Source organism: Martes martes (assembly GCF_963455335.1).
Source record: "Martes martes genome assembly, chromosome: 5".
Lineage (NCBI taxonomy): Eukaryota > Metazoa > Chordata > Mammalia > Carnivora > Mustelidae > Martes > Martes martes.
The window spans coordinates 160,792,615-160,864,040 of NC_137892.1; the positions used below are offsets into that span (position 1 = coordinate 160,792,615).

The 71,426-nt window shown below is 52.7% G+C and overlaps 1 protein-coding gene across 2 annotated transcripts; it reads right to left on the reverse strand.

Annotated features, from left to right (window-relative positions):
* Nucleotides 1–1,409: 1,409 nt before the first annotated feature.
* Nucleotides 1,410–45,310, reverse strand: TENT4A (terminal nucleotidyltransferase 4A; the record flags this gene model as incomplete). 2 transcript variants are annotated; one of them, XM_080805119.1, is made up of 13 exons in its annotated part: nucleotides 1,410–2,521; nucleotides 4,000–4,164; nucleotides 6,111–6,269; nucleotides 6,633–6,805; nucleotides 7,656–7,756; nucleotides 8,745–8,871; nucleotides 10,869–11,082; nucleotides 13,446–13,574; nucleotides 14,717–14,824; nucleotides 16,969–17,089; nucleotides 18,034–18,080; nucleotides 19,057–19,180; nucleotides 44,586–45,310. In XM_080805119.1, the coding sequence occupies 13 exons, from the start codon at nucleotides 45,308–45,310 to the stop codon at nucleotides 2,330–2,332; spliced, it is 2,385 nt and encodes a 794-aa protein (XP_080661245.1). In that variant the 3' UTR covers nucleotides 1,410–2,329. The 2 variants fall into 2 exon arrangements, with proteins under 2 accessions (XP_080661245.1, XP_080661244.1); XM_080805118.1 differs by having other exon boundaries at nucleotides 1,410–2,524.
* Nucleotides 45,311–71,426: the final 26,116 nt, after the last annotated feature.

Below are 71,426 nucleotides of genomic sequence, written 5' to 3' on the forward strand. Positions count from 1 at the left end.
AAAGCATCATCGGTGCCACAGTATCGCACACCGGGCTGGTCGGAAACGGCCCATGGATGGTGTCACGTCAACGGTGTGAGGGACTCCCTCCCGGCCCAGAAGGTGAGCACACGCTAGGCTTCAGCTGCCGTTCCTCTGTGCGCAGCTCGGAACCACAACTCCAAAGTCCCCAAACCAAGGAGAAGGGAACTTTTCACTGCTCTGTTTAAGTTCAAGAATGTGAAATGGTAGAGCTGCCCTTTCTCTTGAGTGGAAAGCAAACACTCCAACACAAACACCACCTGGTTTCCAAAGTTTATTAAAAATCAAAGAATAGAAAAACTTTACATAAAAATATGTCAATTTTAGCTTCCACATTGTTGTCCACACACACAAAAAAAATCGAAACATGATATCGTTTTGTTCACCGTGTAGCGCGCGACCACAGGGGTGGCCAGGCCAATTCATCCGGCTCACCACGACGGGGTGGAGCATGGCGCCTGTGTCTGTGAATCGAGCTTTAAAATGCACCCCTGCGGGACCCGCGCCCCGCAGGGGTTCCTTAATGTAGGGGGACAGTCAATATTGCTAATGTGTGGAGATTAGTACAGGCCTACGTATCAGTTTTTATAAATATTTCTTTATCAATAGATTCACAATTTAAATATCTTTAAATATTTTTGATAACTTTCGATCATCAAGAACTGCAAACATGTGCTACTCTCTTCTGGAAGGCCCCCTGGAGAAGCCACAGCCGCAGCCAGGGGCCAGTCCCGAGGGAGAGGCCGAGCCTCTGGGGGTCTCGGGGGAGAGCCCGGGACCCCGCCCCCAGGCCGCACTCAAGCTCCCCGCTCCGCACATCCATCAGATGTCACGGTAGTTCAGTCTCTTTGACTTGACCTTCTCTACTAGTGGACTTCAAAGACCAACCTACCTGTAGTGTTCAGCAGGGCCGGAACCCCCCATTTTAAAAACGGGAGGTCAGGTGACCTATGAGATGCAGCTAACACCCAGGACAACTGTGGTGCTCCAAAAACTCAGGGTTCGGCCACGTGGATATATTCTTGTTCAAAAGAAGGTAACGAAGACAGCGGCTGTCACGGCAGACCACACCTGCACAGTGTACCTGTCTGCTCTCCAAGTCGTGCACCGGCTGCTCCGGGCCCCGACCCCGGGCTGTGCCCTCCTGCGACGCGTTACAAATACTCCCCCGTGCACTGAGCAGCTGAAGTACTCCTCGTAGATTTGCTCTTAACAGAACGAACGCATACTGCTACACAGATTCCTCAACGGAATCAACATAATTCCTTTCTCCACATTCCTAAAACTGGGTGCCCTTGTCCGCGCTGATGGTCACCGGACCCATCCTGGCAGGCTATGTGACTAAAACAAACCGAAGCACTTCAAAGTTCACATTTTTTTTTTTTTTTGAAGATTTTATAATGTGACAACCCTTTCTCCCCTTAGAAAGTTATACTTCTGGCACTTTAAATGCTGGATTTGTTGTCTACTTGAAAAGAACCGAAAACCGAAATGTTAAAGGTCTGCGGTCAGAGCGAGACGACAGACAGGCCGGACGGCAGGGCCGGCGGGCAGCTGGTCAGAAGGCCTGGGAGCCGAGCCCCTGCAGGGAAGCGCGGGGCTGCTCGGCTCCCCCGCCACGAACAGAGAGGCCTCGTGTCTGACCAAAAGAAAAACACAGAAAGAAACCCCGAGCCCCTCACTCACGGTGTTGGTAGCGGTGCTCCTCAGACAACCAGCCGACACGATGAACCCAACTTAGAAAATGCGACTCGGGAAAGGACCTAAGCTTGTTTAAAAAACCTCCTCCCTTAAATATAACTTATGTGAAAATATGAATTAAATAAAAATATCTGAGTTATTGCACAAATCATAAGTTTTCAATATTTACATAGAAAAACAGTTCTGAAATTTGAAAACAAAACGTGAGGGCAGTGACACAATGGCGACCTCCCAACCCTACCCACTGGGGAAGGAACGAGAACGGGGGCTGACCTCTGCTACTCTGGCGGACGTGCCCTGGAAACACCCCAACCACAACGGAGCCAGACCGGCCGCCGGTCCTGCAGGTCCCGGTCCAGACCTGCTCCGGCCCTGAAGGAGAAGCGTCCCGGGAAGGCAGACACAGCGTCCACGCTTAATAAGGCTTCACAGATGAGCACAAGGAGCTGTTCTTTAAGATGGACGTGACCACCACACGAGGGACATGCAGAGTGGTCAGCGGCGGGCGGTCCGAGGGGCCCGGGCCGACGTGCTGGATGCTGGTCTCAGTTCCCGGCTGGGCGCCGAGGCCGAGGGGAGGGGGGGCGGGAGGCGCCATCAGGGGCTATTATCTGCTCAGACTGACGGGCAGGCTGTCCCTCGTGTGCGTGTGTTTTTTCCTCCTCCAGCCGGTGCGGTTGTACTGGTGGTGTCCTCGGTTGCCCACGGGGGGCCGCACGCCTCCACTGCCCACAGAGCTGTATGTGCCGCCCTGGCTGTGGTTGTGGGAGCCTTTCAGGGACAGCTTCATGCCGCTGTGCTGCTGGAGAGACAGAGAGGTACGGCAGCGTGGGCGGCTGCCCGGAGACCCCAGACACCGCTGCTGGGGGGCTCGGTCAGGGGCAGCACGCCTCCATGTCCCCGAGCTGCGCCCTCCACCCCACCACTGGAGACCAGGCCCGCGGACGGTGAGCGCGCACAAGGGCTGCTCCCAACTGCCACGTGCAGTGTCCCGGGGACGGAGGGAGGAAGGAGCGCAGAGCCCCAAGCTTGCGGGTCACAGGGACCGCTACGCCCAGCAGACAGTACGGCGCCCACTTAGTGACCTGGCCGGCTCAGAGCACATACACACTCTCCCATCTGAAGCCATGAGCGTCACACCCCTAACTGGTCCTGTGTGTCCATAGAACGTTATCTTCCCCGCTTCAGCTCCGACGTCGTGCAGACACACGCAGGAGTTCACGTCCAGCAGGCCGCGCTCTGGCTCCCGGGGGCGGGACGCCGCACACACCAGGCGCGCGCTCAGGCTGCTGCTCTACCCACGGCCCGGCGCGAAGCCCACCAGGAGAACACGGCCGCTTTCGGGAAGGGTGCCGAGCCAACGAGCGGCAGAGCGGGGTTGCGCGGGAAAGCCAAAATGCATTAAGGAAGGTGCTTTCCCCTTCGAGGAGTTACCTCGTCCCCGTCTTTCCAGCAGGCCCGCGGGAGACACCCGGGGTGCCCCGAGAACCCTATCATGACCCGAGGGGTGAATCCAAGGAGGAAAGCTCCCTTACTGAGCTCCAAATGAACACAACAATCTGGCCTTAATGACAGCTTCAGAGAGCCAACCCCTAAACATTAAAAATTTACTGGCAAAATACAATGAGATAAGCAACAGAGAAACAGGCTACAGTCATCGAGGTGAGTGTCCCCAGTGTCGTCAGAGCCCAAGGGAACACATTCACCTTCGGACACTGCACCTGACTGCTACAGGCAGACGCTGCCACCGCTCTCAGAAACACTCCGGCCCTTCAAGGGCACAGGGAATGGGCTAACGACCTGTTTTCCTACCCCAGAACAGTTGCTCATGTGCAGCATCTGGACTTAGAGAAGCCACAAGGGCACCAAAAGATGCATTCATGGGGCCCCGCTGGAACCGAGAAAGCAGACCCCACGCAGGGCCCCCGCCCCGCGCGCCCAACACAAAGGAGCAGCCAGTGAAGCCACACAGGCCGGGCGGCACCGTGCCACACCGTGCCACACCGTGCCACGGGTTCCACCAGCATCTGTTCCTGACATATCAGCCAAGTATTTGGCATCGAAGTTAATTCAGTGGGAAAGGAAGACAGATGCTTAAACTATATTTGAAAATAACTTTTAAAGTTTCATTCACCACAAAGAAAAACAAACATGAAGCTGAATGATGAGAAAACAAATTCCGTTTTAAATCACATCTCTGTGGAGCCCCATCTCTGGCGGGGAGAGCAGGAAGCCCTGGGCTGCGGACACCGGGCCCGGGCCAGGTGGGAGGCCTACCTTGTGATACAGGTGAGGGCTTGAGAGCGGGTTGGGAGACGCGGACGGAATGGCCGGGGAAGACATGTGGTGAACAGCTTTCAATGCCGGAGTTCCTTCAACGCCGACTTGTCTGCAAGGGACGGGGGCCACCCCCAGGGTCGGTGGAGGTATCGTAAACCTGGTCTAGGAACAGAAAGACCAGAGGCATCCATGAGGCACCAGGCCGACAGAGGTCAGCGGTCCTCGTGCTGAGCCCCAGAAGGGAGGGCGCTGCTTTGGAACAGCCATTTGCAAACAGGCTCATTCGCGGAGTCTGCGTCTTCCTCTAACCTGACGGCATCTGTTTTGCATCAGAAGCATCCTACACCCCGAAACAGCACTCCAACAGAGAGCAGGTCCAGGGACGCGAGTCGTAAAGTCTCGTTAGTCACGGAAGACCAAGCCACAGCTCAACAGATCCGTCCTCAGAGTAACACCTGCCCTCTGGTCTCCGGAAAGAGCGCAAATGCAGCCCCCCACCCGCAATCCAGGACGGGAGGCCGGACGCTGGTCAAGGCGATGGCCTGTGGAGGGTTGCCGGCCCACAGAGGGGTGCCGGGGAAGGCTGTCCCCTCCCTGCCCCCTGTCCCTCTGGCCCCGGGACCGCTTGTCTTTCTGCATCACGGTGCCCGCGGGCAGGGGTGCCAGCGCAAAGCTCTCTCAGACCTCCGGGACCTGCACAGCTCACCCTGAGGAGCCCCACAAATCTGCCCTCTTGGAGACTGGCTGCGGCCCCACCCCAAGAGCAGTGGATGGAGTGGGAGCTGGGGTCTCCCGGGCAGTGCTCCAGGGGGACGACAGAGCCCACACATGGGGGGCTGGAGCCTATGCAGGCTCTCTCCTCGGCGGCGTCTTCCCTCGCCCGGGAGCCCGCGTCCCCGGGAAGAGCCCACGCCTGGTCTGCTGGACTCACGCCCCTGGCTCTCCGGGCCCATGTCATCCTGAGCAGGGCACTCTGTCGCCCGCAGACTCCCAGGGACAGAGCGCCCGTGATGTGTAGGCGGGTGTGTACTGAGCCGCTCCACTAGAAGTCAGGTTTACAGATTAGAAACAAAACGAGAAAGTGGGCCTTGAGCCTTGGCTTACAATGTAAATGATCTTAGCTTTAGCCTCACCCGCTGTTAGCAAAGTGACAAATGGGACCAGGGTGCCAGCAGCGGCCTGTGACCAGCCGGAACCACGCACACAGCATCAGGGGGACCACTGCCCGGTGGCCACACTGGCTCTCAGGGAACCGGAGCCCCTGGGGGGGGGGTGTTAGGATACCGCGGCCAAGTGCTCCAGCGTTAGGCTCTCACGCAGGACTGACACTGTCCCCAGGGCCCGGGAGCCCCGTGAGAGGGCCCTCCCAGGGCAGAGAGCCAGACGACAGACAGGAGTCTGCAGGTCTGCACGCGTCCATGTCTCCCTCTGCTCAAAGTACAACCCACACCGCAGAGATGACCTTCCTCCACAGGTGAATTAACACAAGTTTTTACACAAACATGTTCAATTGTGTTTAACTGTGGATACCACACTTAATATTTTTTAAGTTATCTTTCAGGCTTCTAATTTCATCTAAATTGAAAAAAAAGAACCACAGGGAACATATTCTATATAAATACTGTCTAATAATAACATGAGGAAGTCAAAGTTTTAGTATAAACTTCTCGACAGTATAAATGTAGATACTCTGAGAGGAAGCAGGACGGTGGTCCTTTCCCGTCAGGGGCTTGGGCCAGGTAGTCCCAGAGTCCAACTGACATGGCCCCAAGGACCACAGTCTCGGGCAGGGTATCAGTCATTTTCAGAAAGATGCTCAACCCGGACCCTGTCTGAAGCCCCTCGGTGCTCGAGAGCCAGGAGCCCCCCTTCCACAAACACCACCCAGGGTGGGCCTCGAGGACACAGTCTTCCAGAGAATGACAGGAGTTACATCTGATCTGCCCACAAAGGACAAGGATGCCCTACGAGATAGGAATGTACCTTCTGAAGATTCCCGAAGATCTGTCTCTAATTCTATGGAACCAGGCGCCCCCAGAGCACCTGCACCAGCTCAGACGTGGTCCCCGGGGGCCCGTCTCGAGGAAGGACACCGGCCCGCCGCATACCTGAGTGTTAGTTGTCATGACCAACGTTCTGGAAGTAGCAGACTGAGGTTTGCCGCTTGGCATGGGCAAGGCGGCAGGTAAGCCGGCCAGCAGAGGCGTCGGTGCTTGCAGACTGAACTGGTAAACGTTGGGTGTTGTGCAGGGCGGCGTGTCAGAGTCCTTGGAGTAGGAAACACAACAGGGACAGCCGTGGAGAGTCGTGCTGCTTCCTCGTGACGCCGCCACAGAAGGGCACAAGCACACGGTCCTACCCACCGAGACGCCCGCCCTCCCGCCAAGTTCTCTCAGGGAACACGGGACAGACCCCTCACTTAAACGTGTCACCCCCCCGCAAGCTCTAAAACGCTATCCCAGGCAGCCGCTACGGCCGTGTGAGCGGCAAGGATAGAGTCCCCGACGGCCGGCAGAGGCTCGTGGCAGAGCGGCGGCCCCGCGGTGCTGTCTGGGGATGATGGCTGCACAGACACACCCAGAGGGGAGGTTACACACCCTGCGACTGAGGCTCCCCAAGGGCACACTCACGATGTCACTCCCGGAAAGCGAAGACACTGAGGAGGCGGAAGAGCCGGACGAGAGCAGCTGGGGGCTGGGCAGAGACAAGGTCAGGCGCTGGCTGAAGGGGGACTCCGGGTCCCGGCGCTGGGGCGGATCCCCGTCGCAAGCACTTACTCGCTCTTTTATCTTAATTCTGTTGTCTGTGGGGACAACACGGCCCAGCTGAGCCACTTGCTAAGAGGACAGACGCGCACACCCCGCCAGACAGCCTCCAGCCACAGGGGCCACCGAGCCTTGACACATTGCTAACAAGACTCCCAAACTGATTTCTGATTTACCTAATTTACTTAATTTTAAAAATTGTACTTCTTTCAGTTATTAGACAACCTTGAGATATGTCTAGAACAACGTGGACGTGTAAACAGTTTTCAACTGTAAATCTTAGGGACTCTGAACGCAGGGTACACGTCTCTGGGGAGGCTGGGGCAGGGAACGCTGTGCACACTGGGTCTCACGGGCACAGCACCAGCCGGGGGGGTGGAATCGCTCCAAGACTCTTTATGCAGACTCCATGTTGAAACGTTACTATCTGGGCGCGCCTGGGTGGCTCAGTGGGTTAAAGCCTCTGCTTTCGGCTCAGGTCACAGTCTCAGGGTCCTGGGATCGAGCCCCACATGGGGCTCTCTGCTCAGTGGGGAGCCTGCTTCCTCCTCTCTGCCTACTTGTGATCTCTGTCAAATAAATAAATAAAATCTTTAAAAAAAAAAAAAAAGAAATGTTACTATTTTCAATACTACGCTGAATAAAATGCAATAGGAAAAGGAATTTCACCTGTTTCTTTTCACATTTTTAATGCACTTACTACAGGAAACTTTAAAGGTCCGTGTGTGGCAGGCACTGTATTCCCACTGCCCTAAATCTCCCAGCTGTAAACTCTTACGGAAGACGAGGCCTTTCCTTAGTGGGAACAATGAGCACCGAGGGACAGAAAGACACTCCCGCATCAAGGCATCAGAAGTTCGAGAGTAGCGTAACCAGACAAGCTCTCACCCAGCTCAGGCGCCGGGGGGGCCTTGCCGCCCCACTTCTCCTTGATCCACCGCCGGTAGTCGATCACTTCCTGGGTCACTTTGATGATTCTTCCTAGAGTACTGCAAAGGGACAGCGGGGGAACCAACGTGCTGCAGAGCGGCTGCGGAACCCACAAGCCCTTCTGACTAGCTGTTTTATATTTTCAACAACATATCACTTTGCCAAGAAAAAAGAAGAAAGCCAAAATAATTTTACGACTTGTATTCCAATTTCTGATGCTGGAGCCCAAATGCGCTCTGAGGTCACACTACAGAAAAAGTGAGCTCCCCTACACAGATGTCCTTGAACCTAGAGCCGGCTACTACAGAAGAAGGCTTCAACCCTGTGCGTGAGCAGGAGAGCACCGCCCCCCGCCCAGCACCCTCGAAGGTCTGGTACCGGCAGACGGTGCCGAGACTCCAGACACCCAGCACAGGCCCAGAGCCCTGCTGGAAAGCCCCGCTGAGTGGGCAGAGGCACAGAACCCACCGAAAGCCAGTGAGCGCGAGCGCCGGAATCCCCGTGCTGCAAGGTGCCCGCGGCCTCTCGCCACCATCTTACTCTTCCTCCTTTCCACTGCCCCCTTCCCCACCCCCCCGGCCACTCCGCAAGGATTTCTCACTGCCAGTAAAAGCGCACACTGCACAAGTGAGCTGAAACGCAGAATGAGGGGCGGGTCTGAAGGGGAGACGCAGGCTGGGGCCCACGGACCCACGTGCACTCTCCCTTTAAGCTCATCATGTGCATTTTGAGAACAACCTGAAGAAAAAGCATCACATTCCAAAGTGGGAAAAGGCCAGAAATCATTTCCCCAAAATAAAATGCCCTGAAGAAATGGTCGACAACCCCCAAATAAGAAATTTTCAGTGCTCAGCCACGGATGAACCAAACGTGGCCCCCCTCATCGATCATCGCAAGTTCTACTGGAACGTGCCGGCGAACCCATTCATAAACCTCATGGAGGCCAACAACCGAGGCCAGCAGCGCCCGCTGCACAGAGGCTGAGGCAGGGAGCTGCCAGGCCACCCAGGCTGTGAGCCCAGGACAGCGACACATGACCTGCATTACCTTTCCGAGTCTCTGTTGGGATAGGACCTCGCGAGGGGCGACACGGCATGACTGAGGACAATGTAGGCGTAGTCAAACACCTGCTTCACCTGCATGGCCCCGTATGAGCTGCGGCCGACGTCGTTTCCTGAAACAGAAAGGCAGCTGTAAGACCCTGCAGACACCGGGCCCTTTCGTGCACACCTGTGTGATCGTCCCAGTTCTTCTGCAGCGGGCCCTGGCCACAGACACACTCCCAGACCACACCAGAGCCGAGGCAGCGGCCTCAGTCCGAGGGCAGCCATGCTGACGGGGCGTGCACTGCAGCAGGCACCTGGCCCGGGCACCGTGCAGCTCAGTCAGCACCCGCCGGACCTGCAGGAAGCGAGTCCTTCGGGGCAGAACACACCAGGTCTCCCATCGCCAGTTCTAAGGACCAGATGGGTGGCAGATCAGACGAAGCCATTGTCACTGCAGTCACCAAGTGAGCCCCAGTCAAGGAACGTTTGATAACAGCACAATTTGGGATTTTAATTCACATTAACTCATTCTTCACAATTCAAGGAAGCAGAATGTTTTAGAAACCATTCTGAGTACTGGAATTTTCTCTTTTCCAGGTCTGATACTATAATCCAGTGATAATGTGGGCTTTCGTTTTTCAAGTATATTTAAACAGACACTGAAGACACTGGAATCCCTGTAATTTCACTGATCGAACACAGACAAACGGACGTGAAAATATGTTCCTCTGCTGCTGGGAAAAGCCAGACTGAAAAAAACATCCGTCAGTCCTGCCACTTGTGGACAGCAGGACCCTCGACAGTTTCCTGCCACAAGATTTTTAAGAAGTGAATTTCATACTCCAACAGCCATGAAACGAAACAAACAAAAAAACCCATTAAATTTAAGGACATTAAGAAATATATATAGAAACGGAATGACGAAAAACAGCGAATACAGATGCAAGGGACAAACGGGGGCGGAAAAAAAATGGAGCACGACGATGGAAAAGAGGCAGGATCCCACAAAGTCACTAGGAACACAGCTGGCCAGACACATGGACAAAGCACGTGAATGTGTACAACGGGAAGACAGGCGCAGCATACCTGGGGCAGAAGGTCTCCACCACTTTTTGTCACCTGTCACTGACTTCATCATCAACAGTAACAACAGTGTCTCACATACTAGATGCTCAATAAGTGTTTGTGCACTCGGTAAATAAATATTTGCTTCACCTCACTCATCATTAAAGAAATGCAAACTCGGGGCGCCTGGGTGGCTCAGTGGGTTGAGCCTCTGCCTTCAGCTCAGGTCATGATCTCAGGGTCCTGGGACTGAGCCCCGTGTCGGGCTCTCTGCTCAGCAGGGAGCCTGCTTCCCCCTCTTTCTGCCTGCCTCTCTGCCTCCTTGTGATCTCTTGTCAAATAAATAAATAAAATCTTAAAAAAAAAAAAAGCAAACTCAAGGCACATGTATGTTGCATGGATCTATCAGAGCAGCGAGGATTCTAAAGACCAACCCCAATGAAGGGGGAAGGCACGCCCTTCGTTATGCTCCTGGGAGTAAAACTAGGGAAACCGTACACCACCTTGGGATGGCCAGCGCAGCAATCCTCACGACGGAACATGCCGTACACATACAGGGAAGGGATCTAGAATTTGTTCTGAATTAAAAACACAAGTCGCAAAACTATGTATTACATGATCATTTTAACTAACAAGACTGCAATACATATTAATATTCATGTCGGAAAAAAATGGAGAAATGCACACCAGAATGGAAAGGAACTGTGGCCTACTTTGCTTTTCTCTGTGATATACTTTTTGGAAGCAAATGGTTTATGACGAAATGTAACAAATACCTTCCTAATCAGAAAAAAATAAACTTTTATTCTTTAATTTTTATTTTCTACATTTTTCTGGTAAATTGCAGAACATAAACACATTCCAACTTTATAAGAAGTGAACCAGAAGGCATTAAGATACACTTCCGAAGGTGTCCCCATAAACTGTCGGGACAGCAGGAACCCGCATCGAGGCAGAGGAGCCTTGGTTCGGGGACCGCAGATACCCGCCTCCCCTCCCTTGCGCCGGCCGCCAGCCAGGCCCCCAGGCTCATGGCCAGTGAGGAGCGAGGCACCCTTACCAGGCAGCAGAGGGTCCTCAATGCACAGCATCGACGGTCTGTACCCACTGGTCATGGCTTTCATGATCTCTTCTTTGGCGATATAGGCACCTCCTTCTTTTATTCTAATACCAGTTTTCAAGTAATTAAAATTTCTTCCATAGAGTTCAAAAAACTCTACAAGAAGCATTCCAAGGTTTTCATCGGCTCTCCGGGCATCGATTCTCGGATGCAACTAGAAAAGCAACAGATCCCACATGTGGACTCAAGTCACGTTCTGAAGACCGCATGCAGCGAGGTCCGCTGCCTCGTGGCTCAGCAAGGACACACCCCACCGACGCCTGCTCACTCACCAAGTCCTTGCGGGCGCTGCTCCGGGCGACAGCCCGAGGCACCCGCACAGCCTGGAGGCCTTAGTCAGTACACAGTGTTGGAAAGAAAGAAAACCTCTAATCTGGATTTTTTATTACACTTTAATTCTCTGAAACTCACCATCCATGGAGGGTCTTCCTACTAACACAGACCTCTGACTGACAAGTCACCAAAAATGGATCACTAAGCAGACCATATTCTCCACAATCCAGAGTCATCTTGACATCCCGTTGTAGATTCTAACCTTAATCCCATTATTCCAAAGACGACCCACAGAGGGCAGTATGAGACTGAACAGTGTCAGTGTGCCAGCCCGGAAGTGGAGAGATCAATTTCAACCGTGTACAGGTGATTCGTTTTGTGTCATAATATTTACACCGAATTTACATCCCTGCTCGTCACACTGATCGGCGCCGGCTCCGGTTCAGTGCCATGTTTTCTTCAAGCAGGTAACGGACCTGTTCTGAACATCGCCTCTGTCTGCGGACGCCCTCCTGACCCAAGAGGCCCACAGTGCCGACCTGCGTGGCCCATGAGGACAGCCACAGCCGTGGGTGGCTACTTCTACTTAAGTTAATTAAAACAAATTAATTAAACGCTTAGTTGGCTGGCCACAGGACAAGCGCTCAGTCGGCACACGTGGCTTGGGGCCCCTGCTGGCCTGTGCAGACCGAGGACGCGCCAGCTGCATGGGAAGGTCTAACGGACAGCGCAGGTCTGGATGCTGACGGTCACGTCCAGGGGAAAGCACAGCTCCTGACGGAAGCAGGAGGGCTGAGAACTTACAACTCACAACGCCCCGAGGAGAGGCACCTCCTGACGCTCACCAGTATTTCTAGGGTCCACAAGCGCTGTGGCTTCTGAGGATCTGCTCGGGCAGGACAGTGTTCTCACTTTTGCCTTCTAGTCAGAGTCAAACACCTGAGAGCTGGCCGGTGCAAGGCCGGGCCCTCTTACCTCAGTGAGTCAAGAAAGGCACTCAGATGCCCCGACAGGCACAGCTCTGAGGCAGGACGGGCAAGGCGCCAAGGGGCGTGCCAGCAGCCGTCCACGCTGCGTGTGAGCTTCCGTGGGGTCACGGGACTGCTGCCAGGACCCCATGGGGTAAGGAGACAGGAGGCACTGAGGCCAGTGCCCAGCACCATCAAAACAAGCGGCAGGCATGATAACAAGGCTACAGAAATAATTCAAATCAGGAAAAACATGAAGAACTAAGTCAAGAGCAACAGGTTGTATTTAGTTCAAAAGAAAATATCCAAAAATTAGGGAAGAATGTCTCCAAGGGCAGCATCACAGAGGAAAACATGGAGGCAAAGCAGTGTGATTAAATTGTAAGAAAACAGGTGCGGGATTCCCCTTTCACTATTCTTTCAGTATCTCTGGCAAATATGCACCACGGGAGTCAAAATAATGAGGTGGCGTGACCGCGCGACCTCCATCGGCAGCATTAACGGGAAAGAGAGCTGAATTTTGGACATAAAACCCTAAGCACAATCACAAATACAAAATTAATGACAAACGTGGAGAAACAGCTAGAATATACAGGAAAGATTGCGTGAAAAATGGAATATCCTTCATTCAAGAAAATATAAATGGGGTTAATGTTTCCATTAACTCAGGAACTATTTTATATGTTAAGTAACTAACATATAAATAAGTTTATACATTAAATAAAACTGTTTTATATGTCAAGTATCAACATCACAGCATTTAACACGTCTAGGTAGGTTTTCTATTGACAGGTTGTCCCACGGTACTCAACAAAATAAGGGCAACATAAAATTTGAGACAAAATATTTATGTCTTGTCAATCTGAGAAGAAAAGCTCCCTCTTCAGCAATTTTTTTTTTACCATATATGGTTCCTAATTTTTTTCTGAAACAAATTCTTCATAAAGCACAGTCAGTAACCAAGAAAATCAGTTTTTTATTGTCCATCAAGGCATGAAAGTCTCTCCATGGACAGGGTCCTCAAGTTCGGACCGGCGTGAGCCTGATGGATGGGACCAGGATAGCCTGCCCTCCCTCAAACTGTTCAATCAACTACGAAAATGAGCTATGAAGGAGGAGGAGGAAAGAAGTATCAGAAGTCAATTTCTCTAAACCGAAGCAGAAGCGTGCAGGGAGAGCAAGGGCAGGTGGAACCCACGAGCCAATGGCTTCACAACGCCAAGGGAGAACGTGCAACGTGCTCCTACGTAAGGCTGTCGAGAGAGCGCACACTCACCTGTAGAAAACTAATGGCCATTAAAATTAGGCTGTATGAGCTAATTCCACCTGTAAAAACTTCATTCAGGTCCCTCTGCAGGAGGAACTGTTTCAATACTAAAATCAAGTAAGGCAGCAATGAATATTTCTGTAAATTAAAAAAAAAAAAATCAGTTAATATACCTTTAAACATGTGTCACATAGCAAATTTCACATGGTAGGGAAAAAAGCTTACTCAATCCTCTCACCACCTGGAAGGCTCTAGGCCCATCATCCTCAATTTTTAGGTGCCTGGGAATTAATTATGTGGGAGACTTGCTAAGACCCCCCCCCCCGGGAGCCACATCCCAGGTCGTGGTTCAGCAGGGATGAGGCTGGAGGAGCTCGTCCCCAAAGCAGAGCTCGGGGAGAAGGCAAGGAGTGTATTCCTTCCAATTAGTTCCCATGGCCTAGCTTGCTCCGTGACAGGTGCAGGTTCGGGGCAGGAAGGAGAGGAGGGGGATGCGGCCGTGAGCCAGGAAGGCCCTGGACCCGATGGGCAAAACTCCAATGCCCAGAGGCCCCCAGGAGGGGCGGGGGGGACGGCGTGGTACAGCTCATGGGCAGGAGGCCGAGAGCAGGAGAACATGGACAGCAGGCTGACGGTAAGAGGGAAATGGAGAGAGGCTGGAGGTGAGGGCTGCGGGACCGTGGAAGCTTCTGCTGTTTCATGTTCTGCTGGGCCCAGAAGTTAAGGGAAGCAGTTAAGGCAGACAAGCCTGTTGCTGCAGAGTTAAGGGGAAAACTGAAGGAACAAGGTCCCTGAACCTGTGGGAAGAGGCAGTATCCAGATTATGATGCTGAGGATGCCTCTGTAAAGGATTTCATCCCTTTCCCTAAAATAGGAGGGAAAGATCACCTATTAAACTGGACCCCACACCTGGTCCGCTAGCCCATCATTAGGCACTGAGATGATCCAAAGTAAGCAAACTACATCACGATGCATTCCACTTCCAATAAATTAAACTCGCAGATCAGGCACACTGAGCTCTCGGGATGGACATTTTGTAATCATGAGAAGAGCATTTTCACAAACTCTCTAGAGTAACACTCAACTTCGTGGTTAGCCAGGAAAGTAAATCTACAAAACAGCTACATAATTTCGGAGTATCTCTAGAAATAATATTGCAGGATAAATAATTCAACTGTAAGTCTTTATCATTAAAGACTATCATTCAGTTTAAAGTCCCATAAGATGCCCAACATAACAGGTCCCCCGTTCTGACAGTGCTAACTCGCCGATGACAGCACCTTCATGTAATTCTTGATGAGCTCTGCTGCCCGGACCCCAGTCTCCATGTTAAAGCTGATGTCGACTTTAACTTCAGTCTCCTGGTCTGTGAGTTTTATTATCGGTACCTGCGAAGAGTTAATTGAAAAAAAAAAACTAAGCTTTAATGGCCAACATTCACTGCAGTCTGTCTGGCATCAAAATGTTTCCTATGTTGTACACAGAGGTTTTTTTTCCTAACTCACAAAAGGGCTGAGAGATCATGAAACCCAGACTTTAAAAAATGAGAAGAAATGAGAAGAAAAGACCCTTTTGCCAGGGTCAGCCTCCTTAGTCCTAGCACCGAGGCCCCTGCCCCCCGCAAACAGTTAGGGCTCACCTCTGCCCAGCCCTCCTGGACAGACTCAGAATCAGCCACTACCTGCAGGAAGACCTGGGCTCCAGGAGGAGAAGCTAAGTCCCCGGCCCCCCAGGGGTGCCTGATGATGGAGCGGGGCTCCAGGTCCCCAAATTACGTTTGCAAGAATTTCTGAAAATACTCAGAGTAAGTTTAAAGCCAGTTTTTCAACTCTGTTTTGTGCTAATGTTGTTTTTCCAAACAATTCTACACTAAGACAATTTAACTAAAAAACAAACAAACACACCCAAACCAAAAAACCACTTCCCTGTAAAACCAGAGAAGCAGCAGCTATTTTGAAAATACTCTCATCAAAAAGACTTACCACCACAAGGTGCTCAAAACCAGCCTCACCAAAGCTGCCCCAGCAGCCATAGAGGCCACACTCCTCCCGACCCCCACACTTTTAAAACTCTTCTTCCCGGAACAAAAGGCAAGACTTCGTTTCCCTCAGCCTCCAAGGAATGGAAAAGGATGTTCTCGGACCAAAACAAGTGAAGTCTAATTAAAGGGTTAGGACACCTCACAGAATCCGGGGTGGCACACTGCAAACTGCCAAGGACACACTGTGAAAGGGACGGGCAGCGGGTGGTGACAGCGACTCCTGGAGATCACCAGGACCGCCAGGCACAGTGAGCCCCAGCCAGTGTGGTCTAGGAAGGCAGAAAAACAAGAGGCTTTCCCAAACATCTTACCACCAACTATTTCAGAAGGAGCCCAAGCCTCCACAACATACTACCTCCCTCGTGAACAATTCCCGTCCCCATCACCACTGGGGACCTTCCTCTCTACACTCACTGAGTGCTTTCCCGAAACCACCCCTGGTGATCACCTGCCCCCACACACACTCTCCTACACACTCACAGGTTGAACCCCAGATCCTAGAGATTACTAACAGTGCCACAATACTTATTTTTCAGTGGGTGTTCGATATACGCAACCTTCCTTCTTAAACACAGCCATCACGCTGGGCTCCAGGGCCCCGAACCGGATGATGCGGAGGCTGCCCGGCACAGGAGGCTGCCCGGCACAGGAGGCTGCCCGGCAAGGGCTCGCAAGGAGAGAAAGGAGCAGCAGAAGACCAGTGCGGCTCAGTCGCCCTTAAGTCTCTGCTGCAGCCCTGGCGGCAGAGCAGATGGTCTGGTGTTACTGCAACACCTGCCGGACGTGGTCTGTCCTCCAGAATGCTCTGGAGCCCAGGACAAGCAGGCCTGGCCTCTTCGCCTCTCTCCGTCTAAAGCAGGATACCTGGTCAGAGACTACCATCACCTCGCTCTCTCCAAGAAGCCAACACAACGGGACAAATGGCAGAGCCCCGAGAGGACAGGGCTCCGGGCTCTAATCGTGACCACACAGAGGGCAAGTGACTTCAGTTCTGAGCCGTCTCTAATCCTGGACTCAGATAAACCTCAACGAGCGCACATCAAGGGACCCTCATCTTCCAACTTCTCCCCAAGATCAAAGGTTTTGATATGGGTAAAATTTTGAACGAAAGAATAGGCAAATTTTGTTTCTTAAATATAACTTGGCAATGGTAATCACTTTCTGGGCAGATGGCATGCTTTCACCATTCAACTACACGTGCCCGAAATGGCAGCCCCGAACGCGTCCTTTTCTCACAGTCCTAACGAAAGTTGATCAATCGTATTTTAGCGCCAAGGGCAGTGTGATGCTCTCACAGCCTGCAGTCATTTGGGGTGTCACGAAATACGTTCTCAGCTAGTGGTCCTAACGTTCTAAACAAATACAAGAACATTTATATCAGCAGGAGAGAGGTCTCCTGTCCACAGCCTAAGCCAAAGCCCCAGGCGAACCAAACTGCCGGCAGGTGTGTGAGCGCCCCCGCGGGGCTGCGGGCCGAGGCCCCACACTTACTGTAGCTTTGTCAAGGACTTTGATGGAGCACGGCTCGGCCACGTTGTGCTTCCGCAGAGCTTGCTCCAACAGCTGCAGAGGAGGGCGCTCCCACTTTCCAAAGACCACCAAGTCGATGTCACTGGACAGAAGAACGAGTGAGTGTGAAGGCTTGGCTCACGTCACTCCCCAGGAACGCACACGTCTGGGGCGGACCAGTGCCACGGCGTGCACACACCCATCTCTTTCCAGGGCCACACACACACCCCTGGGAAGCACGCCCCTCTGAGGGAGGGAAGACGCACTTCCTGAACTACTGGAAACACAGAGATGGAGAGCCAAAAGGCTGAGTTCCCCTGCATCCCCAGGGAATCGAGGAGGTGGGAATGAAAACGGCTGCCCCTCTGAGGCTCCCTGGCTCTTTCCTCCTCCTGTGCCGTCTACATGGCATCGTTCCTGCTGACCTGGGCTTCCTGGGCACCTGGAATCTGGTCAACTCCCTACTGGCCCTGCTAATGCCGACCCCAAGTCCTGAGACGACAGCCTCTGCAGTGTCCAAATCGTAACAGTGGGTGAGGGGACAGTAAGCTCTTAACAAAACAATGCACATACAGTGGATCTGGGTATCGAGACAGTTCCTGACAAGAAGACACTGCAGAACAATTTTAAGACGCAATCTTGTTGGATGTTTTTCAATTACAAAATACAAAATACTACTTAAATAGAATTTTGCTTGAATCTTCATTAAAACGGAAGATTGATTTTCAAAAACCTATCCAAAACTTGCAGGCTATCTTCCACCGAATTTTCTTCCGGTGACGCTCCCGCTGGTCTTTACGTGTCTGGCATCCCGCATTCTTGCAACGTACTTCGGTATGAAGTGCAAGAGGAAAACTACATTCAATTACCCTCACACTACATTCAATTTCACTTCCTGCAACTTTTCCTCTGTACGCCAGCCTTTTCCTTTAGCTCCCATTTCTAGCCTGAGAAACCTACTTTTAGCCCCGAGCACACACGCAGATGGGCCCACCCCAGCCAAACGCAGGGCGGCGCGGAGCCGAGGGGCCCGGGCCGGGAACCCACCTGGTCGGGAGATAGAGGCCTGTGCTGAAGCTGCCAAATATCTGGACCTGGAAGGGAAGCGTGGCCGCGTCACAACACGGACCGCCACCCGCTGAGCCCCCGGCTGCGCCCTGGCAGGCCACATGCCCACTCACGGGCCAGACAGACCTGCCCTGCGAGCTGGGGCCGGAGCGGGGGCGCAGGGTGCAGCAAAGCCCCACCAAGCAAAATCCTCTTTGCCCATCCACTGAAGACCTACCCCAAGAAGGAATGTTTAAAAACTCGGGTTAAGGGCTGAAACAATTACTGGCCTTTGCCAAAACTGCTCAAAGTGGACAGTTTTCAAACCTGGAGCTACAGGGCAGAAGTGGGGCTCTGCCCCAGGGCACCCAAGCTCACAGACAAAAATGCAGAGTGAAATCACAGGCGAGGAAGGGAGCGAAGGGGCTGCCCCTGCCCCCTGGGGGCGCACAAGCCTTCGCAGCCCAGCTCATCCGTCCGCCACCGGGCGGTCTCCAGTTACCGTCACCACCAGCAGGGCGGGCTGACTGTTCAGGGAGCCCTGGACCCTCATCAGCGTGGTCACAGGACACAGGTCACTGCCTATGCCAAGCACCCCAAGTGCTTACGACCCCCATCTCAAGGCACACACGTTCATGTACAGCAGAAGTGCGAGGTGAGGGGATTCTTCCCAGTTCTACAAAAAGGAACGTATGCTACGTTGCATAATGAGGGCAAGGGGTAGCATTTCTAACCTCAAGGCGAGTTGAAAAGAACGATGACACACTACTCCAGAAACAAACTTCCTTCAGCCCATAGTCCCCACACTCTCCCAGAGCACGTGTGAAGCACAGGTCACGCCCCCGCCCCCCAGAAGCCGCTCGGGAAGGTGCGAGGCAGGGCCTAGGAACCCGCAGTGTGCCGCCCCGCCACCCTCCCCGGGCCCTCGAGGGCCAAACCAGGGACTCAGGGCCAGGGACACCCTAGGACCCGGAGCGCTCGCCATCCCTGGTGTGACCCAAGTGCAGTAAAGAGTGAACCCACGTCAGCCGCTGGCCAGAGGTCTTTAACCACGGTTTCGATCCGCTTCACCACCTCCCGTCTCATGGCTGCTTCTTCAGGACAAGGGGACATGAAGTTATAAAAGTCAATGATTTCCTCATGAAGTCTGGTGGACAAAAGAGAAAACACACTCGAGTTACTGTTACAGCTGAGCACTTGCCGCGCGAGCAACACAACGGCTCTTCTCCCCACCACGAGCCCCGGGCTAGACGGGAGCCCCGAGGAGCCCCCGGCAGACACCCCGGAGTGCCCCCAGCAGACCCCCAGCTGGCTCACTGCGGCGGCGCAGACCCACGGGCCAGCGCTGCCAGCACCAGGACGGACACCTGCTCTGGGCACTGAAAGCTGCATTCACGATGGCCACAGCGGGGCCCGCCCTAGGAAGCCGAGGGCAGCCTGTTCCTGGAGGCCAGAGCGGGACCCTGCAGGCCACCAAGCGCCCCAGGGCTACCACTCAGCTGTCCTCTCCTGAAGGTGCCAGCCACCCAGGGAGTCCCCGAGCCAAGGTAGCTACGGCCCTCTCTTCCAAACAGAGCTCCAAAAGGAGCATTCCCAGCAGAAGAGGGAGATGAGAGCCGTCTCGCTTGCACTCAGCCTAACCCTAACCCCAGGAGCCACCACCTCTCGCACCCTCCACCCGCCCTAGGCAAAAAAGGCCATCCTGGGGCGGGCCAGGCTTGTGGAGTTCACTTTCAGGGCCAAGGATCTACAGCAAAGACTCCTCCTGGGGTTAGGAAAGACCCTCATCCCCAGTCAGTCTGAAGGATGAATTCTAGGGGGCCAAGTAATCCAATCCTGGGAATTAAGACAAATCAAATTCACCTGTTTCACTTTAAGTTTGATTAATAAAACAAAGAGAAGACAAAATAAAATTTGCTCAATAATAATACAATAATGTTAGCTCAACAGCCAGCAAAATAGTTCGCATACCAGAAGGGAATACTTCTCAATAGGACAATTAAGGTCCAGTGACAAACACAAGGGGCATCCTATCACCTCACATACTCTACCGGCCCTTCTCTGTCTCACCTGAAGTGCTGCCCGCACCCCAAAAATCCACACGGAGAGACCATTCCTAACACTCAGCAGCAGGTCTGAGGGGGCCTGGAGGTCCCTGAAAGCATTCACGGGACCCTAGGAGGAAAGCAGTCCTCAACCCCCTTGTTCTCGGTACACCTGTGATACCAATTAGGCTGTCGCTGGAACTTAAGGTCTATCACGTCTATGATGGTGGTTCGGCCAGCCATGAGGACAATGTTTAACATATTCAAAAAGGTTGTAAGTCATAGGACATTGAAATTTTCCCAAAATACCTATCAAACTCCAAGGTTTGGGGAGTAAAGCTCCTGTCACTTCAACAGTTACTAAGCACCAACGACACCACAAAGCATCAAACCACAGCCCTGCCAGCAGCTCAGATGGCCTGTGTGAGTCTGAGACGTCATCTAGACCTTGCCATCAACTGGCCACATGGTCAGCAGGACTCGGTACGTCAGGTTAGTGGGTTAGTGGCCACACCAGGAAGAGCCAAAGGCGACCCTGGCTGTCAGCAAGGACATCCTGGGGGTCTCCTGCGTCAGTCACTGTCACAACGGAGAACGGCCAGAAGGCGCTCTGCCGGCCATCACCTGGTCCCTGGAAAGCACAAGGGCACATGCTCTCCTACAACTCCCAGTACTGCTAACGGTGTAAAATTTAGAGACAGAATAACAAAAAGAGAGGCCTAATTAAACAATCGGCCCAAAGTCAAAGAAGCATATCCAAGCTAGCATGCTAAAACTCTACCCACACCCCAGAAATTCAGCAGCTAAATTAACACCTTGTAAACGGGGCAGAGCAACATGCCCACCGTGCCACCAACCTTCTCTTACCCTGCACACATCTCAAATAACAACATAAAACCGCCCCCGCCTGCCGGCTTCCAGGACTCCCGTGCTCAGTCACCCTCCACGCACCGGGAAAGGAAGGAGCACGATGGGAACGCCTGCGCCGGTCTGCAGACACGATCCCATCAGCGGGACAGTGTCAGTTTTATCTGACGTCTGCTTGTGACAGAAGAAGGGGCTGCCGAGCATTTCTCCCCTACCCGTATTTCAGGACAGATGAACAATGAGGTCGAGGCATGCCCACGTTCCCAGAGCAGGAAGCGGTGCCAAGTGGAACACACAGGTCTCCTGGTTTCAAGTGTCCCGTTCTGCCGATAAGATGCGCTAAGAACACACTCATCTGAAATGAGTATGAAATGGGGCCTAAAAGTGACCTGCGGTAACAAGTATTAGACAGGAAGAGTATTTTTGCTTTGCTTTGTGGGACCAAAAGGGGCACTCCGGCCAACTGGGGGTACAAGAAGCCCCCGCTGGCCCTTCCTCAAGGCAAGCAAGGTCCGGCGAGGCACTGCGTGACTCCTGGAGCTGCCCCAAGACCACGGCGCTCTGGGGTGTGAGGGCACCATCGGCCCAGAGAGACACAGGAAGGTCTCACCATCAAGACATCCAGGCGAACCCCAAGATCCCCTCAGCTGTCTGCGCTCCAAGTGAGGAAGCACCAAAGACCAGGGACCAGGTGAGGGGCAGGGGACTCGCGCAGGAGGGGACAGCCGACCACTCCGGGAGGAACGGTGGAATCAGAGCAGTTCAACAGACCCCACGCCAGACGGGGCAGGTGGCACCCCTGCCCCCACGCCCCTCACTCCCTCTTCCCTGGGCCCTTCCCGAGCACCGTGCGGGGCTCAAGGCTCCCCGCCTGATCCCGGCACCAGAACACCACTTGCTCGTGGACGGCATCTGACCCACGGGAACGGATGAATCAAAGCACGTTTCAGTTAAACAAATATTTCACTTATGAGCCTGTCATTTAAGATCTACGTTCCCCTTAAAATACATCCCAACTTCACATCCCACACGGTGCCAAACAGCCCGCACTATTCTACTCCATGCTACCGTTACCCGTACTTATTCCCACTTTACGAAGCTGCATGTGTCTGACAACACACTTTCACCAGCAAGCGCCGTCAGCCACGTACCGGCCGCGGGCATCAGTGCGACACAGGCCATTTTACGGGTCCATGACCCACACGTTCAACTCTCCAAAGCAGCTCCTCGTTAACGTCCATCATCATTTACGTCCACACGATCATTACTGCCCAGAAACAAACACGAGGAAGCTCACTCTTCTCAAGTATCAAACCTCAAAGGCATTTCACAGCTGACAAAAGATCTACAGAAAACCACACCCAAGCCGTCTTCTCCACAATTAGCTGCTGCCTCGTAGGGCGCAGGGTCAGCCCACCAGCGGCCAGTCTCCAAATCTCCCATGACAATTTCTACGCTGTGACCATCACAGAAGAAACTCCTCTAGGAAAGATCACAGAGGTGGCATCTCAAAACCAGCAGGAAACTACGATTATTTAATGGGAGGCTCACAGGGACACGGCCTCCTGTGGCAAAGCTGGCTGTCCACCAGGATGCTAAGGGGCCCCTCCCATAGCCTCAGGTGGCCAGCGAGCCATCACCTGGTCCCTGGAAAGCACAAGGAGCACATGCTCTCCAGCATAGGCTGGCAACACACTCTCTCAGACGGTTTCTTCAGGGCAGAGAGGCCCACGCAACCCTGAGAAAGGCCCCCAGCGTGGAGCAAGGCAGGCAGGCAACACAGGGATAGGCCCGCGACCTGGACTGGACCACCAGTGCTCCATGACTTCTGTCCTCTGTAGCCAAACCAAATCCTGACGCAGGAAACTAAAGACAACGGTGTGAGACTCCTACCTTGTTCTACACTTGAGAATATGATACAGATACAGAGTTGACATTTCCAGGTGAAAAAAAAAAAAGCCAAGAGAAGAAAAAACCCACAGGAACCACCCACTATTTGGATTTGGAGGAGGCTTTTCCAGACTCCAATATAAAACGACAATCACACCACCAAGACTGAAGAACTTTATCCAAAACCATGCTGAGTACAAACAAACTGAAAGCCAAATGACAACTGCCCATGGCAGGAACATGACAAATTTGAGTCTGCACTAGACCAGGCCCTGGCCTACCTTGGGGTAAGCGGACAACTCACCGCTTCTGAGAACCTGTGACAGGACACACGAGAATCCGCGGTGCCTGCTCACTGCGGTACCTCTGGCCGTAAGACATGGTCTCACGTGAGACACTGTCCTCTCATTAAGAACAAGGAAGATGGGGGCACCTGGGTGGCTCAGTCAGTTAAGCAGCTGCCTTCAGCTCAGGTCATGATCCCAGAGTCCTGGGATCAAGCCCAGCATCAGGCTCCCCGGGCAGCAGAGAGCCTGCTTCTCCCTCTGCCTCTGCCTGCCTCTCTGCCTACTTGTGCTCTCTGTCAAATAAATAAATAAATAAACTCTTAAAAAAAAAAAAAACAACCCCAAAGAAAAAGAACGAGGAAGATACGTGTGCACCTAAAAGGAAAGACCCCCATGACCGACGGCTGGTGCAGGTGAAGACACAGCCCCACCTCCACTCGAATGTCTGGCCCATATACGCACCACATACGTGAGAAGGTCCAGTAGGCCACATGCCAACGCCCACAGTGTCTCCCACCCAGGAGGGCAGGGGGGCCGGTGTGTGAACACTCCACTTTCTACTCCAGATACTTCTTTACTACTTAGGCCTTTTTTGTGTTTTACAAGAACATGCTCATTACATAAATTAAAAAAATAAACAGGAAAAAGTCAACTGCATTTTAGATGACAAGACTGTGATTTTTATATTGTTTTTTGCTGGCGTGCATTCTCTAATTTTAATGACGAATACAGATTTCCTTAACAAAAAAAAAAGAAGAAGATCGAGTTAGGCTTCCAAACTCCTGAAGCCTCTTCCCATCCACCTCACCCAAGACAGTGAGTTCCCAGAGCAAGGCTGGCTTGTGCGGGTCTGGGTTCACAGAGCAGGCACTGAGCACAGACAGCTGAGGGGCGCACAGGTAGCAAGCCCAGGGCAGGAGAGGGAGGGGAGGGAAAGGAGGGGGGTAGAGGGGAGGGGAGAGCAGGGGAGGGAAAGGAGGGGAGGAGAGGGGAGAGGGAGGAGAGGGGAGAGCAGGGGAGGGAAAGGAGGGGAGGAGAGGGGAGAGCAGGGGAGGAAAAGGAGGGGAGGAGAGGGGAGAGCAGGGGAGGGAAAGGAGGGGAGGGGAGGGCAGCCACGTGCTCTCCAGCAAGGTGCAGCCAACACAACTTGCCAGGGCAAGGACAGGTTCTGTGCAAGGGGCTACTGAGCACCTGCCCTGGGCTACTGCAGCTGTCATCTGACTTAATTTAAATCTGGACAGCCACCTGGGACTAGAGGTCCATCTCAGACAGGCTGCTCTGGCTGCTTCTTCCTCAGCCTCACCTGAGACAGGCCAAACCTAAGAGGGAGCAGGCAGGGGGAGCCCCATGAGAGCACGCTTCTCAAGCTTCTCCAGAACCGGACGCATGGGCTCAGTCACCTCGCCCAGGTCCTCCCTCTTCTCACCCTCGCAGGCCTGGCAGCCCACAGAAACAGAAGTGGCCCGCCACGGGTAAGGCTCACTTTGGGGGCTCCCCCACCTGCACACACACCCCCTCCCAACGGAGGCCACGTGGAGTAACAACACACTACTGCAAATAACGCTGCAGCGAACATAGGGGTGCACCTCTCTTTTCAACATACTGTTTTCATTTGCTTTGGGCAAATAACCCAGTAAAATCACTGGATGGTAGGGTAGTTCTGTATTTAATTTTCTTAGGAAACTCCACACTGGTTTCCAGTGGCCACACCAATTCACGTTCCTACCAAAAGTGCACAAAGGTTTTTCTGCACACCCCCGCCAACACCTGTTATTCTTGTCTTTCTGACACTAGCCATTCTGACAGGTGTGAGGCCCTACCTCCTCATGGCTCTGACCTACATCTCCCTGATGATGTGTGATGTCGGGCATCTGCACTAACAACACGTGGAAGCAACCAGCTGCCCACCGGCAGGTGAGCGGACAAGGACACGGCACACGGGTACAATGCAGCCCTCCTCAGCCACGGAAAAGAAGGAAATGTTGCCATGTGTAACTGCATGGATGGACCTAAAGGATATTATGTAAAGTGAATTGAGTCAGATAAAGACCTTAAAGAGCAGACGATTTCACTTACATGTAGAATCCAAAGAGTATGCAAACAACAAAAAAAGCCCAGAAATGGACTCATAAAGTCAGGGAAGAAACATGGTTGCCAGGGGGCAGGGATGGGGGGCGGAGCAAATAAGCAAAGGGGATTAAAAGATACAAACTTCCGATTAGAAAATAAGTCGCGGAGACTTAGCGGGGACTGGAATGCGGGCCACGGCTGGGCAACGGTGGTGACTACACTCATCTGTGGGGAGCACCAGGTGACAGACGGAAATGCTGCATCGGTGTCGGACGCCGGAACCAACGTGACGCGGTGTGACAACTGTACTTCCATTAAGAACAAACAAAACACCTCCTAGTAGGTCTTGGGACTCTCTTTTCCAAACTTCCTCTAAAAACAAACGTTCTAAAACCTTGGGGCTAAATGTGGACACAAACCACGTCTGTCAAAGCTAAGCGTTACGGCTCTTGATGTCACTTCAACACGTGTTCCGTGCTACAACTACGAAGCTAGGCTTTAACGGCCTGACAAGAGGTCAGTAACAACGGTGCTATTAGGGCATTTTCCAAAGAAAGTGACCTAATTACGGAGCCGGGCAGAGACTATAGTTCCATCTTCACTGGGAAGCACTCACATGTCTGAAACTGGGAGGCAAGTTTCCATGCGTGGCTGGGCACCAGATCAGTTCAAAAGTAAGTGTTTTTCTTCCTTCAACTGCACAACAGTGCATCTTTTTAGGTCAGCTGATCCCTACAGGAAGGTGCCTATATACAAAGTTTGTATTTCCGACCCACAAAAACAACAGCTTCAAATGGTTCGACTTTTTGCACGCAATGGCACCTCGAACCCAGCAGAATACAGGATTAGAAGGTGACCGCGTGGCAGGCTGGGGGAACAACAAGAGTATGTAGCCAGGACCCACGCGAACGCGACGCCCACTCAGCCACTGTCCAGCCACAGAGCTGTGAATCGACTCAGGAACCTCTGCACGGAGCCAAGAAGCCAAGTGTACCGCTGCCGCGGAGAGAGAACACACCTCGGCTCCCGGTGCAGACACTCACCTCACCCTGCAGGAGGTCACCGGCAGTGGGGAAGGAGGGCTGCTGCCCTGTGCGTGAGAGCAGGGCCGCGGGCCACGGGCGCGCACAGCATACCCGGACGGCCCGTCTGTGGAAGCAGAACGCGGCGGACACTCTGGGCAAGGCGACAGCTGGTACAGACCAGGTGCAACTCTGAGATTCGATCCGGGGGATTCTCACACGGGCACATCTCAGTGGAGCGAGCCCCGAATCATTCCTTTTCTGGGTATTTTAAGATGGACATGGTAAGACTGGCTTGCAGTAACTTTCAGCTTTAACCACGAGAGGACTGGACTTCTGAAGCATTATTTTCCAGAGTACTTTTAAGCTAAATCCTAGAATACTAGAAAATAAAGTTCCGTGATGAGTGAGAAAGACGTTTCTCATCTACAACTGCTCTCTTACATGAGTCCAACCATTCAAAAGGTAATGACTGCTCAATTTTTAGTACATTTCCCAAATTAATTTCTGCTTTTAGTACCAAATAATGAAGGTCAGCAACATTTTAGTGTCTATCTTATGAGCACCTGGTATATGGTTGCTGTAAATATTTCCATTTCCAATTCCATGGGTTATTTTAAAAGGTGAAAGATGTATTATTCAGTTACCAAGTCAAACTATCTGATTCACAGCGAATAGAGCTATTGATGAACACAGACAACCCACTGAGGGAGGGTGATTTCTGAGCTGGTGTGGTGGGGTTCCAGGGTTCTCAGAGCCTGGGGTCGGGGGTGTGGGGGGCTGGTTCGGCAGGTGCCCCAGCCAAGGGCCTCCCTCACTCGGGGGACTTGGGCAAACAGGCCCCAGGCAGAGCCAGCCCCCTACCCCTCTCCCAGCCCCAGCACAAACTGCAAGTAGCCCAAAGGAGACTTCTGTGTACTCCCCAGGGAGGACGGGCAGATGTGCTGCAGCAGGTAAAGGACACAAACAAGGGGCCCAAAGTGAAGACAATGAAATGTATTTTAAATAAAACAGCATGGGAAGAAAGGGGGCAAAGGAACGGCCCCTGACGGTGAATGATGCTGGCCTGTGAGGGGAGAAGCACAGGGGGGTTTGTCTGCTCCCACAGATTTTAAATCCCATTGTTTCTTCTAAGGAAAGCGATGGACAGGGCAGATTTTATGCATCATTTTCTTAGGGGAACAGGGAAGGCAGATGGACACGTGCACGGCCTCCAACATGGCCTCTAGCTTTCAGCATCTGAACCTCCAAACACGCTCTAAAGGGTCACGATGTTGGACTTGCCCAGCTCCCTGAGATCTTAAACCCTAAACACTGGTTCCCAGGGCCCGTCCCCATGGTCCCTGTCCATACTGTTAGCCACAGGTCCCAGTTTACCCGGAACATCCCCCGTGAACTTGGTCAATTCCAAATGCTAGGGGAAAACCACGCTTTCCATTACAACGGAAAATGCAACAGAAAATACAAGAAACTATCTTCCACTGTTAATTTATTCCATCTCCCTCCCCCTCCCACCCTGCCCAATTCTTCTTAAAATCTTTCAAAAGTCTTAAAAAGCCAACAGTTTCTCAGAAATTGGAGCTCCTTCCCTCTGGCTCCACAATGTTCATGGTCTAAATTTTTGCCCAAAATGATGTCTTAGTGAAACCATTTTGGAGGTAACCACTGGAGTGGTATGGACACTAAAGCACGTGCTGATGGACTTGCAGTGGGACAAAGGACTCGGGCCGCACCCCTCGGGCACAGACTGGGAAGAGGCAAGCGCAGGTGCAGACCCTAACTAGAAAGAATGAGCTGCTGAGGGGCGCCTGGGTGTCTCAGTGGGTTAAAGCCTCTGCCTTCGGCTCAGGTCATGATCCCAGGGTCCTGGGATGGAGTCCTGCATCGGGCTCTCTGCTCAGCAGGGAGCCTGCTTCCCCCTCTCTCACTCTGCCTGCCTCTCTGCCTACTTGTAATCTCTGTCAAATAAATAAATAAAATCTTAAAAAAAAAAAAAAAAAAGAGCTGCTGAGCCCACGGCAAGTGCAGACATCCACATGGGAATGGCTGAATATTTCCATTTTCAGGCGTGAACGATCCTCTTTAAATTACCCATATGTGGATACAGTTAATGACACAAATCCTTTTTTATTTATTTTTAATTACATTACAAGGAAATTAATGCCTGCACCGATTACTTAGAAAACCTTGAGGTAGACCTTCAAAGGTTTTTGGGGGTTTTTCATTTTTTGGCTTTTTTTAAAATAAAAGCTCAAAAATGGAAGGAAGACAACTGAAACTGCAAATTAGAGCCCAGTGTGTTTCCAGAATGTTCCCTTACTTATGTGGTTAATGTGGTAGCTGTCCCGCCAGGCTCCCATCAGCCTGCTTTAAGGGCCTGCCCGTGAGCAGCTCTCCACTCCAGAGACCTACCTGTGTACCCATCTCTCTCCAGAAAGCTTTGAACGAAGCTACCCTTACAATGCTTTTAACATGTTAATAGTAGAGCGATGCCCTTGGAAGAAGCGGCTACCAGAGGAGGAGGCTAAGAGCAACAGATAGGAAGAGGAGGGTACCTCCTAGGGGAGGGAGGGAGTGGGCAGGATGGGCTGGGAGGGCACAGTTGTTGCCGTGGGGCAGGCCAAGGCCAAGCTGGGTTGAAGAGGCTAAAGCCATCTAAGCATTCACAAAACAGCCAGGTTAGAAGGGTTCTCCAGTTTGGAATCATCACCGCTACTCTAACTCTGGTCCGTGCACACTCGGCTCCCAAGAAAAGTGAGCTCTCTGTCCCCTTCCCACCAAGGCCCCTCAGGAGATCGGTCACTTTGAACCCTGGTGCAGGTACATGTCGGACAGAGTTTCAGAACCTCAACTGAAGGCCAACAAAGGAAATGACACTCTTCTGCCTTCGCCAAGGAAACCCAAGCACACTGCAAGTGCAAGAAAAGGCCCTGGGGCCACCCAGAAGCCAGAGAACCACAGCCGTCTTCTCTTCCCCTCAGAACAGAGAGCAAGAACTCAGATACCACAAGCTTATACTTAAGCTATGACAAACATTCTTAATTTAACCATTTCTTCTCAATCTACCTGTCGCTGGTAGAAAGGACGTTCAGAAGGACGTTCAGACACGGATTCTAGAGAAACTCTAGTAAAGCACCTGAGAGCACCCTACAGACTGGACTGAAGCTAACCCAGCATTTCACAGCCTGAGTCAACAGTCCTGTGGAGGGGTCAGTACTCCTCTGAACCATTTTGCACTATAAGCCTCCAAACCACCCCATGCTGCAAGGACCAGCTGGAGAAAAACCACTTGCTTAGCATGTCCATAACCCATCATGGGGCAAAAATGACCAAAGGACTCAGTCTCCTGACTCTGGTGCCCTAGAGAGCCCACAATGCAATCCAGGGCCTTCAAGCCTCTGGAGGAGCTCACAGCCAGGAGAGCCACTTGGGGGGGCGGGGAGGGGCCAAAACGGCACTACACTGTGCTGCCTTCTCCTGCGCTGGCGCAGGCCACCTGCCCCAAGCCATGCAAGGCAGCCACAGCATGATCAGCAACTACTGCAGCCACCTGGAGGGGACTCAGACGGAACCACGTGGCTATGTCAAAAAGCCAGGGTCCCCAGCCTTGCTCGCCAGCTTAAGTAGCTGCATCGTTTTTGAAATGAAAATAGCTGTCTGTTCTGTCGTCTTTCCAGAGAGCCCTTTTCACTGGGAAAGTGAGCTTGGAAAATCCTGTGAGGAAGATTAGTAAGAGTCTGAAAACATTAGCGTTCTGGGGAATGCCAGCCAGTACCATCCACATTGGCAGCATTTTCATCAGAGCCTCCCAGTCTTCAAAGCAAATACTACTGTCTCCATTTTACAGATGAGAAAACTAAGTATCATTAGGCAGATGATAACCAGCCAGTAACATGCAGCCAAAACTTGGACCCAGAGCTGTGAAAGCTCAAGCCACACTTGGGTAACCAACACACAGAAACACGTGCAGAAACTCACTGTGGGTCCCTTTATTAAGAGTGGAAAATCGTAAATAGAACTTTATTTATAGAATCATGTACATCCATGTAATATTTTTAAATTGTTTAAAAGAGCTTTTCAATAACCAGAGGAACCACTTATCTCGAATCAGATTTAAACAAATACAAGAGGACACCTATGCACTATATTTAGAGTAGCATTAAAAACCATGGAAATATGCTCAAATGTCAGCAAGAAAATTAAGGGTAATTTCTCTTCTGTATTTTCCAAACTTCTTCGATAGGTATATTACTGTTTTTATAATCATGACCCCCCCCCCCAAAAAAAAAGCATTACTCTGGCTTTGTTAATTGACACCAACTTCACCTCCAAAGGTCACAGGGCAGAACTCTCTGTGCTTGTGTTCATTCTCTGGTCTCCTGCCTCTCCAGTAGGGGCACGCCAGCAGCGGCATTTCCTTCCCGCTCCGTCCCAGGCCACGAGTGAGCCAGGCCCGGCACTGCGGAGGCCCAGGGGACCCCACGGACTGCTAAGCGTCAAGGCCAGCAGGCTACAGGTCCCTTCAGCCCTCAAGTTCTGGCTCTAGAGCCACCCAAGCCACTGGTTCAGGAAGGGACTCCCGACTGCGGCACAGCCTCCCACCACGAGACAGATTCCTAGAAACACGGCCCCCGCGATCCCAGAAAATCCTCTGCAGATGCAGAAGAACCGGCCCGGAGGAGACCTGTCTGAGGAAGACGGTGTTGTCTCAAGCAGCGCAGCTCTCTGGCCACACCACCTCAAGCTCAGGGAACAGGCCTTCTGTGCGGGCCCGCTCAGCCCAGGCACTGCGGTCACATAGCTGAGAGAAGATTCGGAGGCTACATTTAGGCTCGCCAGGAAAAAGCCCACCACTCGTTGGTGAGTGTATCATATGAATATTCTTATTAGCTCACATCTACCACCTGCCGGCTCTGTGCAACACGTCACTGAGCACGACCCCGATAAGCACCATCACCTCCCCTTCTTCGGGAAGGCTCGGCCAGTAGAGCACCTGCCAGCGGCGCGCGTCTTGCATGAAGAGCTCAGGCCGGGCAGCACGGCTCCCGTCTGCTCCCGAGGCTCACGGCGCTCCCTGGAGACCCGGCCCCCAAGCCGCCTGGCCCTGTTGGCTTCCTGCAGACCCCCTGAACCCGCCCGCTCCGCCCCCTCCCCACACTGCTCCGTTCCCACCGGCTGCCCGCCTCGCCTTGACCGCTCAGCAGGTATCAGAGACCAGACACGAGGAGTCTCACTTCCGGTGCTGCTGCTCTAACGGGACACCTCGTCCCAGTGCCCAACAGGGGACGTGATGATCACCAAGACCGGTGAAGCACCCAGGGAGCCCGTGTCCAGTTCCGCGTGGCCTGCAGACATGCGCACAGCGGGCACTCATCACCTGCCAGATGCCAGCGCCGCCGAGAGGCAGGTCCCAACAGCAAGGATGAGCTTGGGAGGCTCCGGGAACCAGGAGAAACCCGTGTGGCCTTGGGAACAGAGGCACCCTGAGTCTGGAATGCAGCAACCCTGGGCCAACTTTGGGGCAAACAAGAATGCCAGGCTTCGGAAGAAACCCAGTGGCCAGGAAGAAGGGGACCAAAGAGGCCTGAGAAAGCCGGAGTCCTTCGGGAAGACTTGGGCCCTGACAAAGGTGCCTGCCGACTGCCCCAAGCCTGTCCCCTCTCCCCATAGGGCTGCCAGGTCCCAGAAAAGGCCAGCCTTTCAAGCCTGTAGCCTGAGCTGAAATTTCTCAGTGACGCGGAAAGTGCACGGCAGGAACACACGTACATCACATCAGCAGAAAGACAGACTATGAGGTCTGCCCTGGCAGCAACCCCATGAACAGGCCACAGCAAAGAAAAAGAAACAGGAGAGGAACCCAGTGCACGATAGAAACAACACCAGCACCCAACACCCAGCACCAAAGAAGACACACAAGCTAAGTTCGGGAAAAACCTGCTCCGGGGCCTTGTTCTCCAGAAAAGCAACCTGGGTCAGCAGGTGTCAGTCAGTAACGTCGGGGTTCCCTGGTGACAAGCAGCAGAATAAGAGCACGGGGGAGCTACCGTGCTAAGGACACACAGCGCGAGCCAGAGCAACAAGAACCTAGTTCAACAACATGAACAGAGGGAAAAAAAATGATTCAAGTCATCCAAGGGGAAAAGGTCTCCCCGGAGGGACAGAGGTGCTGCCAGCGAGCAGAAGAGGAGCCCAGAAGGCCCGGCAGAGTCACGTGGAAGAGACCGTGTACCTAAAGCAAAGGCACAGCCCGCTCTGTGGGGGGAAGGGAAGCTGTGCTCCGGGCAGGACAGATGCTGGGGGCCCACACTGAGCCAGACACGCTGCACCAAGGGCCATGCGTGAACTAGAAGGCGGCTTCCAAAAGACGACTAACAAATTAACCAACGTGGACCACCTTCACCAAAGGGGGAGTGAGTCTTGCCTCCGATTTCTGACGACACTCACAGCCAGAGACACGGAGCAATTCTGAGGCCGAGAGATGGGTACTGAGGCACACAGCAGGCCTCAGAGAACGCGGCACCCATTAGCTCTCTCTAAAGACCTGACTGAACACACACAACAGAAAGATCCTGACGCAGGCTTCCCTGTGCAGAGCTGGTGAATGAACACAAGGGCGGGAGCCGGGGCCCCAGGCGCTCAGCCGAGCTCAGGGCCAGGACCACAGGGAGCAGGGCCAGGGTCACAGCCAGAGGAGCACGGTCTGCTCCTGCGAAGCTCATTCCAGCACACGCGGGCCAGGAAGATGGCCCCGCGCCTGCAAGCTCTGCCCGCAAGGACACACCCTCCACGAAGCCCACCAGGCATGGGCACGACGCAAAGGACTCCGAAATCTGAAGGAGTCCAGGGAAGAGTGCTGGTGGGGAGCGGGACGTCTCTGTAAATACAAAACCGAGACTCACCCACTACAAACTGTGGTCTCCCGCATCCCGCAGGACTGCGGTGTCACTAGGAACCCTGACTGCCTGGGGTCAGAGGCCCTGCTGCTTTCCAGCGACCAGACCTTGCAGGATGCGGACAGTGCCTCCACACGGCCTTGTCATGAAGATTTAATGAATCCAGACAAAGTACTCAGAACAGGACCTGGCACTTCGTAAAGGCTCAATAAATGGCAGTGATTATAATTACAGAACAAAATACAAACGCCTAACTCCTGGTGACAAAATAATTCAGTGCAAATCAGGAAGTAAAGATATATGAAAGGGCTATTTTAGTTCGCTCAGGCCACTGGAACGGGACACCACGGACTGGGCAATTCCAACAACAGACATTTATTTCTCACAGTTCTGGAGGCTACAAGTCCAAGATCAGGGTCCCGGCACAGTCAGGCTCCGGGGAGAGCCCTCTTGCTGGCTTGTAGACGGCTGCCTTCTCACTCCGTCTGCAACAGGGCTGAGAGCCAGCAGGCAATCTGGCCTCTTCTTAGAAAGATACTAATCCCAGGATGAGACCCTGCCTTTGTGACCTCATCTAACCCTAATCACCGCCCAAGGGCCCCTTCCCCAAGTATCATCACACTGGGGTCTGGGGCTTCAACATACGAATTTTGGGGGACGCAACTCAGCCTGCAGCAAGGACTAACAACAGCTGTACACTACACAGCAGTAAGCAAATGGATATGATGTCATCAAAACTTTTCCTTTGATTTTTTTGCACTCAGCCACTTAAGGTTTTCATCATGTTTAAGGGGGGGAGGGGCAGAGGGAGAGAGAGAATCTCAAGCAGACTCCACACCCAGAGCAGAGCCCAGGGGCTCAATCTCGTGACCTTGAGATCATGACCTGAGCTGAAACCAAGAGTTGGTCACTTAACCAACTGAGCCACCCAGGCACCCCTCATCATTTATGCTCTTGGTCTCAGCAATACCTCCTAGAAACTAGTATTTTCATCTGAGAGGTTCCACATTATTTTCACTTTCAAGCAAAATCAAAAATTCGGTAAACCGTGTTTAAAGAGAACATGAATCGTAATGGACCTGAGAGGTCCTGTCTCTACCCAGAGACTGGGGTTCAGTGTCTTTCTTTTCTTGCTAGTACCAGACCTCTCTGAACAACCCCCTCTCTGTTCTGCACGTCTAGTGGTTAAGAAGAAATGCTGTGGCCTCAGACTGCCTGGGATCCAAAGCCGGTGCCTCAGCGACCCGCCGTGCGACTAGCCGGCCCCTGTGCTCCAAGCCGCACCCCTGCTCCGCGGCCGGGAGGGCGGCGGGGGGCGCGGCGTGAAGGGCTGTGGGCTCAACGGGGCCTCGATGATGGGTGACAGTGACACACCACACATGTGGGACAGCAGTGACAAGTGCTGAAGACCACTCGCTTGGCGGGAGCGAAGGAGAAGCAGAGGCACGACCCGCGAAGGAAGGCCGGAGCACACCGGGCCTCTTGCCCAACCACAGGCTGCTCACTTCCGATGGTCTTACCCCAAAAGCCCTCCAAAAAGGCCATTTTTACTCCTAACAATTTTGTGAGTTTCAGTTCATCCCAAACCGTAACCTGGGGCAGTGCACGCAGGGCCCCGTCCTCGGGAGTTCGGTCTCCGTCCCACGGGCTGGCTTCCGTCACGCGGGCGCGGAGGGCGGCTCAGTCTCCCGTGCGTCCGCCTCCGACGGGGCCGCGAGCGCTCCCGCCGGGTTCACCATCCGCTTCCTTCCCTGAGGGGACTCACCGCGGTACTCGAGGACCTCCGCGTGGCACCGCCGTGGAAGGCGTCCTCTTTCACACGCCGGCCGTCACTTCAGCGTTCTCCTTCGATCGTTAAAGCTCTGACTGCTTCAGTTTAGAGAAGATGCTAACAACCGAACAACTCCAGCGCACCGCCCGCAGGCCGCCACCTCTGCCGGGTCACCACGTCCCTGCCTCCTGCTCTTGATCCCAGCACACCTGTTCCCTCCTGGGGGGGCGGCGGTGACGGGCACGGGCTCCCCCGCCCCGCGCGCCCGCTGGGGGGCTGCAGCTCTCCCACTGCCTGGCTGCCACTCGGGGAGACGCTGCATCTACTGAAGTGGACTTTCTTTAAAACGAATCCTTGACGAGAAAAAATGGGAGGAGGCAGGCAACAGACGCTCACTGGTCCTACTTCTGGCTTTCAACAGTCTTCAGTTGAAACAGCAACTCACCGACTGCCCCACTCTTCCTAGACGACAACTTGGCAGAAAAATCCAGACGGGAGGAGCCCTGCCTGCCCCACGGTCCGGGACGGTCTGCAGAAAGCGGGACTTCAGGAACCACAGCAGCAGGGCTGGCTTCGGCCCCCCAGACCCTCCCCCACAAAGCTCCCCCAAGCCCACCTCCAGCATCTTCATCATCGGCCATCTGACTCCGGGTGCCCCCAGGAGGAGCTCGGTTCTCCCCCCGCCTCGATCTGCTCTCTCTCTCCAGAAAAGCAAAACAGCAAATGGCCCCTTACAGACACCCGGAGGCTGGCTTCGCCCGGCGAGCGGCCGCCCCCTCCGGCGTCCTGGAGGGGTCTCCTCCGCCCAGCAGGCCGGGGCGCCCTGCCCTGCCGTCGGCGCTGGGAGGATGTCAGCCTGGCCAGGCTTCAGCTTTCTGTCTGCTGGAGAGGGATGGCGGGACCCATCTCCCAGGCCTGCTCGGAGGACGCACGACCCTCCGGCAAGCCGGCGAGAGCCCAGACCGGCGGAGCACCCCCCCCCCCCCGCCCCGGCTCGCGAGCCCCGGGAGCCGCGGCCTCCTCACGAGCCCGAGAAGAGCGGAGGCTCCCACTAGCAGGGTGGGGGAGGGGGGCCACTAAAGGGGGGGAGGGGGGGCCTCCAGTCCTGGAAGCCCGGGCCAAGCGAGCTGTTACGCGTCGCACTCTGCCGTGACCGAGACCATGCTGTGTGCGCTACTGAAACGGTGGCCCTTTGAGAAGGAGACCCGCCGGAAACTCAGAAACGCCAGTTCTAGAGCTTTCCAGGGTGGCTCACTGAGCACCATGGCTTCCGCTGCTGTTGCAGTTTGGATTCATTTAGGCAGCAGTTCCTGAACCAAATACTGAGTTTGCAATAAAAAGAGCCTAAAGCTACTGTAGGTCGGCACTATCAGAAGTCAGAAGGCTACTTAAGTGTTCATTAAAACGAAATGCAATTAAGATTCCGTTCCACAGCCGCATCGGTCGCACAGCAAGCGCTCCAGGGCCACACGGGCCAGCAGCTACTGCTCGGGCCGCACAAAACCAGGGCCCGGCCGCCCTCACGGAGCGCACCACAGCGCCCCGTCCCACCGTTCACAGAGGCCAAGCCAGAAGCTGCAAAGCGCTCAGGGAAAGAGCACGCACTCCTACTATGTGCACAGAACCCCAAATCCTAAGCCGCCTCCCACCGGTCGCATGAAGCCACACAGCCGATACCAGAGCGGTGCCCGGAAAAGATCTGGAAAGACGCTTAATTTAAGACCTACAGAACACGTTACTCAGGCACTGTTTAAATTTTTAAAATCAGAAAAGGACGCTTTGACTCCAAGGGAGAAGCGTCTCCACGACACCGCGTGGGTCCCCGAAGACTCAGACCTTCGGGCTTTAGCAGCTTCTCTGAGAAAAGCTCAGGCCTGAGAGGGAAACTTGTATTTTCAAACCCGGAGCAAAAGGCTTTTTCTGTCCAGTTGGCAACAAGCCCCGCCTAATTTTTGGTTTCAATTTCCTCAGAGGAGAGAGGAGAAAAGGGAAGGAAAGGCGCGGCCTTCTCAGCGCTCCACGCCACACGGCGCTTCCAAGTCTCCTCTGTTTAGCACATCCTGCCGGGGGATGTGGTAGACGTAGCTTCCCGGGTGGGGAAACTGAGGCGCAGAAGTCAGGACCCAGCATGAAATCAGTCAAAACCAGGCCTGTGCATGAGGCTACAGCGGTGCAGAGCGCAGGCAAACCAAGGGAGCTCAAGGCCACGTGCAGATCGCAACCGAAGGGCTCCAAGCAAAAACGGAAGGATCTGATTTTTCTTTTCCCTTCCACTGCTGCATCCCAGCCATGGCTTCAGATCCACCGGATTCCAGAAACACGACGATCTGAAATCTCTCTCAAATACGGAAAGATAGAAACCACCTACATCCACATGTTATCACTTAGGAAGTTAACTCCAATCTTAAACCACAGGAGAACCTAAATGGTTCTACAGAGCAGCCGATCTGGGAATTAAAACGAGCACAAACCCACAATAAAAAGGCACATTGCTGACGATGAAAGACATTCCCTGCCAATGGGAACCTCGGAGACACTCCCACCGGGCCCGCCCCATCAGCCTGGAGACAGACCCCTGCGCAGAGCCCGCTATGCCAGGAGGGAGAGCCAGTGTCTCCTCCTTGCTGCTGGGGCACGGAGCACACGCCCCGGAGCTCAGCCCATGCCCAGCCTGATCCCAGGACACTCAGCAGGTGGCTGAGGGACAGGGAATGTATCTTCATACTCCCCTGAGTTTTCGGACTTTGCCATGGTTAGATAATAATTTTCTAATAACAAAGAGAAACCTGCTAAATCTAGATGGCAATGCCTTTCAAACACAGAATTTTTTGAAAGCTTTCTGCTTTTGAGTTCTACACTGTAAGGTATAAAATTGGTTTAACCACACTCTTTGGAAAGATAAAAAGAAAAACTACAATCAATTTTACTTTAATATTCTGCACTTAAGTAACTTCAGAGTTGGCAATCAAATCTTCAAAAATTCTAAGACAACAAAGTTACCTTCAGCATCTGACCTAAACCACCTAAGTGGCCAGCCCACACCTGTTCATGTAAGCGGCCAGACCCCGTCACGCATGCTCACCCATTCGTCAGAGCCTGATGCAGAGCTGGCCAGCAGCACCCACTTGGCCCTGGGGATGCAGCCAAGACACGGCCCCTCCTCCCCGAGCGGAAGCGGAAGACCAGCGGTCAATGGTCAGCTGCATACGAGCGGCGGTCACTCCACAGGAAGGGGCCGGGGAAGAACTGCGTGGGAGTGGCGCTTGCTCTGAAGCGAGGGTCACAGCCCGTGGAGGGGGAGGCGCCCACTCCCATGAACTTGGGCTGCTGTACACGCGGTGTGGGGTCTTGTGCAAAGCAAACATGGTCTACTGTGTGCTTAGACCTAAATTTCAGAGGCAACTTGAGTGAATCATGTCGCATCCCCGCCGACCCCCTACCCGCCCCCCGCCCCCTGAGAGGAATAACAGCTTTCCCAAGCTGCCCAGTGCAGGCGGCCCCGGGAACAGGACTTTTCACCTGCTGTAGTCCTCATGTATCCGTTCACACGGTGTTCACATACACTTCTCTTAGGTGACACAGGAGACAAGCACAGAAAGGCCCCGAGAGCTAGTCTCTCTGGTTGCCTGAGTTCGGTCGTGACGACCGAGCCAGAGGACGGACAACAATCCACCAGAGTCATCACAGTGGGCTGGAGTCCAGTTGAGGGAGACAAGTGCTGGAAAAGACAAGCGCACGGCTTAGTCCTCCTACAGGAGCCTTCAGGCACGGAAGGAAGCCTCCAGAAGACCCCGCGCCCCAAGCCCCAGAACCCGTGGCTGACACAAAATCCTCACCACATGCCCTTAAGAGGGACAACTACCTGAGCGGGCCTGACGCACCTGCACGGGCCCTCCGAGCAGAGGGCTTCCGCCGGCTGGCAGAGGTGTGGCCACAGAGCTCCAAAGCTCTGCCGCCAGCGTGCAGACGGAGGGGCCGCAAGTCAAGGAAGGCAGAGACGGCTTCAAGGTGCTGAGACAGTCCCCCAACTGGCCGCTAGCAAAGAGCGGGGGCCCTAAGTCCCGCAACAGCAAGGCACCGAATCCGCCGGCAGTACGCGGGGGGCCGCAGCTCCAGGCGGGATCGCAGCAGCCAGCGCCGCGCCTGCACCCTGGGGAGCGCCTGAGCGGAAGCCAACCCAGCCGTCCCAGCCTCTGACACACAGAGTCCGCGAGACGGTAAAGGGCTATCGGTTTAAGCTGCTAACTTTGTGGTCGTTTGTCACACAGCAACAAAGAACAACTGTGGCACGGAAACCCTGGAGTAAGCCATTTAATTTGCGGTGCAAATCCCACACCGTAAGAAGATGCACCCCTGACCACCTCACCTGGGACACAGATTGGCACGGCGGACAGGCATCTCGGGCAACTGTCTCAGTCACCAAGGTCACCCATCTGCCTTTACGCCCGTGCCACACTCACCCAGCAGCCTTCAGACCAAAGAGTCTCCTCCTGACCCCCGTGAGCAGGACACCGCGCCCCCTCACCCGTCAGCCTGCGCCCGGGTGCAGCAGCAACACAACTTCTCTCAACTTCAACATCACAGGCTGCTGTTTGCTCTGTCTTGGGTTTTTTGTTTGTTTGTTTTAAAGATTTTATTTATTTATTTGACAGAGATCGCAAGTAGACAGGCAGGCAGAGAGAGAGAGAGAGAGAGATGGAAGCAGGCTCCCCGCTGAGCAGAGCGCCCGATTCAGGGCTTGATCCCAGGACCCTGAGATCATGACCTGAGCCGAAGGCAGAGGCTTAACCCACTGAGCCCCTCAGGTGCCCCCCCGTCTTGCTTTTTAATAGCTTCTTTCATTCCGTAACTTAAAAAACAGGTCCTAAAGCAATGCTCAGGAATTCCTCACTTCCCAGGATAACCATGATGCCTCCTCCCATCGGATGTACACGATTCCATTTACAATGCTATACAAAATTTCTTATTAAATAGTGCCCAAAGGAAGTCTGAGGCTTTACCTTGAAAAATCCTAAAGTTATGAAAAATTGGTATTTTAAAACATTTACTTAAAAATTATTTTCCAAGGTGCTCAATCACACCCATGCTTTTGCTGAGAAGCAAACGGCATCACTGCGTTAAGCTCTTCCCTCACAAGCTCCCGGCGCCGGCAGCCCGGCAGCGACCCGGTCCGCTCCACCCCACTGTGACTTCGGCAGCACGAGCATTACCAAGGTCGTTTTCTGCGAAAAACATTCGAGGTCTCTATCTTCCCCCAGGACTCCTCCAGCCTGTTTCATACCGCAATCCTTTTCCAGGGCATCTGTCCGGCCCTTCTCCAAGGGTCGGCAGTCCTCACTGTGCGTCTTCACTTACCAGCAACCAGGCGCAACTCTCCCCAACTTCACGACAGCCCCGCACGCCGCCCTAGATTTTCGATCTCACTTTGCAGTGACAGGCCAGGGCATACCGGGCGGGAACAAGCGACACTGTTACTAAGGGGGTTGGAACCTCTGAGGAGGAGCTCATTTCACATGCTCAGCACAGCAGCAACGCGGGCACGGCTTCCACGCACGACCTCATACCCCGGGGGTCGCAGATGACGAACACCGAGAAAACGAGACCTGTGCGTGCCCCTGTCACCCTGCGGGGCAGGTCTCATTCTAACCTCTCCCATGTGTCCCATGATGCGTGCAGGCGGAGATGGGACGGAGAGGACGCAACAGGAGTTGACGATGCTGTCGTCTGCCATGGGTGCTGCTGGGCTTTCAACTGTGCCCTCCCACTGGGTCCCCACAAGGACGCACTGGGGGAGGGGGTCACCCGCACGCTCCCTCACGTAGTGCCAAGTCAGGCTGGAAGCACAGAGGGAGAGGAGGCGTCCTGAAGCCTCCTGAATGCTCCTCCGGGCTCAGCCTCTCCAGAGAGAAGGAAACACACCCGGAGTCCTGCGTGGTGTGGGTCACCATCCTACGAATGACACGGGTCCATTTCTCACCAACGTGAGACGAAGAGCTGAATTTTGAGTGAACAGAAGATGTCAAAAAATAAACACTGTTAAAAGCCCTGCAGGAAGGATGCTCCATGACCATTTCACACTCAGGCACACCAGAGAGGACAGCCCACAGATGGCCAAAGCCCACACTGAAGCCTGGTCAGGGCCTGGCCTGCAGGGCTCCGCCAGAGGCCAGGGGACTTCCCTCGTTTCATTACGCTCCTCCCGGGGCTCTACAGGGCACCAGTAAGGACGCAGCAACACACCTGGGGTCCAAGCTCCCCCCACCCCCACCTGGGACTTCTCCTTGCCTTGAGGCTCACCAGGTTTCTGAAGCTGGCGCCGCTGACCAGGGCAAAGGAACAACTCGCTGGGCCAGGGGGTGGAGGTGAGGGCATGGGAAGGTGACAAGGGCGGGAAGCTGGGAAGTGCAGGGCCCAGGAGCCTGTCCACACCTGCCCATGTCCCTAAGTCAGAAGCCCAGGTAGAGAGGAGAGAGCACATTCCACACCGTTCCCAAAACAAAAGTTTGAGAGTTCAACGGAAACACAGAACAGCTGCTCCAAGACAAGTGCTTCCCTTTCCCTGCTCCGAGGGTTCCCGTTCAGATCCCTGTCCACCTCCCCTGGCTTCGTCACCTCCCCAAGGGTGGAAGCAGACCGGCAACCCTGTGAGGCCAGGCCACCAGTACAGTTTCGCAGGGCAAAGCCCTCCACCCCGGAAAAGAACAGACAGCGCAGCCTGCTCCACGTGCCACCAGACAAATGCCCGACTGGCTTGGGCTGATGCTACCCAGCCTCCCGCAGCATTGGCCAATGGCTCAGCCTTTCTTGAGGACTACAGACGTGGTCCTTCCAGAAACACCTGTCCTGGGCCTACACAGTAAGTCTGAGCCACTACTCATCAACAAGGCTCCTTTCTACTGACCGGGTCAAGAGCTCTCCTATCACAGTTCTTTCCCCTTCTGAGCTATAGATGAAACACATGGTGGTGGCCTTCCTCATCACTGAGTAAGCTGGCGGCTGGCGGCGAGTTCTAGACAGACTTATTTCTTGATACCAAAAAGTTAGCTGCCCTAAGACCAGCGGCCCGCCACGGGAAGGACCGTGAGGAACACCTCCCTCCTCTGACCACAGGCATACCTCCACAGTTGAAGTGCTGCTCTGACTTCCTGCTCCTCTGCTCAGTCCCCCGCCCCCCAAACAGTGGCCTGCTAGAAGCATGCCGCGTAGCAAACCAAGACGGGACACCCCACCCTTCCAGACACATGGCAGGCAATCCTAGCAGGCTCCTCCTCTAGGCAGAGATGGCAGTAAGTGGACAGACCCCGAGTGGTACGCGTCACCCAGAGGCAGCCAAGGAGAAAAGAAGGAGCATCACCAAGAGCAGGACTGCACCGGCTCCTATTCAGGTAGGTTAAAATGGGGAACTCGTGGCTGGGCTGCTGCAGAACCTACTCTTCAACCTTCCACGCGGCCTCTGAGCAGAAACCTCACAAGGCCAGCAGGGCGGGCAGGGTAGGACCCACGGCAGACCCCAGGCAGGGCCCAGAGCAGCAGCGCCCAGGAGGCAGGCTTAGTCTCGGGCTGCAGTCTTTAACCCCAGTAGGACCGCAGAGATGCCATCACGGCGTTCTAAAGGGGACAGACCTAACCAAACCTGCTGATGGAGGCGATTCTCCCACTGGCCGCTCTGGGAGAGGCCCAGAGGCCGGCAACAGTGTGTGTGCGAGGACCGCTGGCCGCTGGAGCAATCTCCGCGAGCAGTGACGTGCTGCGTGAGGGTGAAGAGATCTGATCAAAGACTAGACGGGGGAGACGGACAAGGAGAAGGAAGATCTGCACACTGTGCTAGTGTGTGCTGCGCAGGGGCACGCAGATGGAGCGCCAGGGTTCAGAGGCAGGATCAAGAGACGGGCATCTTCCAAGGCAACTACTATCTCATATCCTAGCAAAGAACCTCGTACTTGGTGGGCTCATTTATTAATAAAAGCACCAGCAGGGGCACCTGGGTGGCTCACTCAGTTAAGCATCTGCCTTTGGCTCCGGTCCAGATCCCAGACTCCTGGGATCAAGCCCCATACTGGTTCCCCGCTCAGCAGGGAGCCTGCTTCTCCCTCTCCTCCTCCTCCCCCATCCCACTCCTGGTGTGTGTTTCTCTCCCTCTCTCAAGTAAATAAGTAAATAAATAAATAATGTACGCATTGAAGCTTTCTAGAAACCTAGGGGTGAGGAAAATGCTTCCAGGGCCTAAGTAATTTGCAGAAGGGTATGATGACGCCACTGCCAACAGCTCATGGAAGAATCAAGACTTGGGACCGTCTGGACCCCAAAATGCTCTACCAATGAAGACCACATGTCCTCCTATTTTCCTACTGCTAAGGCACAGAGTCAGTTCCAGAGACATGACAGGCTGGAAACCTGCATGCCTCACCCCACCCCCCAACCAAGGAACCCGGGTATGATGCTATACATCAAGAAATCACTCCATACCACCCTTTCTTGGACAGTTTGACAAGTAAGGGCTGGAGAAAGAGAAGCAAGAGGAGAATGGCTCATACCTGGGGCTGAAACGCACACTGAGGCTTCAGGGAATTTAAGAATGTAACACTTCTAACCCAGACCAGGTGAAACAAATTGCAGGACATGAAGCTCTTAGGATGTATCTCACTTGCTTTAAAGTAGTATCAACTTAACCATTTTTCCAACCTGAATGAACAGACTTACAACAAAAAGGAGTTACTTTAAGAAGTAATCTCAACACCTAGCAATCGCTGGATTAGTAGAACTCTAATATTTATTAAAAAAGCAATAAAACAAAAACAAAAAATCCTAGTCCCCTGGGAAATCCTTATGCAGCTTTTAAATCAGCAAGCAACTTGCAAAAAAAGTTTATGATTTAAGTCTTGAAATAATGACATAACATCCACGTACAAACGCTTTGTTTCTAGATGCTCAGAAAGGCACAGGAAGCCAGAAGGGCTGGGCAGGCAGCATTCCCACCTGAGCAGCCTCACCTGGGACTGCTTCGACCCACACTCCCACACCCACGTTTTGTTTCCTTAAACAGTCCCTGTCATGTGTAACTGCACTAAACTTAAGTAGAACTTCGAATCCCCTCTAGGCCAACGTGGAAATTTTTTTTTTTTTAATTAAAAATGGCATCTTCCAAAGAATACGAGCTACAAACGTTTTTGTCGTCTTTGAAGGCTACCAACTACTTTTTCAAAACTAGAAAAAATGCTTTTTATGTTAATTTCTGCACAAAATTCAATCATAACACACACGCCCTCATCCAAAAAATTACTTCTGAATTCACTGTTGGTTAAGTTGTATCACTAATTAAAGAAAAAAAAAAAGGACAATGAATCATCTTCCAAAAAGATTTTTCTCAAAAAAAAAAGTTATTATTTTACGAGTATTTGCCTTCAACTCGATTTAAGTTCCCGGCAATACTAAAACCATCTGCAGCTGACATAAAGCTCCACGCCCATCTGCGTCCCACTTTGACAAGGGGTCCCTAACGTGTCTGGGGAGAGGGAAAAAGGTGAAGTATCCCACACCCCCTTCCAGTGGCCCAAGTCGGGCTCAGCGGCCCCCGTCCTCCGCGGTCCGTCTGGGGATCCGAGCAGCAGATCGCCGCTCCTTTACAACAGGAATCTACTGTGCAGTGCACGGAGAAGCCTTCCGGCGCAGAGTCGCGCCCGGCGTCCCCCCGCGCGCCCCGCACTCACCCCTGGATGCCGGGGCTGTACGCGCGGCTCTTCCACGGCGTGCCGGGCCGCGGCGCCTGGGGCCCGGGGCCGCCCCCTCCGCTCAGCGCGGCCGCGCGGCTGCCCGACAGCAGGTAGTTGAGGCCGTAGGTGCTGGCCTTGTTCTCGCGTTTCCGGCGGCCCGGGTGGAACTGGTGCTGCGGCGGGGAGCCGGCGGGCGCGGGGCCGCGCGGCCCGGGGTGCCCGTTGGCCGCGCCGGGGGCGCTCGGCGGGCCGTCGGCGAAGTGGAAGAAGGCGCCGCCGCGGCCGCCGCCCGCCCGGCCGAGCGAGGCGCTGCTCGAGGACGACGACGAGCAGCCGGGGCTCTCGGTGCCCGACTCGGCGTTGGACGAGGACGACGACGACGACGACAGCGACGGCGACTTGTGCAGGCGCCGGGCGCCCTCGGCCGCGGGCCCGAGCGCCGTCAGCAGCGCGGGGGGCAGAGCGGCGGGGCCGGGCGCGGGCGGCGGGGGCGACGCGGCGGGCAGCGTGGGCCCCGCCAGGCCGCCGCCGCCACCGCCGCCGCCCAGCCCCGCCGCCCCCGCCGCGACCGCCGTGTCCAGCGCGGGCGAGTTGAGGCAGAAGTAGGACGCGAAGCCCGACCCTCCGCGGCCCACGCCCTGCGAGGTCTCCCAGATCTGCATCCACAGGGCATTGGCCGGCCCCTTCTGCTCGGGCTGGATCCAGGCCACGCGCGGATCCATCCACGCGCCGCCCCGCGGGCCCGCGCGCCCGCCCGCCCCGCCGCGGCCCCGCCCCCGCCGCGCCCCGAGCCCCGGCCGCGCCGCGCACGGACGGACGGACGGACGGACGGGCCGCGGGCGGACGGGCTGACGGGCGCGCGGGCCTGCGCCCGCGGCTCCGGCCGGCTCGCGGCAGCGGCGGCGGCTCCCGTCGGGGTCCCGGCGCGGGGCGGGCCCGGGGCAGGCCGCGGCGGGCGGCTCGGGCCTGTCGGGCTCCCTTCACGCGGCGCGGGGCGGGCGCGGGGGCCGCGGCGGCGGCGGCGTTCCACTCGGGCCGGGGGGAGAGGCCATCGGAGAGGGGCGGGCGGCCGGGCCGAGGGGGCGGGCCCAGGCGCCGCGCGGCCCGGGACCCGCGGGAGGGCCGCCGCCGTGCGCCGGGCCCTCGGTCACGCTCGCGCCGCTCGCTCCGTGCTCCTGCAGCGGTGGTGGCGGCGGCGAAAAGACACTCTCGGCGGCGACAGGGCGCGGGGGAAGGAGGGGGCGCCGCCGCCTCCGCTCCAATGAGGGGCGGGGAGGGAGCGGGGCGGGGAGGAAGCGCGGCCTCCCTCGCCGGGGCCGGGACGTCAGTGCGCACGCGCGGCCGATTTCAAATCCTCACTAGACACCGCCGCCTTGGTTACCGCGCCTGCGCACTGGGGCGCTCCCCCGTGCGGGTGAGGAGGGCACCGCGTCGGAAGGAGACGCGACTGGGAGGGGCTGAAGGGGCGGCGGCGGCGGCGGCGGCGGCGGCGTGGGCCTTTCTAGACTAGACTTGGCTGCAGTGTGGCGCGGAAGAAGTGAGGGGGCTGCTGCGCCGCCTTCGCCGCGACTTCCTCCGCCGGCCCCACCTCCCGCCGTCGCTAGCAGGCCGAGGCCTGGAGACATGCGCGCTGCGGCCGGGGTCCCGGCAGCCGCCCGGTCGCGCTGCGCGTGCGCAGAGATGAGACGACGCTGCCGCCGCCGCCGCCGCCGCCGCCGCAGCTGGGTGGATGTTTCGGCGCTGCCTGGCAAGGCCGGGGATCCCGCCCCAGGCCTGTTCCGGGGGCCGCCGGCTCGCGGTACCAGTGAGCCGAGGCCGTTCGGACCGCTGTCTGGCCGCTCTCCCAGGAGAAGGACAAAAGTGCCCCAGGCTTCCTGCCGTCCATCCTCCGGGGTCCGTGTGCAGCCGGTAGTGCTGCGGTCACTCGTGCCCGCCCACGTGCTCGCCGGCGTCCTCCGGGAGGAGCGGTCACTCACCAGCGGCCCGGGCGGCGCTGCCCGCTAAGCCGCCGCCCTGGACAGAGCGGGACCCTCCTGGGAGGATCTCCTCATAGGCATTTTTGTTTCCTTTTAAAAATGATTTCCTATGCCTAGAACGAAGTTAAAACTTTGCAGTTAGCTCGCTGGCGTGATTTCCCCAGGCAGGCTTGGCAGTGCTGCCTATCAGAGCAGCGACCCACGTGCTTGGGTGTCTGGGCTCGCAGCTGGCACAGTGGTGGCCGGATTCCACAGAGATCCTGTCCGCTGGGCGGGTCCCCTGTGTCCAGAGGATGCCCCGAGCCCGGTTTGGCAGTGCCGTCTTTAGGGGTCTGCCGCTAACCACACATGCTGTGACGTGCAGAGCAAGCGCAGAGCGCCGTTACGTAAGCCTGCTTGTGCCCCACAAGCCAGCCGGTGGGGTGGACACCGTGGCCCCTCTGGAGCCCAGGCCTGTCCTGGTCCCAGCCCAGTGGAGGCAGTCCCTGGCCAGGCAACTTTGAGGAAGCTCAGCGCGTGGGCCGGTGTTCCTTTTAAATGTATTGAAAGAAGCCCTTTTTAACCTCTTCTGAGTACACGTTACCCAGCCCTTGACACTTCAAGACATCCTAACAACGTGGAAATCCGTGTATTGCCTACTAAGGCTTCTTGGGAAATGCTAATCAAACTATAAATGACTATTTTGGTTCAAGCGTCTGTATTGTACACGTGGAAATTACTTACGACCAAGGATTAGAACGTGTGCATTAAATAAATTGGAGATCACACACAAGCCAGACAGCAGTTATTCTGCATCTCCTTGCTTCCAGTGCCAGGGGCCCAAATCCCTGGGGGCATCCCTGTCTCCCGTCCCCATAACCAACAGATTCTCTTGTGTCTACCTGCAAGAAACATCCAAAATTCAACAGCTACCCCTCACTCCCTCCATCTACTCACCTACAGCCCTTTAAGTCCACCACTATTTCTAGCATATTTTAAAACAGTGCCTCCTAGCTAGTTTGTCACATTGCAACCTTGTCCTCTTTGGCATTTTCTCCACAGAGCAGCTTGTGAGTGATCCTTAAAAAAAAAAAAAAGAAAGAAAGAAAGAAAGAAAAGAAAAAAAGTCAGATTATGTCAGTCTCCTGCTCAAAGCTCTCCAGTGGCTTCCTTTCTCAAACTCAGGCTTATTATGACCTACAAGTCCCTACATTGGCTGGTCCTTCTCTCTTTCTCTCCCACTTCGTCTTCCAGCTCATCCCCTAACCCAGCCTGCTCCAGCCAGAAGCATAGCAGGCACAGATGTGCCTCAGGGCCTTTGCACTTGCTGTTCTCCCTCCCCTTGGATGCTACATATCCACATGGGTCCCACCTTACCCACTCTCACACCTTAGGGACGATGTTGCTCGATCTGAACTACAATCCCAAACCTCGACACTCCCCATCCCTTGCTTTATGTTTCTCTTTATGTTTTCCTAGGGTGACTCATAACAGCAGAAATGTATTCTCTTACTGTTCTAGAGGCTCAGTGCCTGAAATCAAGGTGTCGGCAGGGCCATGCTCTCTCTCTCTCTGAGGTCTCCAGTGGAGGCTTCTCTTCGCTTTTGCTGTTTTCCTTGGCCTTCTTTGGCTTGTAGGTGCCTCACTTCATTCTCTGCCTCCATCATTGCATGGAGCTTTCCCCATGTCTGTGTCTCCTCTTGCCGCAAGGATGCCGTTCATACTGCATGAGGGTTCACCCTAATGAGCGCGTGTCACCTTGATTACATCTGCAGAGGCCCTATTTCCAAATAAGGCTAACATTCTATTGATATCCAGGGTTAGGACTTGAAGTTCATCTGGTGAGAGGGGGCGGGGGGCACAATTCAATCCACTGCGCCATCTCATGAATTTTATTTACCTTATTTATCATCTGTGTCCTCTCACCCAGTTAGAATCTGAGTTACACAGGGAGGGGGCTTTTTATCTGTACTTTTCCCTGCTGTGTGTGAGCTTGAGAACTGTGATTGGCACACGGCGGGTCCTGGATGGCTACTGGTGAAATGACCAACAGTCGGCTGACCAACTCAATGGGAATGAAAGCCTTGCCTGGCTTCAGGATCTAGCCACAGATTGCTCTACTTCTTTACAACATTTTAAGTCGTTTTTCCCTGCGGCTTCCTGCTCTATCTTTGCAATTTGTCTCTAGCTAATCCCTCTAACTTTGATTCATCAGCCATAGTTAACTTCTTATAATTAGATACAGGGTTTCATGCTGTATGTATTTGATCCTAAGTTTTTATGTAAATTAGAAGCAATATGTTTCTTTCTGCAAAACAAGAATGAATACTAAGTCAGATGTAGTCCCTGTTGCAGTCCCTGTGGCTCTGGGCAGAGGAAGCCTTTCTCACTGCTTATCAGTTTTCACAGATAAGCCCAGATTTTTCCCTCTGTGGCCAAAACCAACTCCTCTCTCTTCTCATGCTGTTCTCATGAACAAATAGTTTCTGAAACTCTGACTACCATGGACTTCCCGTGCCAGAATCGGATATGCTGGTTAAAACGCAGACAGCGAGGGCTCACCGGACCTGAAACTTATTCAGAGTGGGGTCCAGGAATCTGCATTTTAAGTAAATTCCCTGGGCAATGTTAAGCCTAATTCAGGGTTCCCAAACTCAATTGCTCACAGGAACTGAATAGGTTATGTAAGTAACTGAAAAAAATCAAGGTGTAAGTGCATCGGTCAACTACTGCTGGGTAACAAACCACGCCCGAACACAGCGGCTCAAAGGAAGCGTTTATTGTTGCTCACAAGTCTACAGATCAACCGTGTGGTTCTGCTGATCTGGGTCAGACACGGCGGATCTCGGCTCACAGGTCACTTCAGGCTCCCGTCAGCTGACAGGAGAGCTGAGGCTGGCTGGTCCAGAGTGGCCACACTCACACGGCGGGCAGCTGGCTGGCGGCCGGAACACCAGGGTTCATGGGCCCGTGTGTCTGTCCTTACCCAGCAGGGGAGCCCTGGCTTGTTCTCAGGGTGGCTGAACAGGGTTTCAAGAGAGCAAGAGACATGCCCGAAGTAAGACCTGCCACGTCTTCATTTCCTCAGCATTCTGTGAGCCCAAGTGAACGACGAGGCCTTGATAAGATTCGAGAGGGGGAGAAACAGCCCCCATGTCCTGACCGAAGAAGCTGCAGTCACATTGCCAGGGGCGCGGGACGCTGGGAGGAGAATCGTGGGGACCCCAGTGGGACCTGAATGAGGAGTGGTGGGGACCATAGGATCCAGGAGAGCACCTGCCTGGTGGAAGGGAGTGGAAAGACCCTCCTCCACAGGTGGCCAGCGACGGCGAGTCTCCTGAGAACCTGGACAGGTAGACGTGAGCCTGAATCCTCCCGGTTTGAGATGTCAACCTCTAGGCAGATGCTGCTGGCTGCCCACACAAGTCCTTTGTCCCCACCGCCCCTTTCTTCGCGGGGTGGCAGAGCCCTGGTCCTGCCCAGGAATTTGCGTGGCAGGTATGCAGAAAGGCCGCCCCCGGTGCTGTCTTTCCGTCTGCCAGTGCCAACATAAGCGTAATACACGCCCCCATTCTAGAGGAGGAGGCCGCCAGGACACTCCTGGGAAAGTCGTCCAGGTGAGGAAGAAGAGACCTACCAGAGGACACTCTCCACGTCACCAGAGGACACAGTTCTCTCTGTGTAGGATGCCTGGCACCACTGTAGCCACCTTGAGACCAGAGGAGAGATGGGACCGGTGCCCTGGGAAGCAGGATGAAAGTGGGAAGCATGGCCCCAAGCCCCGGCCATGCTACACCATAGCCCCCAGTCCAGCCTCATCCTGGTTGCTCCGTGTTCTGGGCAGGTCACACTGTCATTTGCTACAGAAAGCACCCAGGACAGCAACCAGTTCAGAAAAATGCTAACGTGCCGTGGAGAGTGGCCTGTAAGCCTCTGTGAGTAATGCCTAGCTTGTGGGTAATCTCTGGTCACCAGAAGACAAATAATATGATGGGGCGGGGTGGGTGGTGCCCATCCTGAAAAAAGGTTTCCGTCAGAGAGGTGGGTTCCTGCCTGCAAGGGTGAACGCTGAGCCCTTTGAAAGTTTCAGGCGCCAGTGCCGCTCATTAAAGGAAATCTTGGGAGTGAGTTTTTCTGCAAAACTATCTTCCTCCTATCCTTAATTATGGAAAGTTCCAAACTTGCATAACACTGGGGAGACTATATATACCGAACCCCTTCAGTAGCTATCAGCTCAAGGTCAAACTTGTTCACCAGTGTCCTCACCTGCTTTCTCCTCCAATTATTTCAAAGCATATCCCTGGTAATACATCCTTTCACCCATAAATAACACAGTATGCATTAGGGAGTTATAAGCATATGTTTTGAAACGTAACTACAATATGACCACATCTAAGTAGGACTAACAATGTCTTCCTTAATATCAAGTATCTGATCCATAATAAATATCTTTGATTATCTCATAAAATTTTTTACTGGTGGTTTTGTCAAAAACAAAAGGTCTGTATAATGATTTAGATCTTCTCATGCTTCTAATCTGTGGTTTCTCTGTCATCTTTTGGGGGAGCAGGTTGTGGGGAGGCATCTATTGTTGAAGAACATGGTTCATTCCTCCCACAGTCTGGATTTTGCCGATTATATCTCCCTGTGGTATCCTTCAACGCGTTCCCTGTCATCCATATGTTTTTGTAAGTTGGCCATTGAATCTAAGGTGTTGGTCGAATTTGGGTTCTGTCTTTTATCGCCAAGGCCACTTCAGCGGTGCTGCTGCGTCCCTCGCACAGTGTCTGGTGCTCTCTTTGGTGAGGTGAGTGTGAGCTCCTTTGATGAATACTGTCTCAAGCCCTGCTCCAGGGCTTCCGTGGGAGGAATCGTACACTTCAAATGCCGTGGGATCCCGGGACGGCCCCTCTCACAGCACTCAAGAAGCAGACTCAGGGTCTCTGCTTTCCAGGGGAGGATTCCGAGGCTGGCCCGCAACCAAAGCCCCATAGGGATGACCAGTGTTGGGGGCTTAGCATAGCAAGTCCTACGAATTAGACCCCATAAAAAATTAACTTTGGTATGTCACATGGACTATGACCTAATGGGACATGGAAAAATTGAGAAAATGGTCTGTAGGGAATCTAGATATAGGGGGTCCAGAAATTACACTTGGACTCTTTTTGCCCAAGGAAGCACTCCCTGCCCCTGGTAAGTACACAAGGTCCTTCACCAGAAGGTGAGCTCTGTGAAAGGAAGCAGATCTCAAAAGACCCCACCTGGAAAGAAAAAAAAAAAAGGAGGCGGTAAGCTATGTGAGGAGGCGGGTAGGTTAATTAGCTTTGCTGTAATAATTGTGCTGCTGTGTATAGGTGGATCAAATCCCCATGTTGTATACCTTAAACATACACAATTTTTATTAATATAAATGAAATGAAATTTAAAAAAAAAGTCTTATTTAAGTTTGAGCACATTTAAAAATATTGGTTTGAGAAAGCAAAAAATAGATATTTCAAAGTGCTTCAAATTAATAGTGGATATTAAATAGGTATAAAGTAGAGAATATTCGAAGTTTGTGAACACAGAAAATGGTAAGCCTCGGTTCTGTGTGATAACCACTTTGTGTGGGAAGTTGTGTTTCCTCACAGCGTCAGACAAATGAAGTGGCATATGCGTAGCCTCCATTTTAAAGGTCTCAGTGATACTCAGGGTTCTCTTCAGATTGTATAAATCTTCCACCTTGTAAATGTCTCGATGATGAAAAGTAAGGAATAAATTAGTGGTACATATTGGGAGCCACATTAAAAAAAAAAAAAGTCCCGCGGAGAAGTAGAAGAGACGTCCTTCATGGCTCCCCACAGTGACCTTCCAACTGGCTCCCTTCCCTTATCCTCAGAGGAGGGCACCTGGAGAGAAACACCCCCAGTCTGCGACCTGAGCTGGCTCCCCGTGCGCGTCCTCTGAGTCGGTTCTCCTAAAGGCACAGAAGAGGGGCTGCGCTGGTTGCCTGGGGCCGCCCGTCACCCACGACCACAAACGGCATGGATTGAAGCAGCAGGAGTTGCCTCTCTCACGGCTCTGGAGGCCAGAAGACCGAGATCAAGTCTTCAGCAGGCCCAACTGCCCTCCAGAGCCCCCAGGGGAGGGTCCCTCCCGCAGCTCCTGAGGGCTCCTGACGGCCTCCTTGTGTCCCCAGGCACGTGGCAGCACCGTTCCCCTCACCACCTCTTGCCCCCATGTGGTCTTGTCCCCAGGACCGTCTCCATCCCTCCCTTCTTGTGAGGACCCCAGTCATGGGATTGAGGGCCCTCCCCAAATCCAGGGTGACTTCATCTCAAGATCCCCATCCAATCATATCTGCAAAGACCTTACTCCTAGATCAGGTCATATTCTGAGGTTCTAGGTGGACATGAACGGCTGGGGGCAATAGTCACCCCAAACAGGGACACAAACAAATGCCAGGAGTTCTTTTCCTCTCATAATAAGGAAGCAGGAGGTAGAGGGCCTTGGTGGGCGCTCCAGGAGGCCAAAGCTGGCCCATCTGTGACTCTCCCCCTGCCCTAGCCCTCATGCCTGCAATCAGGCAGGGAGAGAGGTTGGAGGAGGGTGGTGTCTGTTGCTTCTGACCCTAACAGAAAAGCAAAAGTGTCTAAGAAACCCTCACACCAGACTTCCCCTTGTATCTCCTTGACTTGAACTGGTTATAAGGCTACTCTTACCTGCAGGAGAGGCTGGGATACTAAGATACAGAATGATCCAGAATGGCCTGGACCAGTCTCAAGATACTGCTTGTGTTGGCCATATGGCCATGCTGAAAAAGCCTGGGGTCTATTGGCAAAGGAGAAGCAGCTGGTGGGTACTTGGTAGGCCCCATGTCTGCCACCCTGAATCTGTTCTGAACGGGGTCCCCACAACTTGGTTTCTGAGAGCCAGTTTGGACAAAATCTGGTTTCAGCGTTGACTAGGGTGAGCTCATCAAGAGAACGTGCCCTCTGAATTCTTGTTACGGTTAGCACACGATTCCTTCTCTGACGCGACCCCAGAGCGGGGCTTCTCGGGTGGGGCCCACTTTGTTTCCCCGGGGGACATTGGACAATGTCCGGAGATAATTTTACTGTCCTCTCCCGGGTGGTGGGTAGTTGTTGAGGCCCTGCTCTGTGTCAACGACACAGACGACCAACACTCTCTATGCCAAGCACTCCTAGTGCAGCGGTGGTGTGTGGTGTGCGGGTTCCTGGGGGGACACGGAGGGGGTGTGGCCAGACTCATCCCACCAGATGAGGAGCAGTTAAGCCGACAGAGGGAAGTAGAGAGCAGAGAGATGGAAGGACATTCCAGAAGGAGTCTGGCGAGAGAAACAGCCAGGAAGACAGAATTGCCCGGCGCTCCTGGGGCCAGGCCCTGTGGGTGGCAACAGAGAGCTGGCACGAAGCTGGCCCTGTGGACTGTGGATGAAAGCAGGCCTGGGAAGACCACGTGCCCCATTAGGGTCCCTCCAAGGCTGCATTTGGCGATGCCCTTGTCAGCTGTACACCAAGGAGCAGATAGACTGACTTGGGCTTGAAGAGCCCAAGAATTGGGATGGCTGAAGGTGGGGCGGAGGCGGGGAGGGCAAGGAGAGAGGCAGAAAGGCAGTGATGGGCCCAGCGGCAGCTCTGGAAGGATCACCTAGGAGAAGAGAAATTAGTCAAGTAGCTGTGTTTGCTGCAGGACGCACGCTCCAACCTCAGCGCGGGGAATGTATGTCTTACTGGCATCCCAGCCCAGCGTGAGTCTGCGCGGGGCCTGGCTGGGGCAGGGAGGTCCACTCCATGTGGCCATTCAGGGACCCAGCCCCCCTCCATCCATTCCCCTGGGCCTGGCTGTCCTCTGCAGAGTGCCGGCCAGAGAGGGAACAGAGAGGATGGGAGATGCTGCAGGAGGCTGGGGGCCAGGCCTGCGGTGGGCCACACGGGACTCTGCGGACGTCCCAACGTCCCGGCTATCGGAAAGAACTCGGGCCCGTGGCCCCACCGCTGAGGAGGAGTCTCAGAAGTGCAGTTGAGCTGAGCTCAGAGCAGAAAGGAAACGGGTCTGGCCAACAGACAGTACTGACTCTGCCGCAGAATGTTTCAGAGGTAAAATCATCCTCAGGCCCCATAATTAATCCCATATGGAGGAGGGGAGAGCTTCCAGGTTCCCACCAAGGAGCCTGGGGTGGACGTTTTGGTGGCGCGCACAACAGCCACTGCCTTAGCAAGTGACACAGTGGGTCTGTGTATGTCACCCTCCATCCCGCACACCTGCGGCTGAATCGGCCCTCGGCTGCCGGGCCCCTCCCCTGCTGAGGTCCGTGGCAGCCTCGTCTGAACCTCACTGCCATGGCCGGAAGTGCTGGCTCTGTACAGGGAGGCCATTCTGAGTCCATGAGTCTGATGGTCTGGCTTATGAAGTTTGCTGAAGTGTCCCTGTTTTTGGACTTGAAGCAGGGTGTCCAGTCCATTGCCAAACTCAGATCTATTGAGTTGGTTAGGAACAGGGGCTGCAGAGTCCGTTTTCTTTGCAATGGCTCTGCCATTTCCTGACTATGAGGTCTTGGGCGACCTGATTAACCTCAGTGGCCTCAGTCTGCTCATCTGCTGAACGGGGACAAGAGTTGTAACTTTCAGACTGTGTGACGATGAGAAGGATCAGCGCCCGTGAAATGCTTGCCAGAGTGACCCGTACGTTGTACCCGCCCATTGTGTGCTCACGCTGCCGTCGTTCTGAGGTTCTTAGAGAAGCCAGAATTTCTTTTGCGATTTTGTCCCTTGCAGGTCTGTTCTCTAATTAGGGGAAGATGCGGCCGAGGGAGCACTGCTGCCTGCTTTCTGATCTTGGGCACACACCACCTTCCCCGCTGATGGAAGGGAGCCGCTCACTGGCCCCCACTCTAATGACCTCATTAATTTTTTTATTTCTCTGACTGCTCTCCTTCCCCAGCTGAACTTTAGGGTGAGTGTTTTGTTCTGTTGTGCAAACTTGGGGTTGGGTTGGCTGGAGGCATCTCTCCTTGCAATTGTTGCTAAACCTTCACTGGAGTCAGAAGCTTCCGTACCTGACATTAAGCAGAGGTAAGACCGACCTCAGGACTCACAGGTACCTGACTCCTCCATCACAGGCCAGGGGGAGGGGTGGAGACATGCAGGGCTCCGAGGGGAGCCATCCAGATGGGATCTATGATTTATGATTTACGTTCTCTAACAGATCAGTCTGTGTGTATGTGAAGAGGTACCTGGGCTGGGGGGAGGGGGAAGTCGAGGCACCAGCTCCAGGGGAAGAGACATAGCGGTGCCAGGCTGGTGGGGGCTGCGGGGGCCCAGAGGCAGATTCATCATAGAGTCTGAAGGTGGAGTCACCAGGGCCAACTGGGCAGTGAGGCCAAGGGAAGGGCAAAGGGCTGGGTCCCAGTCTGGTGGCTGGAGCCACTGACCAAAATCTCTCCCCAGAGGAGCACCTGGGGCGGGGTGTGCATGAAGCCTTCCCTTTGGAAATGTCAGGTCTGAGGAGATGTCCAGGAAGCAGGGGGCACACAATTCCCGCATTTAGGAGAGAAGCTGGCCTGGAAAGGCGTGTCTGGGAGCAAACCCCGCAGAGTGGCCCCGTCAGGGGTGGATGTGGACAGCAGCGGAGGAGCAGAGCTGGGCCCGCCGCAGGGAGCCGCGCAAGGACGCCTGTCACTTGTCTTCTCGGATTAGGGGCGTGGCATCTAAACCTGTTTGAATTTCCGAGTAGAGTAAGATGCCTGCTGTTATTTTTCAAGGTCCTATTCAATAAAATATTTGGGTAATTACTAAACTCAGGAAACTGGCTCAAATCCACCAAGACCTAAAAATAGCGAGTTTCGGGACCTGTGGATTCTTTTCTCATGACAGCGACGCCTCCCGGGCCCAGCCAGGCAGAGGGGGAGGCGCGGCCCCCCTTACAGGCGCAGTCGGAGGCTGGACACGGAGACCGGCTGGCAGAGAGCTTTCCAGCGAATTCTGTGAGGCCAGAAAAACAGATGGAGGCGATGCCTGGGCTCTCTCCAGCCCGGCAATCGGCAATCGGCTGCGTGTTGAGAGCAAGTGCGCATCCTACTGCCTCCTTCCTTCTGGATGTGAGCACCACGAGCCGGAACCAGAGGCGCGCCCCCGCCGCACCGCAAAGTGGGGCTGGGCACCGCAGACTGAAGGTGGTTGGGGGGGGGAGGAGGGAGAGGGAGGGGGAGGAGTGTGTGAGGGGGAGGGGAGGGGGAGGGGGGAAGCGGGAGTATGGCGGGAGGGGAGGGGGAGGGGCTGTGAGGGGGAGGGGGCTGTGAGAGGAGCGGGAGGGAGGGAGGGAGGTAGGGGGGAGGGAGGGGTAGGGGGGAGGGGAGGGAGGGAGGGGGGAGTGAGGGGTAGGGGGGAGGGGAGGGAGGGAGGGGGGAGTGAGGGGGTGGGGGGAGGGAGGGAGGGGGTGGGTGGGGGGAGGGAGGGGGTGGGTGGGGGGAGGGAGGGAGGGGGTGGGGGGGAGGGAGGGGGTGGGGGGGAGGGAGGGGGTGGGGGGGAGGGAGGGAGGGGGTGGGGGGGAGGGAGGGAGGGGGTGGGGGGGAGGGAGGGAGGGGGTGGGGGGGAGGGAGGGAGGTTGGGAGGGCAGAAGCGCGGTCTTTCACAGGGGCGCACCCCTGCCGCCGCGCCCGCGCTGCGGGGCTCGGGGGTGAGGCTGCGGTCCGGGCCCGCGCGGGCCGCTGCAATGCGCCTCCTCAGACCGCGCGCGGGCGGTGAAAAGGGTCCGGGGGCGAAGTCGGAAGTCCTGAGGTCGCAGAGCACCGTCCCGGAGACGCTCCTTGGCCCTCGTCCCTTCGCTGGTTTCCTCGAATCGGAGACTTTCGTTCGGCCTCACCTCCCCGGGGTCGGAGCCCTCGGCCCGCGCAGCCCCAGGCCGGCCGGCGGGAGGCGCTGGGCGCCGGGGCGTGACTCCCGGGGAGCCGCCCGCACCCTCCGCGCCGGGCCGGCGGGACTCACGAGGGACGGGGGGCGTCCCGGGACCCCCGCCCGCGTAGCCTTTCGGAAGACCCGGGCAAGTCCGGCCGTGTCACGGCCCAGCGCCCGGACCGGGGACGGGGCGGAGGCGGCGGGGGACCCGCACACGTCGGGAGGCGCCGCTCCACGCGCCGCCGCCCCGGAGCCCCCAGGAAGGCGCGGGACGCGGGTGTCCACCCCGGGGGGCAGCGGCGGCACTTCCCGAGCGGGCGCTGCGTCAGGCAGGGACGCCGCGAACTCAGCGCCACCGCGACGCGGGGGGCGCCGCCGCGGACCCCCCGGGAGACGCGCCGCTCAGACGCTCTTCCTCCCCCGCTCCGTCCCGCGGCGTTTCTAGGACTCGCTGCCGTCGTTCCGCGGCGGCGCGGGGGCCCCGCGAGTCGGAGCGCGACCCCTGCCGCGCGGGCGGGGCCGGACGCGCTTTCCCCGCCGAGCGCCCGCCCGGGACGACAGCCTCGGCCGCGCCGGTGTCCCCCGCAGGACGCGCAGCCGGGCCGGGGGTGGGAGCAACTGTCCTCCCGTCCTCGGACCACGGACTGCTCAGAGCCAGTCGGGGACATCTGAAGTGTCCCAGAAACACACACACACGCGCGGTCGTGACGCACGCAGCTGGTGCGGGCTCGACTGCTGGGGGACGCGTGACGCCGGGTCACGTCCGAACAGGGAAGCGACACACCAGTTCGGGGGCCCGAGCCCTGACCAAGTCAGGGGGGTCTGCTTTCCCGCTGCTCGAGGGAGACACAGGAAGTGCCGCCCCCCAGCATCTTCTTTGCGGAACGCCCGGAGCCCACGGAACGGGCCGGCCCGGCGCGGGCGTTTCCAGAATCCGAGCTCGGAAACCAGCTGCGAGCGGTCACGGCCGGCACCGGTGCGCCCCGGGCGGTCACGGGTGCGCTCCGGACGGTCTGCCCGCGAGCTCGTGGAAGGCAGGCGGGTTTACATGCAAGCCGGGGCCGCTGAAGACCCAGTCTCCTGATGTCCAAGACGTGACACATGATTTTATGGCAGGAAAAATATTTTCTACTTCTGTGAGGTTCCCCCCCCCGCCCCCCAGAATAATTTGAGAGAAAAACAGATATACTATTTTCAACTACTGGGTCGTGAAACATAAAACGACAGTTCGATGGGTCAGTATAATATTTTAAGAACGATGACAGAGGGCCCTGTCATCAGTGGCTCAGCCGCGTCAGGGTCGTGAATTCGAGCCCCATGTTGGGTGTACAAGTTCCTTAAAAATAAATAAATAAATATGGAATAAAATACAGTTCAAACTTTAAGAACAATGATCAACTAAAGCAAAGAGAAGAGCTATTTATAGAATACTTTTTTTGTGAGCCATTCTTAGCATTTCCTTCCCCAGTCAAATACGCATATTTCCACCATCTGCCTTTATATCCTACATTTAAAACTTTAATGCATTTTGAATTGATTTTCCTATAAAATGTGACATAGGAAATCTAATTATCTTTTTCAAATAATTCAGTCAAATTACTATTTCTCTGATTATTGAGATTATGATATACTAAATTCTTACAAACACTTGTGTGTTTCTAAAGTTCTTTTTTTTTGCTCTGATCATTAATGGTCTATTCATTCCTTGACCAGAAAAATACCATTTTAATTATTAGATTGTATTTTGATCTGTTTAGTGTCTGGTAAGGGGGGGTGGGTTTCCCACCTGCAAAATTGAATGATTTTTTGTACAAGAAACAAGTTACCATGTGTATTCCAATAAATGTGTTGTCCTAGGTAAATCTTGGAATAATTTGTTCAAGGTTAAAAAAAACAGAATTCTGTAGATTCAAATGCATTAACTATTACATTTTTAGATTTTATGAATTAGTTCTATTAAATTGTATTAAATATATATAAAAATTAATGTCTTCCCACCCAGAGGATATTTTATCACTTTACTTACTCAGAAATTTGTGTCTCTAAATTTTGTTAGTGAGTGTTATTAGTTATTCGTGACTTCACAGAGACTCTGCGCATTCTCTTTAAGTTTATTGCTGGTATTTTTATTTTTTTACTAAAAATATAGAGATGATTTTTTAAACTTTCCTTGTTACTGCTGTTATGTCAGAAAGATACTGATTTCTGTATGTTGGATCGCTAACCAGCCACTCCATTTGAGTTTGTTATTAACTAAGGCAGTTTTAAGAAGTTGATTTCCTTGGGCTCCTCAGATAGACGATCAAACTGTCTGTAAAGACAGATGATACTGCTTCCTGGTTTTCAGTACGCAGCTTCATGTTTTTCTCATCTTGTTTCATTGTCTAAAATTTCAAATCAATGATGAACCGTACCAGTGATTGCAGGGTTTTTTGGTATTCTTGATTTTAAGGGGAGTGCCCATATTTTTAAATTGCTAAATATACTTTAATTGGTGGTTTACAATAGGTTCTTAGATTACAAGAAAATTGCATTATATTCCTCGTTCTAGAAGCTTTTAAAAAATTCAGAAGTGAATATTATCAAATACCTTTTATATATTTATCAAGAAGGCCTATAGTCTTTTCCTCTTCACCTAGTTATACATTCAAGAATTATAAAATGGTTTCATTTATGTTAAATTATTTTTACACTCCAGCAATAAGATATACTTAGACTGGGGGGATTATTACTAAAATAGACTCCTAGACAATATACATTAATATCTTATTAAAGTTTTTGTGAGTCTTATATAGTTGACATCGTGGCATTTGTTCCCTAAAAATTTCATGATAATGATTTGTAAAATTATCTGACCACAACAAAATTATTGAAGACAGATTTTTGATAACTTCTGAAATTTCAAGAGCTCTTTCCTGGTTTCCTGTTTATCAAATTCTCTTCAGTTATTTGCATCTTTCTAGCAAAACATCAGTGTTTTCAAGTTGATGGCATGAAGCCATGTTTCTATCAATTTCATTTTTGTATTTCTGAATAGTTTCGCCTTTTGTTTTTAAGTACTGTTTTTTGGTAATTGATTGATTAAAGTTATATGACATTCTGAACTGCACAATCTAACAGTATAAAATGACCTCCTGTGCTCTATTCAATCCTCTTTGTGTTGTATGTAAGTCAGCATTCTATCAGAAAAACAGAGCCCCTGTTAGTATTATGAGAATAAGAGAATGAGGGACTTATCCTAGGAATTAGAGCTTCCCGATATGGGAGGAGCTCAGTGAATGAAGGTCTAGAAAGGGAAAGGGAGGATCAGAGAAGCTCTTCACCAGCTCACTGAAGACCCAGAGCTAGTGGACACAAGGGAGCTTGCGGGTCTGGCCTCCACAGTTGGGACCACACAGGGCAGCACCCATGGTGAAGTCTAGAGAAACTGCTGCCTCAAGGGAGATGCTGCCTCTGAGTAACTGTCACCTGTGCAGGTCCTACAGGTGCCTGGTGGTGGCCTGGGCACGTGGTTGATTAGAAGGGCCAGCAATCAGGAGGATGAGTTGGACCCAGAGTGGGGGAAAGTAAAGAGAGCTAGGGTCTACCAGTTGCCTGTGCATTTGTCTGTCACTATAGGTGGCCATGCCAACCTTCTATGATTAGTGACTTCTGCTGCTAAGGCTGGGCATGCAGGCCTCCCAAGTTTTGTGCATTTCTCCTTTCAACTCTAAACAGAACCATACAGAAAAGGGGGTTCTGGGAAATGTAGTCTCATTAGTCTTCACCTGGTTTATATACTACAAACCAATATACATTGAGTTATCGTTTGTCTGGCACTTATGGCTTATAATTGCTATTTTCATTTTGATATATTTTCTCAATATGCTCTGTAGGATACTTTGTTTAAATAGAGTTTTTTTCGAATTTTAAAATAGAAAGTTCTCTAGGTAACCACTATAAGAATATTACAAGAATGTATAACCAATATTAACATGGGGAAAATAAAATGATGCAAATATTTGATTAATTCATAAGAAGTCATAAAAAGAAAAAAAAGGGACATAAAGCAGAGGGATGGAATAAAAGGCAAACAGTGAGATGGTAGATATAAACACAACTCTATCAGTAATTACATTAAACATAAATAGCGTAGATATTCCACGAAAAAAGATGAAGACTGTGACTCATAGCTTTTAAAATCCAACTATACACCATTTACAAAAAACAGACTTTAAGCATCAAGACACAGGTAGGTTGAAGGTAAAAGGATGGAAAGTGATATGCTTGGTAACCAAACCAAAAGAAGTTGATATACCTACCCTGATGCCAAACCAAGTCAACTTCAAGGCCAGCATGTTACCAGAGATAAACATCTGAGCATGAGAAAGGGGCCAATCCACTAAGAAGATATCACAAATCTTAACCTGTGCATCTAATAACAGAGCTTTAAAATACATGTGAAGCAAAATTGACAAGACATAGAGGATAGATGAATTCACAATCATAATGGTAGATTTTTTTTTTTTTTTGACAGAGAGCGAGAGAGAAAACACAAGCAGGGGGAGCAGCAGAGGGAGAGGGAGAAGCAGGCTCTCTGCTGACCAGGGAGCCTGATGTGGGGCTCAATCCCAGAACCCTGGGATCATGACCTGAGCCGAAGGCAGATGCTTAACTGACTGAGCCACCCAGGTGCCCCCATAATGGCAGATTTTAACATATTTCAAATGTGTTACAGAATTATTAAAAAGCAAAAAGGCTGAATAATGCAATTAGCAAAAGACTTAATTGACATATATAGAGCACTGCCCTCTAAACCCACAATGTGCACATTGTTTGGAATCACACATGAAGCATTTACCGAAACTGATCATGGCTGGGCAATAAAGCCAGCTTCCAAAAACTCTTCACGGTTAAAATAATAAAGAGAATATTCTTCCCACAGTGGAAATAAAGTGGGGGGAGGGGACTAGAAAAGCCCCCAACTGTTTGAAAACTAAACTACACAATTCTAAATAACCCATGGGTGAAAGAAGAAATCAGAAAAGACATTGGAGAATATTTGGAAGTAGGTGATAATGAAACTATGACCAATTAAAACCTGTGCTGGAGGGGCGCCTGGGTGGCTTAGAGGGTTAAGCCTCTGCCTTCCATTCAGTTCTTGATCTCAGGGTACTGGGATCAAATCCTGCATCGGGCTCTGCTCAGCAGGGAGCCTGCTTCCCCCTCTCTCTCTGCCTGCCTCTCTGCCTACTTGTAATCGCTCTCTCTGTCAATAAATAAATAAATAAATAAAATCCTTAAAACAAAACAAACAAACAAAAAAAAACCTGTGCTGGAAAGCTAAAACTGTGTGTAAGAGAAAAACTCACAGCTTGAAATTATTAGAAAGAAGATGGGTTGAAAGTCAGTCTCTCAAGAAACTAGAAAAAGAATAGCAAATCTAAAATGTAGAAGAAAGAATGAATAAAAACAAGGGCAGAGGTCCACGAAATAGGAAACAAATTTACAATAGAGAAAAATCAAAAAGCTCCTTCTTTGAAGACCTCAATAAAATTGATCAAGAAAAAGGAAAAAGACTATCCCAAAATTAATAATATACTATATGTTAACTAACTTGAATTTAAATCAAACCAAAGAAATTTAATTAAAAAAAGGAAAAAGAAATAAATATGTATAAGCAATATTAGAAATGGAAAAAGGGAAATAACTACACATTGAATAGGCACCCATTTCACACACTCTTGCAAAGAATGAAAAAGAAGGGATGACTCCCCACTCAGATTTGAGGCCAGCGAAACATTATACCAAAATCCCTCAAGGACATCACAGAAAGGAAAACGGGAGGCCAGTCTTTCTTTTGAAGGCAGATGCAAAAATCCTAGATAAAACATAAGTGAAATTTAACAACATATAAAAATAATAATACATTAGGTCAAATTTGGGTTTATTACAATGTAGGACTGATTTAACACTTAAAAGTCTATGTAATTTGCCACATTAACATCAAGAATATAAGAACCATATGATCTAGATAGATCCAGAAAAATAAAACATTTTATGAGATTTAATGCATTTAAAAAAAAACAACAACCAAAACTCTTGAAAACCTGGGGTAAAATGGTCCATCTTCAATCTAATGCAAAACAGAAACAAAAACTTTAAGTAAACTTCCTAATGATGGAATATTGAAGCTGTCCTCATAGATCAGGAACGAGTCAATGATGTCACACAATTCACCATTATATTGTAGGTCCCATGTGTGTGTGATAAGCCCAGGGGTAAAACAGGCAGACGAATTATAAAGAAAGAAATCAAACTCATTATTTGCCGAGGACATGATTGTGTACCTGGACAAGCCAAAGGGATTTACATAAAGCATTTACATTAGTAAATTTAGAGAGGTTACTGAGTATAAAACCAAAACACCGAAAAAATCGACTGTCTTTCTCAGTGCAGTAATTAACAAGGAGAACATGAAATTTCAAAAATGGATCATTTACAATAGTATGAAAATCAAATACCTAGAAATAGACACATTGAAATATGTGCAAGACCTTTAGACGAAAGCTTCAAAGCATCCTGGGGAGAAATAAGTGCTCCGTGCGTGGAGGGCGCGTCGTCTCCAGGGACCGCAGAGCCAGCATTGTAAGGGTGCCAGTTTTCTCAGATTGATCTGTGGGTTGAACCCAATCCGAAGCAAAATTCCAGCATCGTGAAGTCTGGCAAGCTGATTCCAAAAATGGAAATGCAAAATGCTAAAATAGCCAAGAGGATCTTGAATTAGAACAAAGTTGGCTTCCTTGTGCTCAGACACTTCCTTCAACTTCTAACCTAAGCACATCAGCTTTTTGTAGGCACGACTTATAAAGAGCACACGCTTGTGCTTTGTTTTAAGGAACGTTCTGCAGGTCTCCTTTCTCACTCCGGGGTCTGACATCATTTATATGTTTTTATTCTGGCTGCTCTACTTTTCCTTACTTCTCTTATCTTGTTCTTTGTTCCACTTCTTTGTTGTTTCTTCATCTTCATTTTTTTAAATTTAATTGAGTTTCATTTTTTCGCTGGTGTGGGAGAGGTGCTTTATAATATGTTCTGGTCTCTGAAAGTTAGATACCCTGGTTTTTAATTCTAACAATGATTGAATTGGTCACTCTTAACACAGGCTCACGAGCTAGCCTTTTCTGATTCTCAGGGTGAAGGTTTGCATGTCACTTTTTTTTTAAAGATTTTATTTATTTATTTGAGAAAGAGTGCACAAGCAGGGGAGGAGCCGAGGTGGGGGGAGAAACAGATCCCCCCAACCCGCTACTGAGCATGGAGCCCCCAACACCTCGGATCTATCCCAGGACCCATGATCTAAGCCAAAGTTGGATGCTTAACCCACTGAGCCACGCAGTCGTCCCTACATGTTACGTTTTGATTTGTCATCTATGTCCGCATCTCCCCAAGCGTCCGAGGACACACACGTGCACACTTCCACCCGGTGCTTGCCACACTATCTTCTAACCACTTTTCCACCTTTTAAGTATAATCTGGCATCTTATATCCACTTATTTAATTTCACTGTTTTTTACATTCTAACTCCTCCCTTTTATGAATAAATGCATTATTTACGTTCTAAGAGTCCTGTACTCCTACCAGCCACGTGGCTACCTTTCTCTTTTCAGGCGCCCGCTTTTGCCTTACGTCTTCGCCGGAAGGAGCACATCTTCACCCAAGGCACTCCGGTGTTTTGAGCCAGCAAAACGCGAGTCTTTACTACACTTGGACAAGGTGTAGTAGGGGTTGTTTTGGCCACTTCCTTTGGCTAAAAGTTCAAGTAGGATAAAGTAAAAATGGCATGAAATAATAGGAAGAAAATGTCTGAAAGCATTACATTTTTTAAAAAAGAGGAACATTTTGAAAGAAAAATAATTGGAGGAAACTTGTCCTTCCAGGGATCACACAACAACGTGAGAGTACAGTATTCCAACATACACAGTAGATTGAATGGTATAATACATCCCAACAATGCAGTATCCCGAGAGTCTCGTGTCTAGTAAATTAATAAGCAAAGTAGTGAGCAGCAAAAGAGACCCAGGCAGATGTAGAGTCTAGTGAATGAAAAGATGTGGTATTTCAAACGCCCGAGGAAAAGACGAAGTACTGGCTTTTCCTAGGGGAAGAGAAAAGATAATGTGACTTTGAAGCAGAGAGTTCCCAGATTTCATAAACATCGATGCAGACAGCTCTGTGTTTGGGCCCTGAGAGGTGGGTGCGTTAGAGTCACAGCTGACACTTAGTCGCACCTGTTGCAGTGTAGGTGCGTGTGTAAGACTGCGTGTGTGTGGTGGTGTGAATGTGTGTGTGAGGGAATGTATGGTGTGTGTGTGGAACGAGTGTGTATGACTGTGTGTGAGTGTGTGGTGTGTGAGCGAATGATGTGAGTGAAAGAGTGGTGTGTATATGAGTGAATGTGTGAGAGTGAATGTGGTATGTGTGTGAATGTGGTGTGTCAGTGTGACTGAGAGTGATTATGTGTAGTGTTAGTGTGTGTGAGTGAATGTGTGGTGTGTGAATGTGTGTGAGTGAATGTGTGGTGTATATGAATGTGAGTGATTATGTGTAGTGTGAGGGTGAATTTGTGTGAGTGAATATGTGTGTGTGTCAGTGAGTGTGAGTGAATGTGTGAGAGTAAATGTGTGTGTGTGTGAGTGAATGTGGTGTGTGAGTGTGACTGAATGTGTGTGAGTGAATGAGTTGTGTGTGTGTGGTGTGAGTGTAAGTGAATGTGTCAGTGAATATGTAGCGTGAAGGTGAATTTGTGTGAGAATGTGGTGTGCGTCAGTATGAGCGAATGTGTGAGAGTGAACGTGGTGTGTGTGTGTATCTGTGAATGAATGTGTTTGTGAGGGAGCGTGAGTGAACGTGGTGAGTGTGTATGTGTTGGGGATGCGGGTGTCTGCAGGGGAGGAAACAGGGCCATTTGAGAAGGTGGGGCTTTAGAAAGCGGGAACAGAAGCGGCGAGGGGAAAACCAGATGCTGCGGGGGCCCAGGCCCGGCGGGCGGTGATCGGCCAAGGCCTACGCGTGCAGCTTCCTCGGTCACCTCTAGCTCCACGATGAACGTCCCAATTTCAAGGAAAGTGAGGTTCAGGGTTTAAAAACCCTTCCCAAGATCCCGATCTTGGGCAGTCTGAGCCCAAAGCCTACTCCTTGCCCCGTGCAGTGTGGCCCCCGCGTGGGCTGCGCGCGTCCCTGCACCCGCGGGCCCCCGGCCACCCTGCCCCAGGCGCGGCCCTTGCTCGCCCTGTGCGGCTCAGTTGTGCTGAGTGTGGGGATGCACGCCCCAGGGGACGCGGCTTAAAAGTGAACGTCACACTTTCATCCCTTACCTGCACTTCAGTCGTTAGCCTGTGCGGTCCGTTCTCCAGGGCAGGCACGTGTGGCAGCGGTTCTCTTGAACTTGGTTTTTCTGATCCCGTCTCGCTGAATGCCTTGTGGGGTCTGCCGCGCAGCTTTCTCGGGTGGCCCTTCCCGGTCACAGACCCAGCCTCAAGCCCACGTGTCAGAGCACCTCGCGGGACACTGGAGACAGCTCTGCCTTTCAGAACGGCTGTATGCGAACTGCACGGAATAACGTCCAGCTTATAATCCGAGACTCGGGGCGGGGGGAGAAACTGTCTACTGTCCTAGAAGAAGTCTGGCCATCAGCTGGTATACGATGTTGGTTACCTTGGCCCTTCTCTTTATACACTCCAGGGTTTGAACAGGGCAGCTGGGGACAGGAGAGCCCAGGAAGGAGGTTTGCGTGTGGTCCTGGCCCTTTATTCAAACATCCTAGTGTCCCATCAGGATTCTAACACAAAACTACTGTCGGGGACGCGAGCCTTCACACCAGCTTTCTTCCCTCCATCAAGACGCAGCAGTGATACACCTCTGGGCTGACCGCTTGAGGGAAAACTACCAGAAAGACAGAGTGAGGCCCTTGCAAATCGGAAATTTAATTTGGTGGAAATAGTTGGGTCAAGTAGTTGAATGTACTTGACAGGCTGATCTGGCCTTGGGGGCAAAGGGGGAAGGGACATAAGAGGCTGACCCTGAGGACAGAAAGGAATTCCTATCAAAACTCCTTGACCAAGAATACAGTCAGGTCTCCAGCCTAGCTCTGCCAACTAGCTACCAGGAAGGTAAAGACGACTTCCAGGTTAAAACAATACTGGAGTGCCCCTGTATTTCTATCAAGCCCAATCCCTTCCTGGGTCCTACAGGTCTGGCCTGAGTCGCTCTCCAGCCTATCCAGCCCCTCTGACCCCACTCTACCCAACTGCAGCCACTTTGGCCTCTGGGCCAGGCTTGGAGCCCCAGCCAATTCCTTTGTCTGGAAGGCCCTCCACCCCCCGCCATGGCTGACTCCTCACCTGTCCTGCCTTCACCTTAATATCACCTTCTTGGAGCGACGGTGGTGGATATCCCACCCCCTCACACCCATTTCCCCACCATCTAAAAAGGTGCTGGGGGATGAATGGTGTTCCCCAAATTCCTACATTGAACCCTAATCTTGGAACCTCAGAATGTGACTATATTTGGAAGTAGGACCTTGAAAGAGGGGATTCCGTTAAAATAAGGCCATCGGAGTGGGGCCTAGTCCAACAGCACTGGTGTCCTCATAGGAGATTAGGACACACAAAGACACACATGGCATGTCGCCGTAGAGAAAAGACCCTGTGGGGCCACAGTGCAAGGGGCCCTTGTGCACAGCACAAGAGGTCTCAGGAGGACCTGAGCCTGCCCACACCTTGATCTCGGACTTCCACTCTCCGGATCTGGGAGACACGAATGAGGAGAACAAAGGCAAGAAAAATGTAACCAAAACTGAACCATCTTCTGTGTGGTCCACAGATGCACATCTGAGATGTATGGAACATGCTTTGCTAAAGGGTCTCATGACTAATGTTTTACTAGATAATGAAGGGTCACCTTATCTTGACAATAGCTAGGCCCTTCTAAGGTCCTAGAAACCTCACTTTCAACAGACACAAATTCCTTAGAGACTTGGCTATCCCTGACGCTTACTAACATAACAAAGGCACCTTTTTGCACAGAAAATGTCTTGAGAATTCTTTCTTGACTATTCACTCACTGACCCCACATCATAATTTGGCTCCCAGTGTGGGGCCTATCTTTTCGTCTGGACTCCGAGTCACAGCGCAGGTGCAAACTTGGTGAGTGACTCCCAGAGTGACTCCCTCTTCTTCACTCTCACGCTGGGGGCTCTTCAAGGAGTGCGGTCTTAGTGGAACACGTTCACGTGGATTGCTCAGGCTGTAGTCCTCTAGCCATTCTACGGGGAGGAGAAAGTCTGCGTTTTGGCTAGAAGCTAGTACCATGGCCAGAATGGTAATAAGACCCAGAAACTTGATGCCCTCTCTTCCTTCCTGTTCTTATACAAAGTTGTCTACCTTGGGGACAGGACAGCCATGTAAGTCATCACGATGGCTGCCAATCTTAAGACTTCCATGTGAGGTTTCCTCCTCATTGGTCTAATGTGATCCTCTTCACATCCCTGGTCTAGTCGCTTCTGGCCATGGGACCTCCGCTTGGAGCCGGCCAAAACCAATACGCAATTGAATCAAAACCCAACCGGGGACCTGTCTCCGTGGGAAGTTGGCTGTGAGAGACGTCATGTGTTGGAATGTTGCTTAGACCATGATGGACTTCTATCCTCGGTGCTCTCCGTCAATGTTCTCTACTACTTACAGCATTGTGTAATTTCCCCTTGTAAAACTTGTCTAGCGTTTTCCATGGGTTAAAAACAGCAGGTTCTTCTTGGCACGGCACATTAGTTAGGTCCATTCCCTGGCACCCACTTGTAGCCCAGGACACAATGGGGAAATGGAGGGACGCCAGCATCCCTCCTACAGCGCAAAACTGCATTTGTAGCGATTTTGTCGGAGGGATGCCTCCAGTTGCTTTGACTCTAGAAACCTCAAACACATCCTGCATGGGACTCCACCATTTCTTGGTAATGGACCTTCTCTACTTTTCTAGGAATGTGGGTTCTTCTTCAGTCCCCAAGGATCTTCTCTTGGGATGCCTTTTAACCCTCTAGAGTCAATTCAGATGGCAAGATTTAAGAAAGACAAGCCTGTTCGTCATCTCCTCCTCCTCCTCCTCCTCTTCCTTTCTCTTCTTCTTCCTGAGGAAAAATGGCCCATTAATGGGACATTAAACTTGAATATGATATATCCGTTAGATCTCTCCTGCAGGAAACGGGGCAAGTGGACAGAGGTACACTATGTCCAAGCCTTCATGGCCCTGAAACTGGGATCCCAACCTCAAGGTCTCTTGCAGAATGTGTTTGGCCGCTAGCCAGGCTAATAAGTCCCCTCCTGACATATTGGATGATGAATGCCCATTCCTGCTAATAAACCTCGGCTACTGGAGGAGTCACAAGCCCTCCACATAAAGGAGACATGGATGCTGTCACTAGCCCTCTTCCTTACAAGCCTCAAGACCCCTCTTCTCCTGGTCCAGCTGGACACACCAGGAAGAGAATTCCCCATCTCCCGGTAGTTCCCCCTGAATCAGCGTTGCATCCCTTAGGGAGGCTGCTAATGGAGAAATGGGCATTATCAGAGTGCATGTCCTGTCCTCCATGGCACACTTGGCTCAGATAAAACAACTATTAGGTCAATGTTCTGGGAACCTTTTTCAGTTTTTCAAGGGTTTTGAACAAGTAGCCATTATGTTTGATTTGACCTGACAAGACATACATAAATATATCTTGTGTATATACACATACACACACATATATATGCATATAGGGATGATATTGTATATATGATATATGATAAACACACATATGTGATGTGTGTCTGTCTATCTATCATATTAACTCTTTGTTGAGGAAAAGAACCATGTCTGGACAGGAGCTGCAGAGTTTGCTGACCAACTGGCCACGAGAGAAGGAGAATGTTATCTGATGGGGGCACTGCCGTCCCAGTGACTGAGCCACACTGGAAATGTCCGGAAAATGGAGGAAGAGAGAGATGGGATCCTATGATCACTTCCCTGATAGAAGGAATGAAAAAAGGATTCTCCCAACCTGTAAATTTGAACAAAATCCAGAAAGTCCCCCAAATTGCTGGTGACAATCCGGCTGTTTCAGGCTTCATAGAAGCTCTCTGTAAATATACAAACCAGGACCCGAAGACACCGGTGGGAATAGCTACTTTAAACACGGACTATGTGAGTTCGTCGGCGCCTGACATCTGCTGAGACGTAGTTCTTCTGGTCCTTCTATCCTGTTCCACTCCACTCCTTGGGCAAGACTTCATATGTACACCAGGCAGCTGTTCTGCTCCTACTGAAGAAGAGTATGGCTTGTCCTCTTTAACACCTGGAGAACCAGACCCTTACCCTGACGTCCCTTCTAATATCGGGAAGGTAGTAAACCCACAGGTCTGGGATTGCCCTGTCCCAGGATGGACTCTTAAAGCCCAACCCGCTAAAGTGACCTTAAAAGACCCAGCCACTATGCCCCATAGGGGACAGTTTCCCTTAAAGCCAGAGGCAAAATGAAAGCTGAGTTACACCACTTCTTGACAAGTTTCTCAAACATGGTATTTTAAGGCCTTGTCGATCACGTTGCAATGCTTCAGTTTTACCAGTAAAGAAGCCAAGCGAGGACTCTCGAACGGCCTAAGATTGAAGAGCTCTACGTGGGACGGGGGTCCCTTTTCATCCCATGGCACCGAGTCCATATACTCTTCTCTCCCAGGTCCCTGGGGATCCCAACTGGTTTACAGTACTTGATTTATTTGCTTAATTTGAATTCAATTAGCCAACATATAGTCATCATTAGTTTTGGATGGAGTGTTCAGTGATTCATTCGTTGCATGTAACACTGCTTGATTTAAAAGATGCCTTCCTCTGCATCCCGCCAAGTGAGGAGACACAGCCACTATTCGCTTTTGAATGGGCCTCACCTTTAAGCCCACAGGCTGCTCAATTAACCTGAATGG